At 38.3% G+C, this 72089-nt stretch overlaps 2 protein-coding genes across 2 annotated transcripts; one reads left to right on the top strand and one right to left on the bottom strand.

Annotated features, from left to right (window-relative positions):
• Positions 1-36181: 36181 nt before the first annotated feature.
• LOC139728767 (uncharacterized) lies at positions 36182-48176 on the top strand. Its single transcript, XM_071639710.1, has 5 exons — positions 36182-36439; positions 38761-39027; positions 45813-45857; positions 46515-46562; positions 47479-48176. Exons 1-5 carry the CDS (start codon positions 36247-36249, stop codon positions 48174-48176), a joined length of 1251 nt encoding a protein of 416 aa, XP_071495811.1. The 5' UTR covers positions 36182-36246.
• Positions 48177-52505: 4329 nt separating this feature from the next.
• On the bottom strand, positions 52506-65236 carry LOC139729164 (ZP domain-containing protein-like). Its single transcript, XM_071640098.1, has 10 exons — positions 65110-65236; positions 61470-61724; positions 60620-60757; positions 59797-60150; positions 59418-59593; positions 58377-58616; positions 56518-56654; positions 55979-56078; positions 55072-55234; positions 52506-52624 (listed from the first exon to the last, which is right to left on the bottom strand). The coding sequence occupies exons 1-10, from the start codon at positions 65195-65197 to the stop codon at positions 52521-52523; spliced, it is 1755 nt and encodes a 584-aa protein (XP_071496199.1). The 5' UTR covers positions 65198-65236; the 3' UTR covers positions 52506-52520.
• Positions 65237-72089: the final 6853 nt, after the last annotated feature.

Genomic DNA, 72089 nt, shown 5'->3' with positions numbered 1-72089 from the left:
CAGATTGCGGAAGAAAATAAAACAACACGCCAACTGGGAACCACTCGGGATATGGTGAATCAGATGACCTGAATGAATTATGGCGCATGTATTGAGAGTGTGAATGCAGAAGAATCGTCAAATAAGCATGTACACTGTAGCTTGAAGATACGACAGCCTTAAAAGAGAAGGAAAAAAGGGAAATAGGCAAAATCGTGCAAGTATGGTGATTCAAATGATTCAAATATTTATGTATGATAGAGTGGGCACTTTTTCATGTCCCATATCTGAGATGGCAACCGGAAATATACAATAAACCAATAATATCTAAATAACTAAGAAAACAGAGAAACATGTATATAGATGAACATCTGCAATCGCATAAGAAATATATAAGGCACATTTTCGTTTTTGAAAATAATAATTTAATAACATAGTGAACGTAAACTCATCCAGTAAGTCCTAAGTGGTTATTCACATACTTAAAGCTATTTATGAAGCCATCCAAGTATGATATGTCTGACATTAATTTAATGTCATGTGTATTTAGGTCACGTGTCCTACTATTGCAAACCGTTATAAGCATTTCCGGGTGGTTATAATACTGTGCCTATATAAGCACAGAGTTGACTTCACACTCAATGACTGCAAGTACTTCTAGAGAAGGCATGTGATACGCATTGAGCGCAGTACCTACCAAAGTTATTTATAACAGTGCTTCTGTAAGAAGAAAGAAAAAAACAGAGCAAGAAAAAACCCAAACAAATTCAATGGAATGGCGTGGAAGTCAAAAAGTGTGTTGGAAATATATCTACTTCTGCTCGTTCAAGACATCATGTTATGCATCGTAACAGCAGAGAAGCCTTCACTTTCGTGCCTCTATGATCATGAAGACATCTATCTGTCAAAAGGTGAGGTGACTTTTTAAGAAAAAATCTTTTTATCGTTTCGGGAAGGAGAATTGTTCCCAAAATTTGTACATGGTCTTATTAAGTATAGTTCAAGTATAGTTCAAAGGTAAAGGTAAACCTAAAGTTTCAATATGAAATAAAATTGTGTGAAGTTTGTACGATATACTCAACTAAACTGCATAAGTCATGTGAATCTCATAGAAGCCTTTATAGAAGCATCATAGATGCATAAAACAATTGGTTTGAAAGGCAGAATTAATGAAGAGATGCATTGTATTCGTTATCTATTCTGATTGTGATTTTTGTTTTCCTCAGAAAGAAAGCAAGGGATTAAATGCATGACCTATTCAATATAAGCTATACATTCGCAAAATAAAAAATATCTTGTTGCATATTTCTATATATCCAGTTGAAGATTTTTATTCATTGTCTTATCATGTGAATAACATAATTCACCCAATATGGTAGACATTTTGTCAGTTAACAGATGGATAAATTATCTATAGATAGAGCACATGAATCGATGCGCTTTTGGTTTCTTCCACATCAAAATAGGATGAAATAAAAGAGTACAGCCATGCATTACTCTAGGTGTTTTATTGGACAAAATATCCACATTACTATTCGTTATTTCTGCGTGTATGCGCGCTTTTTTGTGTACAGCTTCCACCTGTCTTGGCTGCTTCAGCGTAAGTTGCTATCGGGACGATTTTAACTTCGAGGATGAGAACATGACGATTGTAACCTGTGTCAGTGAATGTGAAAAAAGAGGATCCCAGTATGCTGGGCTGATTTACGGTCGTAGGTGTAGCTGTGGTGTACTGGAATGCAACGAGACAAGCAGAGTACCAGTCCAATCTTGTGGCATGCCATGTCGAGGAAATCTCGCCATGTTTTGTGGTGGTTTCTATTACTTCTCCGTTTATAGTGGTAAGTTATCTTAAAGTTTCTGTCTACTATTGGGAGCAGGGATTTTTAAGAATGTTCGAGAAATCACATTTGATGCAAATGTGAAGGTCAGTTGTATCACAAAACATCTTAGTATAAATAAGAATTTCGAAATAAAGCCTAAAATATAATGAGATGTCACTACTGTTCTCAATAAACCATAACTGTAGATGTTTAAGTCTACAAACATTTTTATTATAACTATATTCACATTTTGTATATGTATTTAACAATATTAAGCATTGATTATATTGACTAAAATGTGTACATTGCTTGCTTCGATCCATAACTCACATTTTAGAACTATTTTAAAGCACTAATACTGGGGTTTTTGTTTCATCTGCAAATGATAAATTATTCCTTTAATAGTGTTGGTTTTTCTTCCTCTTTCGTCCTGAATGCATATATTTGACGTTTTGAATCAACTTTTCTCCTGACAACATGATTTAATTAATGTTTAATGACTGATTAATATAAGAAGACCTAGATGATACTTCTAGACACCAATCAATGTACCACCGCTTTTTATACACGACATACGACATACGAGTGATTTACAACAATAATTATTGGCACAAAATTCTTTGTTTGTGTGAACTCATTATAGACCTCACCGTTTTGTGATCTGTACTGCAAAGATGCACCCTCTCAGCTGCACAACAAGACTATCATAATGTAAAGATAATGTGCATTTTTGCCTCTATGTATGGATGCAAACTCCTTATTTGTTATTGATAGTGTTGCTCATCTCCTTTTATTTTCAGTAGTTGTGCTTCCCAATATCTGTCATGTCTGCAGTTGCCCTCGTTAACTTTCCAATTTGACAGGTATAAGGTACATATTGGACTGTATGTGCTTACACTGTAACATGCGAAACAATCAGGCTGTATTAGAAGGGTAATGAAAACTGTCTACTCAAGTGGAATAGATAAAATAGAAGAAGTCTTGGTCCCTGGAAAAATACTTTCAAGCGATCATTTTCACGGCCCTTGTACGATGTACTTCAAACTTGAGACATGCATGCACTGTCAATTTCGAAAGTATTGTTGATAGCACAATTGAAGACAATCGCCTTGGCATCACCTCGTCGACAAATTCCTTGCGTAAAGTGGATGCACACAGAAAACGGAAGTAGTAGTATTCATTCTTCTATTTCATCATTAGTTCTTTCACTCTTCCTATTTTTAATTCATGAAATGAAAATATGATTTTTTGTGTGTGATGGATGAATTCTAAGGTCTTAAATTTTAGAATAAGTTTATATAATTTATATATCATAATTATAGTGTATTATATAATAAATATGTATATATCTTATATTTAGAGAGAGAGAGAGAGAGAGAGAGAGAGAAATAAAAATCAAAGTTCGAGACAGATTATTATTTTGTATTTTTCAAAGTCAATTTATTTCTTTCCATTATCAAACATAAGGCAATACATATAATGCAAGCACAAAGTACAAATGTTTACACACTATAAAGAATACAATATTTCGTGACGAACTCGCCGTGTTGTGATTGTGAGAGTATTTGACCATCTGTACAGCTGCCTCCGCGAGCCGTGTCAGGATGGCCAAGTAGGCGGGGGTTAGTTTTGATGCAGCTTACAACGATCCCTTTTATTAAACTACTTGTGCTTGTCTGTGCACTACTATGTAATATGTTGTATCAGAAGTAGCTCACCAACACAAGGGGCACATGTACCAAGTTCATCTTCAGCAACGTCACCACTTAGGATGTGTAACTCTAAAGCGTCACGACATCAACTTTAGTTACCAACTTTTGTTAACAACTTTCGTTACCAACTTTTGCTACAAAATTTAGTTACCAACTTTTGTTACCAACTGTTGCTATACCAACTCTTGTTACTAACTGTTATAACTATCTACCAATTTTGTTATACCAACTTTGTTACAAACCCAGTCACGCTAACATGGTACACCTTTCACAACCATGTGTTAGGCACAAGTATTGTTGCTGGGCATGGGGTAAAGTGCTAGATCGCACCATTTCCAACTTGTCCCACTTCCTCAAGCGACGACTCTGGAATTTGAATTGGGCACGGGGCATATGTGACGATTCACATTCCCAACTACTCCGGAATCCAACACCTCGATAGTTGTCTCCTCAGGAACAGTCCTCTGGTATATGTGCCACCACCCTGCAGACCGTTGATTACAGTAGCACACGAGAAGACGCAGTGAAGTCATCTGTTAAGAAACACATGTATAATTTAATACATATAATTAGAAATGGACATGTACAACACATAAACAGTTGTCATACACGGGCTGCTTACTACAGACAATGGGGTGTTGAAAGAAACTTGCAATTAATTGCAAGTCCCCAAAATCTATTGCAAATCCTGCAATTCATTGCAAATGTGCAATTAATTGCAAGTTGAATAGATCTATCTATTGCAAAGTTGCAATAGATATTTGCGATTAATTGCAACTCGACTTTCATGCAGCACTCCCTAAGTCATACAGTGGCCAGCTTATATACTTCCTTCCCTATCGCAGATAGAGAAGGCAATCTCGTACCCCCCTATCCGATGTGGAGAACCCCCCCCCCCCAAAAAAAAAAAAAAAAAAAAAAAAATCTATCAAATTATATACAATGTTGGCGTGATCATCAAATTCGTGCAACATTCCAATTGGCATTTTAGGAGTGTCACTTGTACACAGTTACTAAAAATCGGCATGTATCATCAGTCTAAACCGATGTTGGTATTGAACTAATCCAAACTTGTTCACGACAAACAAATAACCGCATATTTAATATTCAATGTTAAACTCGTAATGCACTACCGCATTAGAATGACTGTCCAACGTTCCGATAGTGCGTCCTTTCTACGCTACACGCACAGTCGATACTGTATACCAAACAAAAATTGATCTCGTAAAACCGAATCGGTTCCACCAAATTTCGTTACAATATGCTAATGAATGTATAATGTAAAACAAACAATGCATACTTTAAAGAAATAACATCAAGACAGAAATAAATCAATGGAAAAGAGTGATCCTTTAAAAAGCATTATGTTATATGGATAGTTGTCTTCAAGTTTTTATCTTCTGCTTTTATTCCTATAATTGGTTATGCTTCAAATCTGATTTGAATTTTCTAGTTACACCACCACTACGACTGTCACTTTGAAATTAGTCATTTGTTAATATTCATTCTACAGTTAATGACAATAGCACGACAGAGAAGACCTCTGAGGAATACCAATCAGGTTAGTACCGAGTTAGGGTGGGGTATATATATATATATATATATATACACATATATATATATATGTATGATTGTGTTTGTATTATTTTTATATATATTTACACACGAACGCCCTCACGCGTACAAAGGAAAACAAGGCTGTAAACTCGACACTTAATGATTGCATCCATTTTACTATTCTAAACATACTTCATAACAACTATGAAAACAATAACATATTAAACTGATTGAAGTTTACATTTTTAATAGCGTATTGTTTAAAGTTTTTTTTTCAATAGTTTATTTATTTCCATCATCACAAAGAAAAGAAAAGAAAAAGTTGACATAATCCAAAATTTCTCTTACACTCGTCAGATAAAGGATTTTTTTTTCAATACAATATAAATTATACACGAATGATGTCGTAAAAAAGAAACAATGCACTTTGTCATGGCAACAAAAATAGTAAATAATCACAATGATGGAAAACAGTGTTCCACTAAAAAAGCCACGCTTGTAAAACGTGGAACACTGGAACAAAACAACAACAGCACCAATTTGTTATACCAATAAGACATATTCATTTTAAATTCTTCTATATACTATTGTACATTTTACTCATTGATATAATGATGTTGATACTATGAACAATACTTACTAGGATTTTAGGATGCAAACGTATAAACTATATAACATATCACATTTGTGGCACAGACACTATGGGGCCAGGTGTGCCATGAAAATTGAACTGAAAGGAAGATATGCAATCGGCCACAAAAAAAAAACATAACGACGACAACAACAACAACAATAACACAATACACAGAAACAACAGAATTTGAGGAAATGCACTCAGACAGATACTGGACAACGAAGAACGAGGAAAAAGGAGCAGGGAAGAATAGAGAAGGAAAAGGAGAGGGATGGAAAAGGTCTGTGGACACACTACAAAATCTCAAAGAAAAGTGAAACATGACGGGTTTTTTCATTGAACAGAATTAACTGGTATATTTAGAAAACAAATATTTTTTGAGTTTATACCTAAATGTAATTAACTTCACAGATTCTTTTAGATCATTATCTAAGCTATTCCAAAATCTGGGTCCGGTATAAACAAATGTATTTTGAGTGTGTACAGTTCTAACTAAGGGAAGATGAAATTCTTTAGATTGTCTAGTGGGATAGTTATGTACGTGGCTGTTACGGTGAAATAAAGAATAAAATATTTTGGGTAGATGATTGCAGTTGTAATTAACATAAATTGACCAAGTTGAAACAAATACAACTCTTTTATTTTCAGAATTTTGTGCTCAAGGAAAAGCTTGTCAGTATGTGCTCGGATATGAAGGTTAAAAACGATTCTGAGCGCCATCTTTTGCAGAAGAAAAAGTTTATCTAACAATGTCGAATATGTATTCCCCCAAGCAAGAATTCCGTAATTCAAGTACGGCAATACCAAACTTGAATAAAGCGTAATCAAAGCCGAAGAAGGAAGATAATATTTCAATCTATTCATTATGCCTATGTTACGTGCAATTACTTTACAAATATTGTTTATGTGACACTTCCATGATAACTTATTATCAACACAAACACCTAAGAATTTAATAGACGAAACCTCTTCTAGGGGATTAGTGTCAAATATAACATTACCTGGTAATCTATCTAAAGAATTACTGAAAAACATATACTTTGTCTTCTCAATATTCAGTGACAATTTATTTGCATATATCCATTGTGAGACATTCTTCAATTCATCATTCACTGTACTAATCAAAGTATTAGGGTCAGGGTGGGAATAAAAAAGATTGGAATCATCCGCGAATAATATGAAAGAGAGTTTATCTGAAGATCTATAAAAATCATTAATGTAAACTATAAATAACAGTGGGCCTAACAAACTTCCTTGCGGAACACCACATTCTATTTTCTTCATAGAAGAATCAAAACTGTTCACATGTACATATTGAAATCTGTCAGATAAATAACTCGTAAACCATTGCAAGGCTTTTCCGCGAATACCATAATGGGATAACTTAGAAAGAAGTATACCGTGATTAATCGTATCAAAAGCCTTTGAGAAGTCCAGGAAGATGCCTATTGTATGCGAGAATGTATCAAGTGCATGTGTAATCTTTTCCACAAAGGTAAGTAAAGCGTGGGTGGTGTTGTGATTTTCTCTGAATCCAAATTGAAAATTCGTAAATATATTACTCATATTGAAAAATTTTACAGTTCGGATATATACTATTCTTTCCAAAATTTTAGAAATTGAAGTTAATAACGATATTGGTCTGTAATTATTGACATCATTTTTCTCTCCTTTCTTATATATAGGTATAACTTTGGCAGTCTTCATTTGACTTGGTACAAGCCCAGTACTAAGTGATAGATTAATAATATAATCAATTATACTAAAGGATCTATTATTTGAAGAATTATATTTTTCAACAAATAATTATCGATTCCATCACAACCTGGGCTTTTCCCTTCTTTCAAATTATTAATAATATCAATAACTTCTTCGTTATACGTAGGGTCCAAGAATATAGTTTTAGGATTAGGTATATCTAAAAAATCAAAAAACACTTTATTAGATGAAGGGATACTTTGTGATAAATTTTTCCCAATCGATGCAAAAAAATCATTAAAAATTTCGGCCATACCAGCAGGTACATTGCTTGAGGTATTACCCCATCGTACTTCTGAAATACTAGATGCATCATTAGATGTATTCATAACATCTTTTATTGTTTTCCAAGTATTCTTTATATCATTTTTATATTTCATTATCTGGTTGACATAAAATTTTCTCTTTTGTAAACGCAATAAATTAGTAAGCGTGTTTTTGTAAGTCACATATTTTTGTCTGTTTTTATCCGTAGGGTTACTCCTGTATTTATAAAACAAATTATTTTTTCTATTAATCGATCTTAAAAGTGATTGGGTTATCCACGGGAGTCTTGGAGTTCTTTTATAAGAACTTTTCCTTGTGCAAAACGGAATATGTTCATCAATTTTAGAAGTGATAGTTTTCATAAAATAATCATAACACAAATCAAGATCGGTATTGTTGTATACAAAAAACCAATCAATATCTTTTAAACTATTTTGCAAATTAATAAGATTATTGGCCGTAATCTTACGACGTCTCTGATAATTATTTTGCCTAGGAGATAACTTAATTTGCACTTGTGTAAAGATTGGATAATGATCAGAGATGTCAGATAAAACAATACCAGACTCGGGAATTGGGAGAATATTACAAAAAATATTATCAATCAAAGTGGCAGATCGGTCAGTAACACGGGTCGGCTTAGAAATTAACGGTAATAAAGAAACAGACATTAAGGTTTCTACAAATTCTTGCGAAATATGTTGGGAGTTTCATTTCATAAGATCAATATTGAAATCACCCATTAAATATACATGTTTATTTGTAAAAATAGAGTTCTGCATTAAATTTTGTACATACAACAAAAAATCATTCGGATTCGATCCAGGGGGTCTGTAAACAACTCCAATCAGTATGTTTTTCCCATTCGGGTTTACCATTTCAACAAAAAGAGATTCAACTACATCAGTCATGACATTCAATTCTTCGTGGATAGAATATTCAAATTTGTTGGGGATGTATAAACCCACGCCACCACCCATTCTTTCTTTTCTATTTCTGTACACGAAATCAAAGCCGGATATAGAAAATAAATGACTTATATTGGGAGTCAACCATGTTTCGGTCAGACCTATAACAGAACAGTTATTACCAGAGTTTTCTAAAAATAATCGCAACTTATCAAAATTTCTACTTATGCTTCGTATATTCAAATGAGCTAACAAAAGATTGTCATCATCACTATTCATAACATATTGTTCATACTGATTTACAGTCAGATAAACACATGATGAACTTTGCACAGGATCTTCAGGATCAAAATTATATTCAAATTCTTGTGCTGAAGCATTAAGTTTGTTCGATATGTATGCTTCATATAAGGTGGAAGTTTTGTTTTCCTGCGCGGACGTAAAAGAGCGCCCAACTGTATCATAAAATTCATCATCGTTCACAGAGTTGAAAACAAATGTTGGATTAGCCATAAGTATAAAGAAAATCACACCGGAATCGACAAAAGTTCCACTTAGACCTAGACCTGGAGATTGTAGTTATGTAGGAATGTACAGACCTGGAAGAAGAGAAAGAGAAACGCATATACACAAACATGAAACACATACAAGAAACACACACATGAAGCATAGACATGAGACACAGACAAGACACGAGAAACAACAAGGACGCAGACAAGACATAGCCGATGATATCAAATTGGGCACACACGTCCGTGGCCTGTGTCTGCTCTGCCAATACAAAACGAGGCATAAGCAATAATATCAGCATGGATTTAACAACAGACTGCATTTGAGTGAGGGGGCTCCCTTAATATTCAAAAAATATCATTTTCATACGAGATATATTCACGTGCATAATTCAAACTATCAATATGAATTTTTATTAGTTATTTGGGGATCAGGAGAGAAGGAGAGAGACGAAGGGAGACACGAATAGAACTTTGATGTTTACTGTATGCACCTACACTGAAGTTTGTGATATTAACAGTAAGTGCCTATTGGCCATAATAAAACAATAAGTGTCATATCTTCACAAGTCATGATAGACAAACTACGATGTAGAAATCAATTCTGAATATTTGTTCGCTGGGAATGTCATGAAGGAGAAAAATGGAAAAGAAATCAGAGAAGAACAAAGAAAAACAAAAAACAAATACAGAACATCTCATAAGAGAGTTTAGACAATAAGCGTATAACTGATTGATACTATCAGCTTTCCCGGATATCACCTCATCGTAAGCTTTCTTCAACCCCATCCCTACTATTACAACACATCAATTAAAGTTAAATTGAAGAGAATGAAACAAATTATCTGCTTAACGTAATAAAAGATTATTCCATATATACATAAGTGTTTATTTTTTTATATTCATTTCAAGTTTGCAGAGAGAATGAGAGCGAGATGAGATCAGTGAAACAAAAAATGGTATTGACTTTTTTGCTCAATCATTGATCATCATAAGCAGCGTCCGCAGGATTGGGACGTCCCACTCGCCAAAGTCGCGAAGGGGGGGGGGGGGGGGAAACAGGCAACAAAAACAAAAACGACACCATAGCGGGAAGCGCACCCACCAGGGAGGTGCACCTATCGTACAGAGCGCACAACGGGTCGAGTGCACAGAATATCTAGTACATTGTGCTATGTTTTAGCTAAAATTCAGTTGAAATACAAAGATCATTGTATGCCCCATGGACTCCATACAGTATAGGAGCACAGCCGCCACAGCTAGTGGCATTGCCACTACTCCTCTTATACCCATCAGCAACCCCCAGCACGAGGCGAACACACCATCACAGAAAACCATGTAAGGGGGGGGGAGCTGAAAAGGGATATTTTTTGTTTGTTAAATAAATTGAAAAATGAAAGTGAAGATGAAAACAAGGCAGCTGTGGCTTGAGAAGGAATGGGTATAACGTTAGTCGTGACCTGGATGAACCATACAGGCTACGCATTGAAATGAGGCCCTGAGGTGTCAACTCTTTTCTTGAATTGAATTGTACATGAAAAGAATGTTACAGCAACCAGCGTTATCAGACTGCCGGGAACCATGCAGTATATCACACCTGCTAAGTAAGGTATTTCAAAGTATAAGCGTGAGGGGATACAGAGACTTTCAAAATAAAAAATAAAAAAAAACACACAAACACAAAACAAAACAGCAATTTAACTTGCGGATTCAGATTCTTAGATACTAAAAAATTGAGACAACTGTTCATATCAGTGCAGGTGCAAATGAGAGGGCATGCTGCTCGTAAACAACATGCCAAACCTGTGGCCAGTCACCCCTCAAAATCTTTTATAGACGCATTTGACACAGATTATTATTCAGATTGAGAGACGGAATTCAGCATGCATATAGTTGATGTCATATCGGGCAAGGCCCAGGTAAAACGTACCCATCCAGCCCATGAACGACTATATCGCAGGACAGGCATTACATTAACAAGGATAAAATATTGTGGCTAATTATACTGAGGCATCGCCAAAATCTATTATGGAATTACAGAGCCATATACAAAGCGAATCATAGATGGGGTTCCAATAAACTACTTGAAACGCAACTCCAAATACTTATCACACCAAAATCATATTAATAGATTGGGTCACAAAACGATACTGAACGTTTTAGTGACATGAATGATCACTATCGTTTGCAAGGATAGTCAAATATGGGATAACCAGCGATTATTGGCTTGAGTGTAGCGTGAAAGAAAGAAGAAAAAAGCCCTCTGGTAATACAAAACCAGTAAAAAAGTTACCAAAAGCAGGGTTGCATAATCATTCTCAAATGTTTGAACTATCAGAAACACTCGATAGATGTGTTTTGATAGATGTCTTGTTGAGGCCTTAAATAACAGTTGCATGTATTTTGCTTTTCGTTAAAACTTCTAGATTTTTCTTCTTGTGGACTGTACTACTCAGTATTTGGTTCTTTGGTTCTATGGGCCCACTAAAGTGGCATGCACTGAGTATAATTCATTAGACCCATTCATTGTAAAAGAATGTTACAGCAACCAACATAATAAGACTGCCGGGAACCATGCAGTACACTACACCTGCTCAGCAACAATTTCAAAGTATTAGCGTGAGGGAATACAGTGTCTTTCACAATGAAAAAAAAAACAAAAACAAAATCATTGATTTGACTTAGAGACTCAGATTCTTAGATACTAAAAAATTGGGACAACAGTTCATATCCGTGCAGGTGTAAATGAGAGGGCATGCTGCTCGTAAACAACATGCCAAACCTGTGGCCAGTCACCCCTAAAATCTTTTATAGACGCATTTGACACAGACTATTATTCAGATTGAGAGACGGAATTCAGCATGCATATAGTTGATGTCATATCGGGCAAGGCCCAGATAAAACGTACCCATCCAGCCCATGAACGACTATATCGCAGGACAGGCATTACATTAGCAAAGATAAAATATTGTGGGTAATTATACTGAGGCTCGCCAAAATCTATTATGGAATTACAGAGCCTTATACAAAGCGAATCATAGATGGGGTTCCAATAAACTACTTGAAACGCAACTCCAAATACTTATCACACCAAAATCATATTAATAGATTGGGTCATAAAACGATACTGAACGTTGTAGTGACATGAATGATCACTATCGTTTGCAGGGATAGTCAAATATGGGATAACCAGCGATTATTGGCTTGAGTGTAGCGTGAAAGAAAGAAGAAAAAAGCCCTCTGGTAATACAAAACCAGTAAAAAATTTACCAAAAGCAGGGTTGCATAATCATTCTCAAATGTTTGAACTATCGGAAACACTCGATAGATGTGTTTTGATAGATGTCTTGTTGAGGCCTATAATAACAGTTGCATGTATTTTGCTTTTCGCTAAAACTTCTAGATATTTCTTCTTGTGGACTGCACTACTCAGCATTTGGTTCTATGGTTCTATGGGCCCACTAAAGTGGCATGTACTGAGTATAATTCATTTGACCCATTCATTGTAAAAGAATGTTACAGCAACCAACATAATAAGACTGCCGGGAACCATGCAGTACACTACACCTGCTCAGCAACAATTTCAAAGTATTAGCGTGAGGGAATACAGTGTCTTTCACAATGAAAAAAAAAAAACAAAAACAAAATCATTGATTTGACTTAGAGACTCAGATTCTTAGATACTAAAAAATTGGGACAACAGTTCATATCCGTGCAGGTGTAAATGAGAGGGCATGCTGCTCGTAAACAACATGCCAAACCTGTGGCAGTCACCCCTCAAAATCCTTTAAGAACACATTTGGCACAGACTATTATTCAGAATGAGAGACGGAATTCAGCATGCATATAGTTGGTGACACATAAAGCAAGGCCCAGGTAATGCCCTATGTCAGTTGTCACGAAAAGAAATGAAGAGGAAAAGAAAAAAAAAAAACTTCAGGAGAGGAGTAATGCATAAATCCGAATAATGTCTACCAATCGGGGTTTTTCAGTATTTTTTTGTTTTGTTTTGTGCGTTATAAGGTGAAAACGTACCCATGCAACCCATGCATGAGTATAACTCAGAACAAACATTATATACATTAAGTAATATAAAACATTGCAGGTAATTATACTGTGGCTCGGCAAACTCTAGTATGGAATTACAGAACCTTATACAAAACAAATCATGGATGAGGTTTCAATAATTATAGTTGAGGCTCTACTCCGAGTATTTATCACACCAAAATCATATCAATGAATTGGGTCACAAAACGATACTGAACATTTTAATGACATAAATAATCACTATCGTTTACAGGGATAGCCAAATCTGGAATAACTAACCATTATTAACTGCAGTGTCACATGAAAGAAAGAAGAAGAAGATTTAAAAAAAAAAAAAAAAAAAAAAACCTCTGATAATATTCGCTCAAAACTGGTAAGGGGTTAACCAAAAGCAGGGTTGCGTAATCAATCTCAAATGTTAGAACTGCCGGAAACACTCGATAGATGTGTTGTGTTTTCTGATCTGCACTCAAACTATTTCTTTTTGAGGCCTTAAAGAGCAGTTGCATATCTTTTCCTTTTGGTTAAAACTTCTAGAAATTTCTTCTTATGGACAGCACTATGCCGGGTTCTATGGGCCCGCTAAAGTGGCATGCACTGAGTATAATATTATTTGTTCCATTCAATGTAGATATATTTATACAAGATATTCGTGAAACCGTTTCGTGTGTTTCGCATGAACGTAAGAATTATGTATGCACATAAACGTATGGGGGTATTCTATATGATATATTAATATACATCTATTTATTTGAGGCTAGGACCATTTCATGCCTATTAGCGTTAGAATGTTCTATTCAAATATCTATGAAGAAAGATTTTTCGAGTGTTTTTGTTTTCTTCGAGAGATCCACATGAAAACTATGCTTAAATATTCACCTTGATAATAATTGTTTTAAACTTCATTTCCTTCTACGCTCGATCTGCAGCCACTGATAAAGGAACAACAAAGTTGACTTCAGGGAAAAACTCATCAGGTTAGTATGCACACAATGACGCAACATCACTGTAATTTAACACAAATGCTGTTATCCAGTAAAAACGTAAAGCCTAGTGACATGGGCAAACAATAAATTTGTCATAATTTGTTATTCCAATTTACGATATATACAAGATATATATACACATTGAATCATTATTATTCCTAGTCGAACCACTACCTTCATAGTCTTAACCTTTATATAAAGTCGAGGAATTTATTCGTTTGAAGAGTGATATATATATATATATATATATATATATATTTATATTCTCTCATATATATATATATTTATATATATATATATTTATATTCTCTCATATATATATATATGTATATATATATATATATATATATATATATATATATACTTTTGGCAATCATGATATGCCATATCTCTTGGGTGACACAGAAAAGCCTCTATCTCAATTCATTTTTTTTTTTGGACTGATTATTAGATAATCAAAAATGAAACCACCTAAGCATGTCAAACGAGAGTTTCCGTCCGTCTTTCCACTTGTAATAGTGCATTGCCTGCTATGTTCCATTCGCCTATAACTGAACATTTGACACTTTTAAATTACAAGGTTTTGTTAGCACTTTTGATTGAGAAGATTCTTGAGCATTGTGCCTTTTTCAATGTTACATTTGGATTATTATGTACCAAGTCTCAATGTCTGTTCATTTACATCGAGATTCTCTGTACTGTCCTCTACAGCTCAAGATGGTATATCAACAACAGACATCTCTTGGAATTATTTGCGAGGTTAGCCCCAAATCCCCCCCCCCCCCAACACACAGACAAAACAAATAAACAAAATAAAACCCCACAATATCTATCATTAAGTTTTATCTCTATATTCTACGTATGAAGAATTCCGTACAGAAGGTGCTAAGTCCATTTTTCATTAAAATGACGGGTTTTTTTTTTTCTTGAAAAAGATATATTTCATTTTTAGAACAAGTGCTACACATTTAAGTCTTCAAAGTGTTGATATTCTTGTGAGAAAAATAGACAAATCAGGCAACGAAAAATTGATTTTGTTCCAAAAAGTGCTTAATCAAGCTGGATCCAATGAAAAACTTGTATGCATGCTTGATGCACTTTGACCTCATATTACCGCCAGGCTGGATAGCTCTCCTAAATTCGTTAGATTAGGCTGAGGGACACATGCAAAATTAGATTGAAAATGTCAATTTCATAGATTTAGAAGTCAATCTAGTTTCTCAGTTTCATTTTGGATTTGTCCCTAACCACGATGTTATAGATTGATTTCCAGTCTAAGGAAATAATGCATACTGCAATTTTACTGTCAAATTCTTGATTACACATAAGCAATGTAGATTTATGATATAAACTAACTCAAAACAGGACACATGGGAATCTCAGGACCAGAATAACATTCAGCCCGTCTGCGGAGTTGAAATAGTATGAGAACTGCATTAAGGCAATTTTAGTATTGTAGCTGTTGTATATTCACATGAAAACGTTTGATTTTCCTGTAAAAGATCTGACGACAGAAATCGAATCACCAACTGACCTGACCCTAACTTCAAGTTCTTCAGCAAGCTTAGAAGTGACGACATATCTTCATGAATCAGAAAAGCCCGTCAGTACACTGTAAAAAATGCGACATGCGACATGTTTATGAACTAAACACAGTGTTAAAAATCTAAACACTTTGTTTAACATCTAAACACCAGGTGTGTATAGCACGTGTAAAGTATTGAGAGTTAAAGTGTTTAGCTTGGAGTGTTTAGTTGGAGTGTTTATTCTGGTCACGTTATGTTAATCTCAATATGTCCATATATATATGGAGAAGTGTTGGAAATGGTGTGTAAATTGCAATTTCTAGTTTCCTTTTATCACGAGGAAGTGGAAACTGTTACGACATCAAGATGCACTATGAAATAATTCATGTTTTAGGCCTTTCATGGAAATGCCTAATCAATAAGGAAAAAGGATAACCTAAAAATATGTAATACAACTGTAATAAATTTATATTTTGGTTTCGCATGTACAGTCCTATATTTTAACTGCTAGAAAAAAATGGGAGTTGCCGTTGTTAATGATTTCGTTCATAGTTTAGGGCATTACCCAAATGTTTGTTGGTTAGGCCTAAACACTTCTACTGTCAGGATAAACAGGCGCGTTTACATTTAGAACGCCTCGTAAACACGTTCTAAACACCGCACATGTTTAACATAAACACTGTGATACTCGTACTCTACAAGTCAGCAGTGCATGTGACATGACGGCCGCGGCCACAACGCACGCAGTGGTGACCTGTGCGTGCGCTTCTAGCGCACACTCGTGCTGTGCATGATTATGACCATAATCAATGCACAATTGGCGGGAAAGGAGATGTGCGCGCGCGTACGTACCTGTACGGATGGATCTGTCTGATTGGCTGGCTGCTGGTGCATGCTGCGATTGCATGCCCCAGCAGCGTGATGTGCGTAGGCCTACAGTACGTGCGCATTCGTTCTAGGCTTGTCGTCCACTAGCACTACACTGCACTTACGACTCGATCGACTGCACTGTACATACTGCTGATAGCTGACTGCATGCACTTCATAAAGGAGCGGATCTAGCTAAGATGGCGTCGAAGGGATAAAGTTCTAGCCTGGCCGGCGCCTGCATGAAAGCGGTGAGTCTGCTAAGTCTGCTAAGTCGGTGAATAACAAGATTTATTGCAAAATCGCCCTCGTTTAATGTAAACCTGTAGTAGGCGTGGAAATAAGCTACGCCCTTGAAGATTTTGCTCGTTTGTTTTAGTTTTCTATTTCTAAATCTAACGACTAAGTTGTACATTAGAACGGGGAACGCTCTAGCGTTAAGTCTAACTGTAACGTGTTAGTGTTGTTTACGTTACAATATCTAACTTGCTAGGCCTACACTCTGCAAATTACCGGTACCGTAGTTATGGGTAAACTCGGCCTAGCGGGTCAACTCACTGTATCTTTAATTTTACGAAGTTATGAAGTATCTTTCATGTGAATGACGATGGGTTAGTGACTATATTTTGAGTGAAATTCAGTTTTATTCCCTGTAAATTCTTCACTCAACAGGTGGTGAAAATTGAATGTACCTAAAGCCCATTAGGATGTCTTGGAAGGGGATGGCAATGGCACCAAAGTGGGTGACGATGATGTCCTGACGTGTACTGTATAAATCCTGCAAGACATTACCTCTGCTGGCAGAGAACGAGGCATGGTGCAGTCAGCAGAGTAAATCGACTGGGGATAGTATATCACTGTATACTACCCATGTGGAAAGTGGAAATCAAGTAAGTACATGTGTACTCAAAATTGCAGAGCCAAATCAATGAATATTATGCACTTAAAGGGCATGTAAATGAGTTTCTACAAAATGCAGATTTTAGATGCTTTAAGTTCTTCTGGTTTTTTTGTGTGTGTGTGTGTGTTTTTGTTTTGTTTTTTTGTTTTGTTTTTTTGTTTTTTGTTTTGTTTTGTTTTTTTTTGGGGGGGGGGGGGGATTACCTACTCCGGACTCCCGAATTCAATCCATTAGCTAAAATAAATACATGTATGGAAAATTGATTTATTGCAAATATTGTTGAAAGTGTAAATTACAGATGTGAAAATCTTCACCCAAGAGACAAAGGATACAGTATGGTCGTAACTCTGCTTGATAATGATGATGAATAAGAAAGAAGAAACAACAAAAAAGACTTGAATTATTTCCAGAAAATTCAGCAAAGTAAGTAAAAACCGACGCAAGACACTATGTGCTAATGTGATGAAGGGATTCTGTCATTCCTTTTAATTTGAACTTTGCTTATGGATTCAGTCAACTTCTTTGCTATCCATTCATTTTCAGAATCTATGGGAGCAGTTAAGTCCATTGTATTGCAAAGCCAACTGATTTGTTTTCCTTGTGTAATCATTTTTTATTTCCAGCACCAGTACGTCATGGAAGAATTGATCAGGGATCACGCCAAACCTGTCTGGATTAGAATGAAAGATGCATGCGCTTATACTTCTATACAACCCGTCTAAAAGTGCAAACATCTGAGGATTACAAGGACATCGCAAGATATACTGATATACAGTATATCTATAGGCCTACATGCCATATGAAGGAAATGAACCATGGATAATGATTTTGAATGTTAATAATCTTTTTCCCGCTAGCCATGTGATGTCTCACATCGTCATGATGCACTACAGACCTATTAGGAGGCATCCCACCTGTTAGAGCAACCTTTCTATTGTTTTTTTTTTCTTCACTGACAGTGTGCATCTAAACCTGTATACATGTACTAGAATAAAGCAAATCATATAGGGGTTGATAGGGTTTTGTATGCGCTGGGGCTTCAGTTCTCCGTGTACGTGTATGCGTGTATTACATAATGACGAACCTCTAAAGAAATATGAAGGTAGGGGGCCTATATAATTCGAAGAGGAATTCAATGCTTATTTGATGAAAATTGGTTTTGAAATGGCAGGGATATCCAAAACAAAGCGATTCTATTGTCCTCTGTGCTTACGATAATGGTCACCTGTATTCTTATTGCTCATACATATGGGTAATTGTCTTTTTTTAAGAGCTGGTACGTAAAATTGTAATGTTATCTATTATGTAAAGACACTTGCTCGAAATCGTTTTGCACTAAGAAAAACAGTTTCATTCACTTCATTTTATTCATCAACCAATATCCTTGTAATTCACTGTTAAGATATTACTCAAGAATTTTGTTCGATTTGCTTTCTGTTATATTCTTGTGCAAAAAGGAATATAGAAATCAAAACAAATCAAATCAAAATATCAGCCATTTCATTTTTTTTTTTCCCTCGGGTGCTTCAAATACAATCAGCAGATATTGGACGCAAATAAGAGGCCAGTAGTTGCATTTGTTTGGAATTCTTTGCAATTTTCTTGTAGACCTGATAGGAAATGCAGCATTCGGTAGTTAATATTTTCTTTCTGAGATATTCTTGAAATCGGTCACATGGAGAGAGGTATCAGAAATGTAGTACAACATGCATGGAGAATAGGGAGGAGTCTTGCGACTGACTGACAAATTGACAAGGGAGGAGTCTTGCTGATCACATCGCGTGTTCATGACAGCCTTGCATACCCTCCCGCCTCCAGTTGCAATGCATTATTTTTTTCTTTGTTCATATCCTCTTGTCTTTACCAAAAATTCTGCTGTGTCGAGATTGAAAGTAGCCCTCCATACCATGATTATGTGGAGTGTGATGAGACTGATTAGACTCTAATAGACTATTCATGTATACCCATTGAGTTTGACTTCTTTCTCCAAGGTTCTAGCAAGGTAGAAGTTTTTTCTCACTCACCTTATGAAATCCGCTAACATTCTAAGATTTCTCTCGAAATAGCAAAAGTGAAAAATCAATACAGTACTGTTAGCCTACATGTACTTTCAGTGAATGTCGCAGTGAAAAGAACAATATCATGTATGTATTTAAGTTCCATTATTGGTACTGATCAGGGAGTGCAGATGTTAACCACAGGCTAAATACAGTGAAAACATTTTTTTTTTTTTTTTTTTTTTTTTTGGGGGGGGGGGGGGGGTCTCTTTATGATGAGTGCATCATCTACACTCCCTGATCAGTACCAATACGACCATAGTGTTGTGCATGGTATAATTTGCCGTGAGCCTAATTTGGTTCGGGTACACCCCAAAGCACTTTGCCAATAATTGATGCAATCTTCAAGGTCGGCATTGATTTGTTCACAGACTGCAGTTATGTTCCTGGAGGTGTTACATACATGTCAAGCTTCCGAAGCGTTGAGTTGCAATTCACAATCGACAAGTTTATTCGTTTGTTTTACAATACTAAGAATTAGTTCTGAATACAGTAGAAAGACGGCAATTCTTGAAAGTAGGCTAAGAATTACATGTGACTGAAAAGTAATTGTTAAATGCAATATTTTTTTTCTCCAAAATGAGTTATGTGTCATTTCCTGCAAATACAAACTTTACTGTGTGTATAGGAGAGAATTCCATTTACGTCTTCGTGTACAGGCCAGTGACTCCCAGGTATCTTGCATTTAACTCAGTATGGTGTCGTATAGCAATAACATGGCAATATTTAAAGGGGAAATCCAGTCCAAATACAAGTTAGTCTGATAAGAAAGAATAAAATATTAAGAGTTCATTGGTAAAATTTTGATCGAAATCGGATGTAAAATAAGGAAGTTATGACATTTTGAAGTTTCGCTAATTTTTGAGGAAACAGTTCTTGAATGGTTGATATGAATATGCAAATGGCAACGTGGGCATGTCATTCCCTCACAACTTACTTAATTTCAAGTTTTTCATTCAAACGCAATTATTCCCGAGACTCAAGTCCTGATATATCTAACTGATCACTTTTCTGAAGTTATTCAACCAGCAATACCATAATGTTTCACATTTCATTAACATAAACATTGAATTTCATCATTTCTTTTTTTTTTTTTGGTACACGATCAATGGAAAATTGTGAGGTTATCGCATGGTCAACTCACTCATTTGCATATTCATATCCACTTTTAACTGCTTTGCAGAAATTAGCAAATCTTCACAATTTGATAACTTCCTTATTTTTCATCCGATTTCATTCAAATTTTTACTGTTAAACTGGTAAGGTTTTACTCTTTTTTATCAGACTTATTTATTGGACTCGATTTCCCCTTTAAAGGATTTTAACTTATTATTCATCAGATATTGTCCAAGCTTTGACTGATGTTTTGATAACTTGCATTCAGAGAATTGCCTTTAACTCTTGTAGCCAAAATATTTGTGAAAGCTAACGCAGGTCTTCCCTGGTATTATGCGATGTAAGTGTGCTGATGATTTGGTACATACTGGGTAAATTCTATATAATGTTATGCGTTTATCTTTTTTTCATGCAAAAAAGTGGAAACAATCCACTTTACATTAATAAATACATGGGAATTAACATGCATGATGATATGTCTCATTTAAATACGTAGAAATTAGCATGTATGAATGTATGATGTGTAAACATGTCTCATATAAACACGTGGAAATTACCATGTATGATGTGTAAACATGTCTCATATAAACACTCAGCATGTATAAGGTGTAAACATGTATCATATAAACACTGAGAAATTGCGATGTTTAGTATGTAAACATGTCACATGTTTAGTGTATGCAATTTTGTGATCGATCTAAAAATCAGACATGTGTTCTGAGAATAAACACTAAAATGGCAAATAAACATGTCGCAGTGTTTTTAATCTGTCACAGCGAATAAACATGTCGCAGTGTTTACAACGTAAACAGTGCGTCATGTTTATTTTTTGGTTCAGTGTTTAGATCTTAAACATTGTGAGTGATTATGTGAATGTGCGGTGTTTAGTATTTAAACACTGTGAGTGATTACGGTGTAAACGTTTGGTGTTTAGGCTATAAACACAGCAGGTGTTTAGTTTTTAAACATCAGAACCGTTTTAAAACATAAACATGTGTGTGTGATAAACACCTAGGGTGTGCTGAAAATAAACACAGCATGTGTTTAGTTCATAAACATGTTTAATATATAAACACGTCGCAGTGTTTTTAAACTGTCACAGAAAAGTGTTTAGTTAGGTGTTTAGAAACTAAACAAATTTTTTACAGTGTAGTGTCAACAAGAAGACTGACAAGCCATCTGTGATCGCACTTACCGTTGCTGTGGTATTGCTGTTCGTCCTGCTTCTGCTGTTCGTAATGAGATATGAGTGGCTAAGGAGCAGGGGAAGTTCGGGTAACTCTGTCAGTAGAGGCAAGGCAGTGGGTGCGGAGAGCGTTGATGTCCAAATGACTACCCATGATGCATATCAGGCCCTCCACGCAGCGCCCAAACTGTCCGCGAAAACGGACACCAACGAGAGCCTGGAGAGTTCAGTGCCATCCGCGAAGGTATCTACGCCCTACCGGCAACCTGCGGCAATCGTCGATCCCGCTTCATTCTTCCAGAACGCCGAGCAAGAATACGAAGAAATGCAATTTGTGTCTGTGGTTGACCCGGGGTGCCCAGAGTCGGAGTCCGAAGCCTACGGCATCTGCATACCCGGTGTTGGCGACACTTATTCCACCACCTGGCCTCAATTGGAACCCAATGAAATCACCTATCAGAACTGCCGTCGTGACATAGTGTTGTAGGCGTCTTGAACTTATACCACGCAGAATATTTTGAAATATTCTAGAAGATCACACTTTCAATGCTTAATGCTGTAGGTAGCTACCCTCGTTACTAAAGTGATCAATGTGGATAAATAGTTATATAGATCAACATGCCAACAGTAACAATTGAAATTTACACTTTGGCCTGAACTGGGTTAGAAGTTATACCATACTCTGTTAATCCCGTCGTCACATGCACATAACTTCTCGTATCTGCCTATGAAGTAAGTGTTTCTTTGAATAATCATCGATTTTTAACCGGTCACGCCTATAATGATAATCATATTAGAAATAAGAGTGTAACAGGAAGATCACAAAGTATCATAGAATCATTAAAAAAAAATCAGAATGAAAATATAGGGCATCTAATTAAAGATCACGTACGAGCGTGGTTTCGCTAAATAGATGTGAATTTGGATCAAAATATGTGATGATTATCACAGGACTTCCATACTTACTTATGCTGGAAGATGGACTTATATCGAAGGTGACATATAAGATTGTGAGAATAGGAAAGGTGTTCAAATTAAGCAAACAAATATGATTACTTTTTTGTATTATATAAATAATTATTGTAGTGGGGGAGGTGGTGGTCCTCTCGGGGGATTATTGCGGGGTGTGGGTGTATGTGTGTTGAACTGGATGATTTACTAGAAGTGTGATGGGGTGCTAGGTGTGTGAGTACGCCCTACTGGTTCTGTTGCGGGGTTCTTATGGCAATCCAGTGGGTAAGGGGCGAACACGAGGCACCATGAAAGATGACCGAGTGGGAGACGGATCTGCCTGTATAAAATAATGGGAGAGGTCTTTATTAATATGATTGTACATGTAATGATAATATCATTACAAACAAACATCTTTGTCCAACACAAATACATGCCTTGAAATGCACTTGAAACACACTAACTCTCGAAACACTGTAGTGTACGATATCATGAAATCCGTACATGTTTAACACCAAAACCATCTTAGTCATATAGTAACACACAAATACCAAACGAGTTATCATCCTTTAAGCCATGTAAATCCACAGGAGAGTATCAATAATAGTATCATAACTAGTGAAAGCATCTGCCGTCATCAGCTGTATGTGTCATAAATCTCTCTTTCTCTCTGTTGTTTCACTAATGACTTTTCAAAACCATTTATAATACATTAAACAGACTGTAAATGGCTGGGTACAAATGTTGTGGAACCATTTGATACAATGTAAATGTGTTGCAACAATATCTGCTTGTTGAGACTTATACATTTTGTATGTTACAACACTGTAATGCCTATTCACATAGAAGGCTCACTCTACGAAATAAAATCATACTCTCCACACTTCATGACAAAAGTAGCCAGTGTCATGTCCACTCTGTTAGTGTAATGTCAGACCCCACATACATGTAGTAGGATAAAGGCTTTTTACATCTGTGACTACCATTCCTTGCATATAAAATATACAAAACATATCTCATTCATCATTATTTGTAAAAAGAATACCTGTTTTGTTTTAGAGTCCAACAGAGATGTGACTCAAAATATGCTATTTTGTTTGAATGATAATAAAAACAAATGAGACAGCAGTTCTCTCTTCAGTAATTTGAATTGCTGAACAGTTTTGCCCAAACGTAAATGCATCTATTATTAGCACCTTCACATAACCTTTCTTTGGTCACATTTGCTCCTGAATAAAAGTCATGTGATATCATATGGATAAATTCTCTCTTCCACCAACCATTCCTAACACATAAAAGTCACTTCGTCACAATCAAATCAACTATTGCTTAAAACAATTACAATCACACATCTGATCCATATAGGTCCTACTACATCAAATCTGGAACGTCAGCAAGGTAGGACAGGGGTATGATAATGCTGAAAAATTACATTATACCAAACTACTGCAGATCATACAACTTTAGATCACAGGGTACACCAACTATAAAAAACACATGCAAATCTACACAATGTCTCAGCATGACAAACCTTAAATGATGGTAACGGCAGTGCAATACACCTGTATTCTTAACTCCACCATTATGTGTGTCAAAACTATTATGACCGATACTCAGATAAATACTTCTTTAAATCTCTTGCTAGACAGCACATTTACAAAACACCCTAGTCCCTCTTATCAATACAGAATCTTACTCTATTAGGGTAAGCAATAGGAATAATATTCCCTCTTACAACTTCAGTGGTATTACATCATACACCCACAACATTGTTCCTACACTGTACTGTACATCTCTGACTCTATCTCTAGACTCTTCCACGTTACCAAGATCATATTACATAGTTGCATTAATTAAGTAACGATAGTCAATAAAAACCATCCATTCTTCCTATCACACTAAGCATTCTTTCTTTACTCATAACACACTGACTCACTATGCTTATCCAACGTATCTTGAATTGACCGTGTACTCCAACCCCACTTAGGCCTACAGTCTTTACGTACTGCAGTATATCATACGTACAAACCTACGACCGCAGTGACTCAATGCGCCTATACACAACACACATCCGCAGACTAATTCACACACATTACGACTGTGGCATAGACGTGCGTACTATACATACTAGGTGTTGCATCAAGCCAAGTGTAAACCGTATTCCTAACACCAAATTATCCATCTTTAGAATAACATTATACAATCCAACAACAACACTTCCAAACCTGAAATATGTATGTATAATATGACATAATGGATACTGCTTGACATTGTGCCATAAACTGGTATTTCATGAAAAATGACGGAGTTCCACATAACGGATGCACTCACCTGTATAAAATAATGGGAGAGGTGGCCCAACAAAATTGACAGAGGCCCTCTATAGTTCAATGACAGCATACTGTGATCCATCACATCCCCCACCACTTAACTATGTCATCGTCCCTTGATGACATAAAAGAGGGAATGTTTACTCTAAAACATGTAATAATCCCTGAACCTAGAAGGTGGTTGGCCCCGACCAAGTCTCTCAGGGTACCGACGAAGTTGGCCATCTTCACTAGCAGGACTGCTTGACCTGGCATCAGTGTTTTCAGTGTCATCATCCCTTTCTTCAATCTCATCTTCTTCAATCCCGTTCATGCTCTCTTCCTCTACTCCATCATTTCCATCGACACCCGGGTCATCATCATTGGAAACTATTGGGACATCATCATCCGGTCTCCCACGTGAGCGCAAGACATATGCTGCAGTGGCCACTGGTGCAGAACCTTCACTGTCCAAGACACTGGAAGACTCATGATGAACAGAACTAGGATCCTCTGATGGAAGCCAAGGACATAGTTTCATTTGAGTGCGGTGCAAGACTTTCTCTCCAGAATTGTTCCTTACAACATACACTGGACGATCTGGAAACGGTTGCTTCACCACAAGATAGGGCTGCGCTTCCCAGCAATCTTGGATCTTATGTCTACCCTTGAATGCTTGTTTCCGAACAAGGACATACTGACCCAACCCAAGTGGTGCCTCGAACACTCGCTTAGCCTGCTTAACCTGTCTAGCAGCTATGATTCCTCTTGCCTGTCTGGCAGCAATGGCTCGGGCTGTTTTCAACCGGCTCTGATGTCTCCTGACGTAACCAGGCACTGTTCTGTAATGTCGAACCTCCCTACTTGGATCAATACCACATGGTGACCTTGCGTTTCTCCGAACTTCTCTCACTACCTCGTCTGACAGTTGCTGGCTCCTAACTTCTGACCCAGTATCAATCTGGTGTGCAATTACATCAGTATATCCCACATCAGCGTCGGTTGTAGAGAATACTTCCTGATGCTTTGTGAGGAGTTCCTTCAGTTTACCCACTTGTTCCACACCCAGACCGGAACAATCTACGTCAACGGGTACAGGAAGGTCATGCTCGTCCTTTGTCTCAGCTGATATCCTGCAAACACCAGCAGCTCCTGAGACGTCCTGCACAGGCTGATCCTGACAATACCTCTCCCCAAGGTATAAGTGACCAAGTCTGGTGGCATCCGGTAGAACCACTTCAGATTCACCCTCATTGTGTACTGCCAAGGAGAACTTGCCATTCTGTACATCCACGAAACAGGGAGGAACGATTACTCCAGATGGTATGGCGCCATCATGGTCGGGCTCCAGAACAGCATCAAACTTGAACCCATTGCCTGCTGGCATCTGGCCTTCAATGATCACAGACTGTCGAGCTGAGATCACAACACCTCCACTCAGACATGCCTTGCCAACTCTGCCATCCTCATCACCTAGTTTGGATCTGGCGCTGATGAACTTCATCACCTTTTGCCAAGCTTGCTTCGAGGTAGGCTGATTAAGTCTCGTAAGGTATCCCTGTCCTGGTAGCTCAATCCTCTCCCAACATTCCTGTAGAACATTCATACCAAGAATCCCTTGGACTGAGTCAGGTTCCCTTCTTTCAGCAGAATCAGCCAGGACCAAGACAACCCTCTCCCGGACTATCTCTCCCAGGACCTTGATATCGGTCTCAAAGCATCCGACGTAGGGGATAGTACTGCCATTAGCAGAGACTAGGGTGAATGGGGAAGGAATCTCCTTCAACACTATGCCACGCGGTTCAAGGTGTTCCCTGTAGAAACTCTCACAGATCGTTGTAACCTGAGAGCCTGGGTCCAGCAAGCAGGATACTTCAACACCCTCGAATTCGACTTCAACTGCATAACAATCTCCGACTGTCTTGGCCAGGAAGTCAGTATCCACATTCTCAGAACTTGCATCAACACGTGAGGTTCCAGCCCTAATTGGTCCTTCATTCCTCCGATCTGGCTGAGGCCTCTGTTGGTCTTGAGCGACCCTCTGATCTGGACTAGATGCCTGCTGTTCTGGTCTCCCAGATCTGGCATTATACTGGTTCCGCGTAGGACTTGGTTGATTCACTCCTTCGGGATGAGACCAATGCTGATGCTGTTGCGCCCGCTGATCTTGGAACCTCTGTTGATCAGGTTGAGTAAAACGCTCACCAGTCTGGAACTGTGGTTGGTATTGCTGATATGCGTACTGACTAGGGTAAGGCCCCTGCTGACACCTTTCAGGGCACTCTCGTGCAAAATGCCCATACATCCCACACGCATAACAGGCTCCTCTTGGTTGTCTCATTGGGTAGGAAGGACGAGAACAATCAGTACCAGGGGGAACTGAACGAAGAGGTTGCACAGCTTCACGCACTGCTTGCACCAGGTTCTCTCCCATCTTCTTGAGGGCCACCAATATCTCAGACGAAGGGGTTTGGAGCCCATCCTGTTTGGTCTGTAACGCCGCTTGTCTTGCACTGTCATGACCTGTAATTCGCGACTCCTCCCGTCCGGACCTGCGGATTGCGAACTCTCTCAGGTCTCGAAACTTGATGGTACTATCTCCCTCGTAACGGTCCCGGCAAGCATTCCGGAGGATCTGGTCATCCAATCCCTCGATGAACTGCTCAACCAGAATGATGTTCGGCTCTGAGTAAAGCTTTTCATCTCGGCGACAGAGATTGTTGAACCGTCTCTCCAAATCAATGGCATAGTCTCGTAGAGGCTCTCCCCTTCCCTGTTTCCGTTGCAAGAATAACCTCTGCAGCTCTCCAAGGTTCTGAGCACCCGAGTAAGAGTCTTGCAAAAACTGGAGGATCTCCTCTGCAGTCTTCTCGTCCTTAATAAGGGCCTTGACCTCAGCCTTGGGGAGCCCTCGCACAAAATCAAGGAGGTACGAAGTTTTTTCTTCTTCGGAGATGTCGTACCTCGCGAAGGCAGCTCTGATACTGGTGATGAAGTCGTCCACCTCCGACGCCCTTCCTTCGAACACCGGGATCTTCCGTTCTGGGGCCATTACAAACTTGGAAGACTTTCTCGTAGACAGCTCCTGGAGTTGCGTTCTCAGGTCTGCTAACTCTTTGCTCGTTGCATCACCGTCTGCGTGACCAGGAACAAAAGGGACGTAAACCTTGTCTTTCCAGCCGCCAACTGGGGGTGGGATTTGCCCTTGCACTGCCATGGCTCGTCTCTTTCTACCATCCTCCTCCGTGAAAACCAGTCCAGTAGCCTGAGGATGAACACCTTGTAGAACTTCCAACAACAGGTGTCCCTAACTTTGCAAGGGATATTCAGAGACATCCCCCGGTGCATCTTCAATCTGAATGTAAGACATCTTCAACAATATTATAACTTGCTAGTTATACATGAACAACAAAGGTTTAGCCTTCTTTCCAAAGAAAGAAACAATCAAAACGTTTCTTTTCCTTTACAAAAAATAAGGGAACACTGATGGGAAAACCTGGCCAACCTCCAATAACTTGCAGTCACAATTGCAACTGAATCATCCCTTGTCAAAAAATGATCTTACAATACTCTCAAGGGGAATGGTATTAACTGACCATCACAACCAATCAATCCCCCTAAGTATACACACATGCATGGGTACCAGCAATATCACTGTGACATGGACAAAAAGTTATGAATACCATCACATATAAACATGCAATGACATTGGATATATAACTGTAGCCCTACAATACACCTTTCTCATTTATACATGTACAGCATAGCATATCATATCAATCAGTTACAGATATTTGTGGAACGTTGGTTAATGCTGTCCACACCTGTCCAATACAGTTTTTCAGTCTGTAATAACGCCCTGTCAATCCGTCCTTCGCGACAATCGTCCGCTCTTTGACGGTGTTGAGTCCATGAAACGCTCAAGTAGCAATTCAGTCTTCACTCCTACACATTCTCAAAGTTCCATAAGATAGATGTCACCAAAACGTAGCCACATCACCGTTAACAGCCAAGATGCTACGTCATATACCCGCATCAGTCACAGCGCTGAACAACGGTAGCCCCACTGGTTCAATGTTCCTCCGCTGCTATTCAATTCCGTCGCTAAATCACTGCTGTACACGAAGGCTACATCTGTCTGGTCTGCTCCCTCATTCGAAGTCAGGTCCACGAAGACATCCAACATCCATCCTGCTACAGCAAGAGACTCATGGCGCCAACCACGAGACATAAGGCGTGTCCAACTCTCTCAGTTCCTACTGTAGCACACCGCCATCGATATCCTACACGGATGGGTATGCAAAGATCCGTCTCGAATCCCATCCTCGTCGCCAAAAATAGCTGTAGTGGGGGAGGTGGTGGTCCTCTCGGGGGATTATTGCGGGGTGTGGGTGTATGTGTGTTGAACTGGATGATTTACTAGAAGTGTGATGGGGTGCTAGGTGTGTGAGTACGCCCTACTGGTTCTGTTGCGGGGTTCTTATGGCAATCCAGTGGGTAAGGGGCGAACACGAGGCACCATGAAAGATGACCGAGTGGGAGACGGATCTGCCTGTATAAAATAATGGGAGAGGTCTTTATTAATATGATTGTACATGTAATGATAATATCATTACAAACAAACATCTTTGTCCAACACAAATACATGCCTTGAAATGCACTTGAAACACACTAACTCTCGAAACACTGTAGTGTACGATATCATGAAATCCGTACATGTTTAACACCAAAACCATCTTAGTCATATAGTAACACACAAATACCAAACGAGTTATCATCCTTTAAGCCATGTAAATCCACAGGAGAGTATCAATAATAGTATCATAACTAGTGAAAGCATCTGCCGTCATCAGCTGTATGTGTCATAAATCTCTCTTTCTCTCTGTTGTTTCACTAATGACTTTTCAAAACCATTTATAATACATTAAACAGACTGTAAATGGCTGGGTACAAATGTTGTGGAACCATTTGATACAATGTAAATGTGTTGCAACAATATCTGCTTGTTGAGACTTATACATTTTGTATGTTACAACACTGTAATGCCTATTCACATAGAAGGCTCACTCTACGAAATAAAATCATACTCTCCACACTTCATGACAAAAGTAGCCAGTGTCATGTCCACTCTGTTAGTGTAATGTCAGACCCCACATACATGTAGTAGGATAAAGGCTTTTTACATCTGTGACTACCATTCCTTGCATATAAAATATACAAAACATATCTCATTCATCATTATTTGTAAAAAGAATACCTGTTTTGTTTTAGAGTCCAACAGAGATGTGACTCAAAATATGCTATTTTGTTTGAATGATAATAAAAACAAATGAGACAGCAGTTCTCTCTTCAGTAATTTGAATTGCTGAACAGTTTTGCCCAAACGTAAATGCATCTATTATTAGCACCTTCACATAACCTTTCTTTGGTCACATTTGCTCCTGAATAAAAGTCATGTGATATCATATGGATAAATTCTCTCTTCCACCAACCATTCCTAACACATAAAAGTCACTTCGTCACAATCAAATCAACTATTGCTTAAAACAATTACAATCACACATCTGATCCATATAGGTCCTACTACATCAAATCTGGAACGTCAGCAAGGTAGGACAGGGGTATGATAATGCTGAAAAATTACATTATACCAAACTACTGCAGATCATACAACTTTAGATCACAGGGTACACCAACTATAAAAAACACATGCAAATCTACACAATGTCTCAGCATGACAAACCTTAAATGATGGTAACGGCAGTGCAATACACCTGTATTCTTAACTCCACCATTATGTGTGTCAAAACTATTATGACCGATACTCAGATAAATACTTCTTTAAATCTCTTGCTAGACAGCACATTTACAAAACACCCTAGTCCCTCTTATCAATACAGAATCTTACTCTATTAGGGTAAGCAATAGGAATAATATTCCCTCTTACAACTTCAGTGGTATTACATCATACACCCACAACATTGTTCCTACACTGTACTGTACATCTCTGACTCTATCTCTAGACTCTTCCACGTTACCAAGATCATATTACATAGTTGCATTAATTAAGTAACGATAGTCAATAAAAACCATCCATTCTTCCTATCACACTAAGCATTCTTTCTTTACTCATAACACACTGACTCACTATGCTTATCCAACGTATCTTGAATTGACCGTGTACTCCAACCCCACTTAGGCCTACAGTCTTTACGTACTGCAGTATATCATACGTACAAACCTACGACCGCAGTGACTCAATGCGCCTATACACAACACACATCCGCAGACTAATTCACACACATTACGACTGTGGCATAGACGTGCGTACTATACATACTAGGTGTTGCATCAAGCCAAGTGTAAACCGTATTCCTAACACCAAATTATCCATCTTTAGAATAACATTATACAATCCAACAACAACACTTCCAAACCTGAAATATGTATGTATAATATGACATAATGGATACTGCTTGACATTGTGCCATAAACTGGTATTTCATGAAAAATGACGGAGTTCCACATAACGGATGCACTCACCTGTATAAAATAATGGGAGAGGTGGCCCAACAAAATTGACAGAGGCCCTCTATAGTTCAATGACAGCATACTGTGATCCATCACATTATGACAGTCATAGTTTTACTTTCAGGGATTATACGAAATCTTGCTGAAATTTGTGAATGGTGAATTGAATGCTCATTTGTGAAAATCGATAGCTCAAAAATAAAATTGGGAGTGCTTTGAAGTGTTGATCCACCCCCGGTCACACTCACTTGAATGCTCACATTTCATTTTGAACTTGTCAATCATTTTATTTAAGTGCCTGAAAAAGAAATCGAAAGTAGTGAACATGATATTGTTTGACCGAGGTCACTCAACCGATTGTAACGATCGAACTTGAATGCGCATACAACGAACATGGATGATAACTTTATGAAATAGTCCGAGTAAACCTATATTACAGGGCCTAGAAATAATTACATTAACCTCTTATCAGCCGGATCCCACAATAAGATGTGTCACCTTCCGTACTGGATCCTAAAAGCATCTATTCACCATAACGACCCATCCTACTTTATGTCGACCAAGCTGACAGAAAACTGGCCATAAAAATGACATATAAAAAAAAAAAATATTACGTCCATATCAATCCATTACTTGATTTCGTTTTGTGTATATGTATGTGTGGTAGTGTTTTGCAAGCGTATTGAATGATGCTATATACTGCGCTCTGTGTAAAGCGTTACTGGGCTAAGCTAAGGCTAATAATAATTGAGATTCTTCTCCATTTTGTCACTTGCACACACAATTCAGATGCAAAAGAACAGTCTGTCTCAACGTCAAAGCACTTCGCGAGTTCTATACGCAGAAACCACTGAAAGTGGAGCACAATTAATGCTAGTCGGTAATCACCGTAATAAGTAGTGGGCAACGTTTTTATGATCATTAACGTATTGTACTTTGTCAGCTTAGAATGAGAAGGGCACAAAGTTGTCTCGAACACTATTGGTTTAGTGGGAACCTAATGCCCTTGAGAATAATATGTAGACATTATCATCATTATCATCGTATTTTCTTCATCTTGACCTATAGATTTTGGAATTACCTGAATTTACAGCATTGACAATGATTGACTTTGAATGATAAAAAATAACATTGATTTACATTCACGGGAAATATGAGCATCAATAAGGGCAAGTATATCATACTGTTTGTTATTATTTTCCAGATAATAAAGACTAAGCTATATAGTGACAAGAAAATACTGTATGTCATTATACATGAATGGATAGAAAACTTCAGTTAATTACATTGTGATATAAAGTCATTGGAAACACTCACTAGTTGTTTGCAACAATGTATTATATTTCTAAGCCCTCTTTGTATAATAAGTTGATCTTGGGCATAATCCTTCAATAGCAATAGAATAAGGGTGTTGCTGATGTTTGATTAAAGATTGCATTTCTGTGTTTGGAATTAATGTATAGATACCATTGAAATACCATCCTATATATGAGAATTTCAATCTATTCATACATGTCTGTATGAATTTCAGGGAGCAAGAAGGTCAAAATCCTCAGTTTGCAGAAGTCAGACAAATGACACCTAATCTTCCAGCTTTAAGACGTTTGAAGAGAATAGCGTGTTTCTTTCTGTTCAAAGACCGGGCAATGCTCTCCATCCCCAGACCCAAAGAAAAAGGGGGAAATTCTTTACAGTATCGACAGCATTGCCCACTTTATCGACTTTTCTCTGCATTTTGTCAGACGTTCCTGTTGGCAAGCATGTGACTATGTATGACCACGACTTTGATATCAATCCCGATAACAATAGTGCAGAGGTATGTTTCAGTTTCATTTTGATAATGGCCAAGGGGGCGTGCTGTGACGCTGGCAACAATTAGGCTTACTTGATTGCCTGTTGCAGATCTACTTTCCCCATAAGTCACATTATGTTTTGTGCTAATGAAGACAAGGACAATAAAGAAAGGAAATGAAAGATAAGTAACGACCGTATTAATTGTTTTAATGACGTACAGATAAACAGTTATTGAAGAGTATGACCGCAAAACCCCTTAAGCGCCATTTTTGTACAGTTTAAAGTATATAAAATCCATCAGAGTGAAACTAATTATTATTTTCTCAAATGTTACATAACAAAGAATCATCATTGAAGTTATGAATCAGAATATTTCATATTGTCTTCATATTTCCTTTACTTCAGCGGCTTTAATCATAAGCTAACAAGAATGGAGTTTAACAAATTTTGCGATCAAACTCTTCATTTGTAAAAATGCTTTAGGGTACATTATCTTATGAATGTCTCTTTGGCTATCGTAACTGGAGGTCTACCTTGATGCCAGAAATTCATATCCAGGTAATATTTAGCTAATATGGCCGTTCAAAATTATTTCAGAGAAACAGATCTCATGCATGTCTTCCAAATATTCACACCTGTCCTACGCTGAACAGAGCTTACGGCTTCAGTATATGGCATGACGTACAAGTAGCCTAAACTGGCGTTACAATAAGGCTCCAGAAAAGTCAACATATTCATGGCGAAACGCAGTCGAACTTAGACATCTCTTCGAAACATTTCCAGGTTATCATATTGGCATGAGTGTAAGACCAAGTTCACTCTATATACACTACCAAGATTGCAAGGCTAGAAGGAAACCGTACATTATGTAAAACAATGAGCGAAAGCTCATTGAAATGGGGTATTATATATCTGAAACTGTTCACCACAAGGGTACCATCATTGCCAACCATTGTGCATTTTGTTTCAGTTTAACACCTAAGTAGCGTTTACCTTGATTTTTGGGATGGCATTTTTACCTCTGAAATTCCTCCCCTTGGCCCTTTCTGCTATTAATGATGAATATTTCTCACACTTTAACATCAGTGACTTTTTTCTATGTCATTCTTTAACCGATAATTTCGATATTTGTTCCTTTGACACTTATTCTATTTGCATATAAAATTGTAACTCGAGAAGTTTACATGTGAATTTAGCACTTCTGATAAATTGTTCATGACATAGTGTTCCTCGAACCGATATCAAAAGATCATGTATGTATATATATATATATATAAAAATTCGTGATAGTTGATATCTACGCCATGCTTATGGCATACATTGAGTGGAACTTATACAAGAAAAAATGTATATGTCCGCCTTCAAATGTTATAATTACCACATCCCATTTGGAGGATATATATGATCACTAGATGTCTACTGTAACACAATCGTGCCGATATATATTTGTTGTTTAACATTTTCTCTGCCCTGCTTTTGCTCCTGTCTTCAGGTAGATGTGTAGAACTCGAATGTTGATATATTTTGGTAAGAAGGAATTGAGCAAATGTCTTATTGGAAAACTGGAGACTGATTAAATAGAAGGGCCGAGGGGAGAACGAATTACAGATGAAAAAAAAAATGAATTCCCGATGCAATACTTTTAGTATAGGCTCTCAAATACAGAGAGTACAATAAAGAAAAGAAAGAAACTGGGAATTTATATCCCCTTTATGGCTCACAAGGGTTTACATAAAAAAAAAAAATCGATACCATTTGACATAATTGAATAGTATTGACAGTATTGAAGCAGAATGTTGTGGGCATGTAGAAAGCCTGTCCATTTTCCAGTCGTACTTTGAATAACTTTCATACGAGAAGGTTAAAACGCATGTATCAAAGACTATCTGAAAGTAATAAATCATAAGTTTGAATAGATTATGAAACTCCCTCCTTGATGCAATAATAAAGTGTTATTATGTTCTATGATGGAAAACAATGGATTGTATGTCACTCCGACTCTCTGTTTATCAAACTGCGTGTTGAAACAGTATCGATGGCGTCTACCCACAACTGAAACACAAAAAAAAGAAAAGAAAAGTAATTAACATCTTATACTAGGAATAGGAAACAACTACCAGATAGCCAAAACAGTACTCCAGGACGAACCTATTAATGTCACTTTATTCACTGAGGTGAAATGGATAACAAAAACAACACAAACACAGCAACAAGTAAAGAGAAAAAGCAAAAGCAAAGAAAGTTCACTCTGAAATGTTGTCCGTAGCTACAAGGGACGCGATTTTTTTTTCTTCAGTCTATTAGAAATGAAAAAGAGAAGATGGAATGAATGTATCTAAACTCATTACTTATGATATTTTCAACATTATCTACTGATCTTTCTACAAAATATATATACTTTATACAAATGTACTTTTGAATATGTATACAGGTCAATGAAAATCTAGATGTATTTTTTCTTCTTCTTCCGACAAATCTACGTTTACATTACACCAGAGGAAAATTTCATAAATAGCCATGTATCCTAACTTTTCTTGTTGACTTGAAATAGTGTTAAACAATTCATTTCTATTCAATTCAACTCATTATTTTCAATAACACAATTTTGTTGATACAAATTAAAGAGAAAAAGGGATTATAGTCTGTTTTTTTGAAAACTCAGATCTGGCAACATTGCAGAACTTAAGTTTTTGTTTATATAGGGAGGTCAATCTTAGTTGAGATGGTTAGCCTGTAGGAAGCATTTCCGTGTTATGCTATTCTGAAAGCAAGAGAGACAGCAACACAATACGATTTCCAGTGAACATTTTGAAACAAGGCATGAGAGAATGGAAACTTATCGACGTTGTTGCTCACAGTCCAGGCTGATCTTGGAATTCAGAGCAACCAAGATGCTGATGGAAATGGGCTTGAAAACAGGTTTACTTCTTCTGCTCACTCAATGTATGAATTACGGCGTAACTGCTCAAGACCCCGCAAAATCATGTCTTTATCAACATGAAGGTATCAATCTTCCAAATGGTAAGTTGAAGCTGTTGCCGCCTTTTACTTATATGTTAGCGTTTGAAAATGCCCTGGCATTTTGTGTGCAATGTATAGGCCTACGTTACAAGGTGGGAAAGATGAACAATAAATACAACAGTATAGATACTTTCCTCTGTAACTTCCTGATAAACTTGTATATGGTATCGAATGATTGCGTAGCAATGTAAATAAGCGTTGCTATCATGTATTCAGAGACCATCAAAACTGGCGACGTACTTGCATATCACAGGAATATCTCTGTGGATGCTTCTTTCATCATCATTATAGCACTCTTTAGGAAGGTCACGCAGGCTTGACTACCAACAAGGAAGTGGTAAATTGTCATTACCAGTAGAGTTATGGTAGGCTCAGTAATTATCTGTTACCCCTTCAAAGGAAGCAATGCCTTGATGGAAAGACGACAGTACTACTCTGTATAACACATTGATCTAATCACAAATGTTGATTACTGGGGTGTATTGTAGATGCATCCAGGTTTCATACATTAACGAAAATGAGAAGCTGGTCAAAACAAGACGTTAAATTGTTTTTGTTGATAGTAGATACAGTAGAAGAGAGATATCTGAAGATATCAGATTTAATTGTGAATGTTTAATTGCTAAGGTAAAACAACACTTTATTGACATTGTGTTTTAAATTGTATACATCATATTGCATCTGAGTCTTTTTGTTATGTAGTAAATATAAGAGAAGGTAGTTGCTGTTTAGGTGTTTTGAAGTCACAGATACCGCAAGGTACGCCAGGAACAAGAGGGCAAAATAATCATATGTCAAATTGATCAATGATCTTCCTGGGGATGCCCGATGTGAGAGAATTTGTAAAGTATTTTTGAGTGAAATTCCGAATAAGTACTTGATGCTGTTGTAATATTGTTTTTTTTTTCCTTTCATTTCTTCATGATATCTTGACTGTTAAGAATTGTGATGTGTTCTCAGTACTTCTTATATGATTATTTCTGTGTTTTTCGATGATACTGATTTAAGTTTACATTTTATTTACCATTTGCAAATAAATATTTCAGAAGTATGTGCTTTGTACAACGTCGTGTATGTTTCATTCATTGTTGAATACAGTATACTTCAATCTAACGGACCTGCTCAAAAACAGACGCAAGCTGAGAGCAAGTCGTTTAATTTTGTGAATAAATAAATAAACCAAACCAAAACTTCCAACACGTCCAATTCCCCCCCCCCCTCAAAAAAAAAAAAAAATCTTTTTGTACCTGTCATTCGAGGAATCCGTGACGAGTTGAATCCTCAGAATGCATCGTATTGCGTTAAAATAATTGAATAACATCGACAAAATATCATTCAAACTCAGTTTTACACAATGATAGTTATCATCTTTGCTTTGCTAGCAACAAACACTGACTTAGATTTATTTTTGTTTATTGATTTGTGGTGGGTATAGAACCTATACCCTGCACAATTCAAGTTATATGCAAAAAAAAAAACCACACAAACAAACAAAACAAAACTCAACGAAGTATTAGGAAATATAAAAATTAAGAACACAAAGTACTTTAGGATTGGAAATAACACAAACATATCAAATTATCACGCTATCATTCATTCATTGCCTTGATTTGTTTCCTGCAGCATAGTATAGAAAGATGAGTTCATTCCTCTTCATACAAATCTTAATGGACAAGTCCACCTTCATATAGCCTACATGTGGATTGAGTGAAGGCAACAATATCAGAAGAACACATCAGTGGCAGTGTGGGGGAAAATCGGACAATCCGTTCAAAAGTTATGATTTTTTTTTAAGTATCTGCGCAATCACTGCTGGATGATAAGACTACTACAGTGTATGATGCCATATGCGTACAACAATATAATTATGGAAAACAAAAAGAGAATGTCACATAACTTTACCTTTTGAATAAAGTGCACAATTCTTCTACTTGTTACTGAGGTATGTTAAGGGTAGTATTATTCCCCCTGCTTTCTGAAAGAGAGAAGTCGAGTGTTCTTTTGTTATACGAGAAAGTGAAAATGTGTTGAATTTTCTTTATTCTTTCTTTATATCGTTGTACACATGTGACATCACAAGCTATTGTATAGTCTTCTCATCCAGTCTTACTGAGCAGAAACTTTAAAAATTCGTAACTTTTCAACGGATTGTCCGATTTTTCTCAAACTCTCACTGATGTGTTCTACTAATATTGCTGCGTTCACAAAACTCACATGTCTATGAAGGAGAACTTGTCCTTTTAGATATAAAAGATGAAAATATCCATTTAATAACATTGTTTCTTGCGGTGCACTGTGTGTGCGTTTGTGTGTGTGTACAGGTTCCAGCTGTGTTGGTTGCTTTGACGTCGCCTGCCACAGGGACGATTTCATAGTCGTTGAAGGGAGCATGACTATCGCATTGTGTGTCCGAGAGTGTAAAGATGGCGGATTCCCGTATGCTGCACTTGCACACGGTTACCGGTGTAGCTGTGGAATACTAGTTTGCGAGGATTCGGAGAGAGATGCAGCCCAGTTTTGCAGTATGACGTGTTCAGGAGACACAACCAGTTATTGCGGTGGCTTACATTCTGTTTCCGTTTACAGAGGTAGGATATTGAGAATGTTGCAAGATTGTAATACCCATCCATCTTTAAGCAATTAGCCAATACCGGTTCCGTTTTAATCAAGCTCCGTATTAATTGACATGCTCTCTTCACGTAAAGAGTAGGCAAGTGAAACTTAAAAATCCTCTGTATAATTTTGAACAATAGCTGTCAAGTATCCACTTCGAGGCATAATCGGCTGCCTCTCGAGACGAAACTGCATGGTAAGGAAGACAACACCCACACATAATCCAGTAAGTGTAGTGCACTCCCGTTATAAATGAAGTCCTACAATACATTAGTGACCTGCGGTTTTCTTTCGTTATATCGAATTTCGTTATAGCTGAATAGTAGAGTATGTAAATGAATATAGCAAATACGATTGATAATCCTTTGGCCAAAATCTCTACTTCGTTGGAACGAGCATTTCGTAATGACTGTGTTTGTAGTAACGGGAGCGCACGCTCTGAAAGTTATTAAAATCAGGGGGATAGAAAAAGCTCTTGCAATGAATTTATTTTTGCTAGTCTGTGCATGATGGCATTAACACGTGTTAATTTCGATCCGGGTCAGAGTTAATCTTCCATTATGGCCCTTGTTTCGCCTTGTGCAAGGTCGACGTTGGTCTAGCTTAGTATACACTGTAGCTTCTGGACTCTTTTTACTCGTAATAGCCGTGATTCAGTGTACGCGACAAGCCGTTTGAGGGCGTGACACCCGAGGATTGCGATACGCCGAAAACTGCCATACCCGAGAAAATGAAATACACTGTACCTCTTTCGTTTTCGTTGGGAGCGCAGTCTCATGATTATCGCAGTCAGAAATTTGCGCCCTCTTTTGGTTTATCGCACCGAGGAAAAGGGGACGGAGCCCAGACTAGGTCGACGTAGGCGAGGCGATGCGTAATATCACTGTCCTGTATGTGTGTGATATGCACTTTATTTTGGACCATCTGCGTGCTTGAAACCTACAAGGAAGCGCTCAATCAGACGCATACAAATACACGAATATATCACTTAAATACTCTCTCTCTCTCTCTCTCGCTCATTGCTTACATTGCTTAGATATATCTTTATATATATATATATATATATATATTGTAACGAAATTCGGTGGAACCGATTCGATTTAACCGTTTCGATTATAATTTGTTATGATCGATTGTGCCTATAGCATAGAAAGGGGGCACGATTGGAACGTTTGGCAAATGCTGTAATGTGGTAGTGCATTATCATGAGTTTTAATATTTATTATTAGATATGTGGTTACTTGTTTGTCATGGGCAAGTTTGGATTATTTCAATACCAACTCCGGTTTAGACCGATGATACATGCCGAATTAAAGTAACCATGTACAAGAGATACTGCTAAAATGTATAATCGTTGTACGAATTTAATAACTACGCCAACATTGTAAATAATTTGAACGACTACTGCGGGTATTTTCCGCGTTACTCACGGCCGTGGGGGATTGCCTCCTTTATCCGCGATAGGAGGGGAGGCATATAAAGTGGCCGATGTGTGACATAGTCCGCAACAAGCAGCCCGTGTATGATACATTTCCAATGTGTTGTTAATGTTCACTTCTATGTATAATAAACTGTACATGTGTTCCTGAATTCCCGTCTTCACTGCGTCTTCTTGAGTGTTCTACCACAATACAACAGCTTGGAGGGTGGTGGTACATGTTCCTGAGAAGACCAACCAGGGAGGTGGACCACCTCCCTGGACCAACTAGCAAGTCATTGGAATTCGGGCATAATGGTAATGTGACTTGTCGCATAGTCCGTGCCCAATCCTAGCTCCAGTCGTCGCCGTTGGATTTCGGGTATATTGGTAATGTGACTTGTCGCATAGTCCGTGCCCAATCCGAGTTCCAGTCGTCGCGTCGCCGTTGGATTTCGGGAATAGTGGTAATGTGACTTGTCGCATATGCCCCGTGCCCAATCCAAGTTCCAGTCGTCGCCTGAGGAAGTTGGTAACGGTGCGATATAGCACTTTACCCCGTGCCACCAACGATACCTGTGCCACCATAATGACTGTGAAAGGTGTTCCACGTTAGCGTGACTGAATTGGTAGCAACACTTGGTAGCAGAACTTGGTAGCAAGAGTTGGTAGTAAAAGTTGATAACAAATAAGTGTACCAACTTAACATCCTCTACAAGTGACGTTTGGAAGTGACATTATCTAAGTGATGCTGAACTTGGTATGTGTGCCGCTTGTGTTGGTGAGCTGCTTCTGACACAACATGGTAGCGTACAGACTAGTAGTTTTAATAATGTAAAGGGATCGTTGTAAACTGCAACAAAACGAACCCCGCCTACTCGGCCATCCTGACACGGCTCGCGGAGACATTTGTACAGACAGTCAAATACACTCTCTTAATTCACGACGAGAAGGCGAGTTCGTCACACATGGTGTCAGGAGTGGGATCCCTATTTGTAACTTTCGTATGAATAAATGTAGTTAACTGTGTTTTCACTATGGCACGCGAAACGCCATTGTTGGAGTTGTCACTTTTGCTGGAGAGCAAGATTAGCGAAATCGACGACTTGATTGCTCAGGTGTCAGAGTCGGTGCGCAAACAAACTGGAGTAGCACCAACTTCGGTTTCTAACTTACGCTGCTCACCGATGACACTTGGAGGGCGCCCTAACCAGTTGTCACTGCCATCCTCACCAGTGGTGTCACCTCAGCTGTTTGGAGATGCGAATAGAGAGGTGGAGTTGTCAGCTCCGCCATCGGCAAAGCTACTACCTCAGCAGCATCAAACTCCAATGCAGCAGTCGCATTCATCTCGTACAAGTGACCAGCCTGTTACATTTGGAGGACAACCAGATGTAATGCCACACCAGTTTGGCCTGAACCAGCGACGTCGAACAGAGCTCTGGGACCAGAGACGTCATTATGATGTTCAGGGCAACGGAACCAGCAAACCGGCTGTCATACCAGATAGATATGATGGCAAAGGATCTGTGCTGGATTATCTTTGCCATTTCGAAGCTTGCGCTGGAGTTAACCGCTGGACGGAAGTGGAAGCTCGTCAATATCTGGCTGCCAGCTTGAAAGGAGCTGCTGTCAAAGTACTAGCACAGCAGACGGGACGTCAGTTGACGTACCAAGAACTCGTGAACCGCCTGAAGCACCGCTTTGGACCTGTTTCGCATTCAGAAGTATTCCTGGCAGAACCTCGCACCAGACAACGCAGACCGAAGGAAAGTTTGCAGGAGCTAGGACAGAGCATTCGCGAGCTGACATCCATGGCATATCCTGAATTCGAGGAAGCGGGCCAAGATAAATTGGCTCGAGGTCATTTTCTCGATGCTATAGTTGACCGGGATATCAGAATCGGCCTCTTCCGGGCTCAGCCTCGTACGCTCGACGAGGCCATCCAAGCTGCTCTCAACACAGAAGCCTTCCTGCGGATGGAGAGCGACCGTCGGCAGTATAACCGTGTCTTGTTGTCACAGGAGGAAGAACAAGATGTGGCTGTGAAGGATGAAGACACTGCTGACAAATCCATGGGGGTGTCTGAAAGTAACACCACTCTCATGATCGAAGCAGTGAGCAATCTAATAAAGAAGAGGGAGAAGGAGCAACCAGCGCCAGTGCCGAGAAACGACTTGGCATTAAAGACTGAGACACTCCCTAGAAGCGAACAGAAGGAGGACAGTCAGCCTTCTGACAACAAGGAGGACACATCCAAGGAGGGTACGAATCCTCCAGACGACGGGTGCACACCAGCCAGAGAGGCATCCGAACCAGAGACATCTCAACCGCCACTACCTAGTTCTGCAGCTTCACTTCTGTCATCCACGTTCCAGAAAGGACTGTACGTGAAGTTGAACGTGAATGGGCAGGAGGTGATGTTTCTGGTAGACAGTGGTGCATCGCAGTCATATGTCTCAGAAGGAATGTACCTGCGAATGAGACCCGAGCGAAAGCCACCACTTGAACCAGTGACAAGCATCGTTCGTCAAGCAGATGGATCTCGGCTGAAAACAAAGGGACATGCTACCATGGAACTTCAGCTTGGCTCCTGCTTGTGCCATGTTGACTTGGTAGTAGCTGACATAAGAGCTGAGGGCATCCTTGGTCTGGATCTCTTGATTGGTCTGGAAACCGCGCTAGATTTCGAAAACATGCAGCTGCATACTCCATGGGTATCTCTACCATGTATAAACAATGAGAAACAGATATGTGCAGCAACGACAGCACCGACGTTGGTAAAAGGAACAGAGGCAGCCAACCTTACCAGCCTTGCTAAGGACGACACAGAGACCACGCCTCTCGACGAAGGTATAACTCAGAATTGTGTGCCGCCACATCTGGTGGACTTCTGTCAATGCAGTTTGACAGAAACTCCCCCAGAAAGCAATTCATCGGCATACCAGCTTCTGAGAGACGACTCAGAGGTGTTCTCTACAGGCCGAGCAAGGACACGTGTCAGCGTCAGCGCGACAGCACCAGTGGTTGCGGGAAAGCTACCTAGTGGACATCGCCGGTGTGACGACTCTTCCTCACCTGCACGCTATTCTCGGTCACCGGGAAGACCACCTGATTATCTACCCCGATCGAGGAGCCGCTCTCCGTTGAGGCACGCCCGTTCCTCTCGTCATACATCGGATTCATTCTGGCACACCATGCCAGGGTGAAATGCGACATCCTTCGTGTCGACCTGTCTGCTGCAAGGGAGCAGCCAGGTCAGGAAATCAAATGAAGAGACTGTTGAACTCTAAAAATATGAGCTTGCGACGAACAATTAGTCTATGACAATTGGACAGCTTTGAATTAAAGTCTGTAGTTGTCTCATTACGTTATTATGGACTGTACGTAGAGTTTTGCAAAGGAGCAAAACGTTCAATAATGTTTGTAGTAGTATATTTTGTTGTCATTTTTTGCTCTCTATGTGTTCGGCTCCAGGGACGAAGCCTGCATGGGGAGGGAAGCCATGTAACGAAATTCGGTGGAACCGATTCGATTTAACCGTTTCGATTATAATTTGTTATGATCGATTGTGCCTATAGCATAGAAAGGGGGCACGATTGGAACGTTTGGCAAATGCTGTAATGTGGTAGTGCATTATTATGAGTTTTAATATTTATTATTAGATATGTGGTTACTTGTTTGTCATGGGCAAGTTTGGATTATTTCAATACCAACTCCGGTTTAGACCGATGATACATGCCGAATTAAAGTAACCATGTACAAGAGATACTGCTAAAATGTATAATCGTTGTACGAATTTAATAACCACGCCAACATTGTAAATAATTTGAACGACTACTGCGGGTATTTTCCGCGTTACTCACGGCCGTGCGGGATTGCCTCCTTTATCCGCGATAGGAGGGGAGGCATATAAAGTGGCCGTTGTGTGACATAGTCCGCAACAAGCAGCCCGTGTATGATACATTTCCAATGTGTTGTTAATGTTCACTTCTATGTATAATAAACTGTACATGTGTTCCTGAATTCCTGTCTTCACTGTGTCTTCTTGAGTGTTCTACCACAATACAACAGCTTGGAGGGTGGTGGTACATGTTCCTGAGAAGACCAACCAGGGAGGTGGACCACCTCCCTGGACCAACTAGCAAGTCATTGGAATTCGGGCATAATGGTAATGTGACTTGTCGCATAGTCCGTGCCCAATCCAAGCTCCAGTCGTCGCCGTTGGATTTCGGGTATATTGGTAATGTGACTTGTCGCATAGTCCGTGCCCAATCCGAGTTCCAGTCGTCGCGTCGCCGTTGGATTTCGGGAATAGTGGTAATGTGACTTGTCGCATATGCCCCGTGCCCAATCCAAGTTCCAGTCGTCGCCTGAGGAAGTTGGTAACGGTGCGATATAGCACTTTACCCCGTGCCACCAACGATACCTGTGCCACCATAATGATTGTGAAAGGTGTTCCACGTTAGCGTGACTGAATTGGTAGCAACACTTGGTAGCAGAACTTGGTAGCAAGAGTTGGTAGTAAAAGTTGATAACAAATAAGTGTACCAACTTAACATCCTCTACAAGTGACGTTTGGAAGTGACATTATCTAAGTGATGCTGAACTTGGTATGTGTGCCGCTTGTGTTGGTGAGCTGCTTCTGACACAACATGGTAGCGTACAGACTAGTAGTTTTAATAATGTAAAGGGATCGTTGTAAACTGCAACAAAACGAACCCCGCCTACTCGGCCATCCTGACACGGCTCGCGGAGACATTTGTACAGACAGTCAAATACACTCTCTTAATTCACGACGAGAAGGCGAGTTCGTCACAATATATATATATATATATATATATATATATATATATATATATATAACGAAGAATCAAGAACTAGTAATACATATTTTTTGGGGGTTTTTTGGCAATAAAGAATGTGTTTATTGAATTAGAATGTTCGGTGGCCTCCACCTTCTTCAGGAGTCAAATTGAACATGAAGAGCGCGCACTATTCGAAAAATTCTTTATCGACCCCCCCCCCCCTCCAAAAAAAAAAAAATGCATTACTAGCTCTTTATTCTTCGTTTTATTTGAGCCAATACGTGAATTCTCAACATGTTTATATAAATCTGTCCATGACTGTTTTTTTTTTCAGGTCTTGCATCAGGTTTTTTTTTGTGGTATAACGCGTGAATTTAGCTTCAGTCTCAAATTTGAAATAAAAATACAGTGATCTGCTTGAAAACGGAACACTTAAGTTTTCCATTGTGTTATGTGGTTTTTTTTTTGCAATGTAATGTCTCTAATGTACTACCAAGAATGATATTTGAAATGTTGTTTTGTGTTTTACTGACAGTGACAGACAGCACAATACAAGAGACCTCTCGGGATTACCGAACAGGTATTTAGCACTATTTAAAGGGCTCACAGACAGGTTCTTTGAACATCAACAATAAGAAAAATGTTAACCTCTCCTGGGTGATAAGGAAACCGTAAACATGTCTTTCTTTCAATCATTTTGTACGTAGTTATAGTATGCATGAATTTTTACATGTTAATTGATATTATATAACAACATCGAATACCATATCAATATAATATCATTCTGGTTTCATTCAAAAAGAGCCCTTAAATAGTATTTTTAGTGATGAAGATATGAACTGTGTTTGATAATTTTTAAATTAAAAGTCCGATCAAGTGACTTACGCACCAAAAACTTATTATTGTTACTCATTGTAAGTTTGGAGTGCAGGGTTGGGACTTATGATTTTGTTAATTCCCGATACAAAAAACAAACAAACATAGTTTACCGTTCAATGCTTTTAAAATCATTCATATTTACTGCCTTTGCATAATAACCTAAGGAATACAGTAATATTTGCAAGGTGGGAGAAAATTACACAGTGAAACGGCAGCGTTTCCTACAAACGGCTTTTTTTTAAAGTTCAGAACTCTCATGTAGGTTTTCCTTCTATTCTATAAGTTCCAAATGTGTAATGCCCTTTATAAGATCTTCCTTCTGTCGTTAATACTGTCATGTGATTGTTTTCATCTACAGTAATGAGTAATAGCCAGACAGAAGGGACGTCGTGGAATAACGCACCAGGTAATGCATGACACTGACATAATGACGAATTAACGAAGGTGGTTTAGATTTAAACCATGGTTTATGCAAAATTCTTCTGCGTATGATACGGTTGGCAGATTGCGTACGCCAACATACGTCTAGTAACAAAACGTTGATACGCGCATGTCAAAGGTACGCCACTGCTCCGCGCATATGAAATTTTACGTTTATTTTAGACCATGGTCGATGTGGTCTAAGCTTGAACCATCTTCGTGAATTCGGGTCATTCATAGGTTCTATAGAAATATCGAAGACAACAACGTTTAAGCTAAACCAAAAATAGAAATCCTCGACTTTATTATAATCATAAACTTGACATCGAAATATTCTCCAATTTCGACTAATCTTACTAGGAACTTAATTCAAATTGTTAGAGAATGCCAAAGTTACTGAAAGTATGGCAATCCTGTATCTTCATGAGTCTTCTTTGTTTTATCCAATGAATTCATAGGTGTTTCTGTGTGTGTGTGTGTCTGTCTGTCTGTGTGTGTCTGTGTGTGTTTTCTTGTAATGCCTGCGGAAAGAATTCCCATCTTGAAATATGCTTTATTTCCATACAATAAAAGGATGTATACAAAGTATACACTTGAAATTCTACAGTCTTTTATATATATCTACTACTTTTATTCGGCATTCTTTACTCATCAGTGGTCCATAAACTGTTATTCTGTGGGGTCCTGCAATATGATAATAATATTTTGCCGTCTTCAAGTGGATTTTGATATGTCGCTTTGAACAGACATTTTTGTAATATTTTATGCAAAACAAAAGTACTGTCAAACCATGAACACGATAGTCTCAAATGTACGTCTCGCCTTACAAAGTGGGATCATCTTACCAAAAGATGCAATAAGGTCTTATAACCTTTCAATTTTTCCATTCTTTTTTCTCACAGATCCGACTTCAGCGATGAAATTATCGAGCGACTTGATCCCAGTTTCAAGTACCGGAATTAATTCAAATGTTCCAATGCTTCATACGAGTTCAGGAAAGACCTGCAACAGTGTTGCTCAAGAGGCCAACAATTCCCTTGTCATTACACTGAGTATTGCTGTGGTAATCTTATTCGTTCTACTTCTGTTGGTGGTAATGAGATATAAATGCCAAAGAGGGAGTAGAGACCAGCGAAAAGCTGCTGTCAGTAGAGACGATACAGTGGTTCAGAGCGCTGATAACCAATCGATTACTCACACATACCACGCTCTCTACGCGGCACCTAAGGTCCCGCCTATGGGAGCATCCTACAAACCTCCGAAAGCAGCGTGCCATACAGATACACCTCCACTGCCTGAAGGCCACCCAGCAGCAAGCATTGATTGCACTTCACCCTATCAGGAGGTCGAACAAGAATACGAAGAAATGCACTCCATAGCTGTGGCTTACTCGCGGTGCCCCGAGCCAGAGTCCCACACCTTTTACACCACCTGGACTTCACCCAATCCTGAAGAAACGTATCCCATCACCCTGTCACAGTTGAAAAACAATGAAAGTGCCTATCAGGATAATTGTCTCTCTGACGTACCTGCAGGCGTGTCAAACATAGATCACGAGTATTTTCTCGGTAGTAGAACCTATGATACTCAAATATTTTAGTCGTATAGAATGCTTCACTTTCGTAGTGATTTACCAAATTTTACGACTCAGTTAATCAATGTTGATAAGTAGTAAATCAACGATTTTGTGCGTAAACCTTCGAATTGTCGATTGTGGTGAAGCTGCGCATCACCCGACGTTAAAGGAATTGTATAGCATTGGTTGAGGTCAAGATTCAGCCTTTAACTTTTTGCAAGATACTTAGAAACAACTTTTTAAATGACTTGTTAAAGAGCATACGATTCTAATTGTATTAAATAGAAAGTTTATTCAAGGTAACCCCCCAAAAAAAACAAACAAACAAACAAAAAACAATAGGAATAATTTAGAGGAGCTATCAATCACTTTGACGTACTTTATGTTCATACATTAAATGCAGATACGTTTTCGTTTTGCTCATGGGTATGCACACACACATACATACACACACAATTTATATATATATATATATATATATATATATATATATATATATAATATATATATACATATGTATATGTACACATGTATCTTTACTTAATGCGTTTTTTGTACGAACAAAGATGAATTAAGTGGAGGAATAAGATACATATAAAACAATAATGCATTTGGTCATAATGCATAATACTTAACGGGCTTGGATGTAGAAGTGCTCACGTAGTTCCCTTTCACATATCATGTGAAAGGGAATAAATATTGCTTTATATCATAAAGCCCCCCTAAAAACCCAAACAAACAAACAAACAAACAAACACACACCGACTTTCAAATAAAGCATAGTTTGTGATGTTGGCAAATAAACGATAAAAACATAAGGGAATATTTTTACTTCTGAGAAAAATAGTCTCTGAGACTTAAGGTTTACTCAGTACAGTGGGACTGAAGTCCATTTGATGTTTGTTTTCATTTCAAACAAATGCTTTTGTCAGATTATGGAATAACTTCGCGATAGATTCACATAGACTGAAAAGTTTGTTACTTTCTGCCTATTCTCAATTGTTATGTTATTTTAGCTCACTGAGACAAATGCTCAAGTAAGCTATTGCTATCACTCGTCAGGCATCCGTCGTGCGTCGTCCGTCGTGCGTGAACTTCTTACTTGTTACTTCTTCCGGAAACCCCTGGATGTTTTTCACCAACCTTGGCAGGTAGAATCCCAAGGTAGGTAGGATCTAATCTGTTCAAATGGACATCATTATGCCATGCTTTCTCATTCTCATCTTCTTCTCGAAAACGCATGGCCAAATTTTCACTATGTTTAGGGCGCCTATTTGTTCAAATGGGCACCATTAAATCTACAAACAAATTATCTGTAAGACGAGAAATATTCGGAGAAACTGCATTATTGAAAATAGTTCCAACGCTGCTCTTGGTAAATCCAGCCCCCCCCCCACCCCCTCCCCCTCCCAGGTTGCTATGTCCTCATATATTTGTTTTCAAGAATGCGGGAAAGGTGAACTTCCGATACTCAGATACCACTCGGTCTCTTGTTTTCTCTCGTAATCAAATTTATATCCAATTTTATAGGTACTATTTTTTTTTTTGCGGGGGGGGGGGGGTGATAAAGCCGCACTGATAACATAAATAAAATGATCAATGTCGATACGTTAGGTGGTTGGGTTTTTTTGTTTTTTTTGAAAATTTTAGCGAATAAGCATTTCGGCCGTGATTACAAAATAAACATGATCCACAAACTGATTCGTTTCATAAGTAATATTTAGTGTCTTTAGTGTAATCGTTATAATCCACTAAATTGAATAACTTTGTCATCATTATGTCTATTGGAGATCAATATCACGTGAAATTCCTTCCGAGAACCTTACAAGACTTCTGATACTTTTCTGAGGATTCTACCCTACCCGAACAACGCTGTTTTATTTGGAGTGTTCGCACTCGGTCAGGGACAAGCAGGGTCCCGCTTCATAAAACTTGTTATGAGTGACAACTGTCACATTTCTGTGACAAGTTTGCCCTTAGCCAATCAGATGCAAGGATTTCAGTAGCTTATAACAACTAAGAAAACTTGTCATGATAACAAGTTTTATGAAACGGGACCCAGATCGTCAAAATACTGCTTTACCATTGTTCTGAGCGCTCCAACCAGCGTGGGACCATCTTCCTCCTCATATTCCACAAAGGTAAAGTTCTCTAACGAAGTCCTCGTACTCCACCTTATCTCTCCTCTTCTTGGCTGCTCTGTTGTCTCCGACATCAACGATCATATACATCTTTCGATACGACGATGATATCGTCGCCTGTTCTCGATGACATTGTCCATTTGGACATTGAACTCCTAAGGGTTTTCACGTAATCATTTTCGGATATATATATATATATATATATATATATATTTATTTTTTTTTGTGGTGCGTATACACGTACCATTTTGGTATTCAAGATAAACTGATAGATAAAGCGATTAATAGATTGAGATGAATAGAATGAGAGGTAGACATCTTTTAACGTTAAACATTCTGGAAATATGTGCTCAGGGATATTGTAAACCGTTTGCAGGCTTGCAACTGCAGGCTTCTTTCCCACCGATCTTGCCCAACTGATAAGATAAGATATAGACTGTGAAATTCACTTAAATTGTCGATTTTCTAATTATGTTCGATGTTCGGTTTTCTATTTGAATGTTTTTTGTGGGTTTTTTTTTCAATGAATGAGTTATGTGAGAAGACTGTAACGTTGAGAGACTATAAATCCAATACTGTGAAAATTACAGCAAAGATCAGGGGGGCATTTCATGAAGCGTTTTGTCAGATATTTCGTCTGACAAAGTGTTAAAAGCTACTGAAATCCTTGCATCTGATTGGCTGAGAGCAAATTTGACAAGTTGTCGGACAAAAATGCTTCATGAAATGCCCCCCCCCCCCCGGAGATATTTTGACTACACGCTTGATAAACGCAGTATGTCCACAATGAAAGCACCAACACACTATGTTCTTTCTCTTTCTGTGGTTATGTATTTCATACTAATTTATTTGGTACTTGTACGAAAGCCGTGGTACACCATAAAAAATGGTAAAGTCACATAATAGATCGAGGTCGAGATCGAGGTCGAAGTCAAGAGATGTGGGCCTAACAGAGCATGATATGAATTATGCCGATCCTCTGTCATAACCGGATTTGCTCAGGTTGCATTGCGACTGGCATTACGGTGCTTATTTCACTGGTATAGTTTTTAGGCAATCTTCGTTTAATTGAAATGCACTGTATACATATGTATCTCGTAAACGAATGCATTATCGACAAATAAAAGGTTTTAGGACATAGTTTTCTTTAACTAAAAGAAGCAGCTTGTAGTATATGTGCCATTGATTTGAAAGAATTTTCATTCACCATGGATGATATATGAGAACTGTTTTAAGTCAGATTTCTCGGTATTTCAATTGAAAACAATCTTGCTCAAAAACTGCTTCCATGCACCATAAGCATAACTGTCATGACAATCAACATGTATCATCTATCTACAATATGTTATCCTTCATCCTCGTGGTACGTTTTTACGACAAAAAGTGAATATAAAGTCATTACATAAAACTATATACCAGATATATACTGCGAGAATTATCAAGTTGTGTTCTTAATTTGTGTTTTGACGGGTATATATATATATATATATATATATATATATATATATATATATCGTTCGCATAAAATGTCCACAGCGACAGTGACAGTAGTACGTAGTCTTACTTTGTTAATAACGTCCAAAGAGAATTGTGCGATATCTCTTTATAACCGATGTAGAATGCGAAAAATCAGTGTATTGTGCTCTAAATGAAATTTCTTCCTATAAAATATCGCCTCACATATTAATGATCTCTTACGTATTAAACCATGTTACCGATTGTGACCTGGCATACAAAACAGTTCATTTGCACGTGGGTGAAAAAATATTTGGTTATGCCCAGGTGATCACTAATCCAAGTGATCTTACTTTGTGCAATCTTTGGTTGAAAGCAAATGAACCTATTGCTTTCTTTTTCCCTTTCCTCTATTTTAGCTCTACGCAAGTCATCCCTCCCTTTGATTTTTTTTTTCTACATGTCTCATGTATAATCAAATCTAGCTACGCTTTAAAGCTGAATAACTCTTCTATATTTTTCAGTACATCAATGATACATTTTGTTACGCATTGTTTACAGGGTGAAGACAAAATCACGCTTACGTACTAATGCTAATTGTATGGTATCAACAATGAGTGCACAATTTGTACATATATGCGTACAACCATAATGATCGATGCAGGAACCAATAAATCAAATCAAATCAAATCAAATCTACTTATCTACGTCACGCCTAAATTTGTAAAGGAAGTTATTATTCATATCTGAAAGCACTACATCGCTTGAGGCTTTAGTTTTTGGTGTTCTGATGGCGTTGATAGAGGATCACACCGATGCTGCAGACCAACATGGCGGACAGAGCGACGTATGCAGTCACGGAACTCACGGACGTACCTGATGAATAGGGAGAGCAAAGCAAGGACCAAAAGGTAGAATCATGATGGACATCTAACTTGTTAACCTTAATACTTCTTTTGATAACGAAGGTGTTTACCTTCAGCAATATTAGAAAATAAAACAATTGTATGACAATGCAATTTAAAGCGTAGTAGCATTCGTTTCAGTAATCAATACATGCCAACATAATAATATTTAAAAGAATATGTCAATCTTTAAAGACGACCTTATCCAGTGAGGTCGCTCTGAACATTTCATATACAGTTATTGTATGTCCCCAAAAAAGAATAAAATCGGATTTTCGCATTGATATCACCCAATATGAATAAACCGTCTAAATGCTACTTCAGGGTCTTAAAACATAACATCCTACCTATATTTTGCAAAAAGCATGCCATGAGTCCCCTGATTTTTCAAAGTGTAGCACGTGATTGCTCTTGGAACTGCATATTAGTGTGTGAACACAACAGACAGAACTTGGAGGGAAAAGATTGCTGACAAGCTCTACAAAATTCCTCATTTCTCTTTAACCACTGAAGCAAAACGAATGGGTTTTTCTGTACGATGTGGGCAATGAGTTCTAGTTTCATACCCTGAAATTGTATTTTGATTGATGTATCATTTTTAAAGTTATCGTTGCGGAGGGTACCGTTGTAATTTTTGGGATATACGATACATATTATATACATAATTATAATACACCCCTCAAACCCTTACGCACATACACGGAATATATGGAATTTTGACGTAACGTAAAAACATATCAATGGAAATATAAAGAGATTTTCACACAATTGTATTTCTATTGATAATACACAATAAACATAGACTATAGTTACTGGCAAAATCTTTAAAGACTGAAAAGGATGAGGATTTCAATTTATTCCCTGCCAACACTGGGGCACATTCAAAAACCGCGAATACCATCGGTAAGCGAATACGTGCATCGAAGATGATGCTCACTGGTAAGTGATAGATTTTTCGACTGTGTGCATGAGCACTATGTCCTACACAGATATCACTGATTAAGCTTAGCACAATATAAAAACGTTGATTCTCGCAGAATTTGATATATCCGAATAGGGCCATTTTCCCTCTCCAGTAATTTCTAAGGTATCAAGTCTTTAAAGGAATGACACAATTTTGGTTGAGATGGGGGGGGGGTTCAGATTTTAACTCTTTGCGAGATGATTATCGACCACTTGTGAAATATCAAGGAGTATACCATTCTAAGAGGAATGTAATGCTAATTTGATGAAGACCAGTTTTGAAATAGCTGAGGTATCCAAAAACATAATGACACAAATTGGTTTTGATATGACGTGGGACCCTCCCTTTATCAAGATCTTTTGTCTTATATCTCAACCCTTTCTAAACCGATTTTCATCGAATGAACTTTAAATTGCTCTTAGAATTGTATGCTCTTCCAAAATTCATAGATTTCTCATTATCTCCCAAAAATTGGAAACCTGAATTCCCATCTCAACCAACACTATACTATTCCTTTAAATGTAATATTATTCCCACTGTTACTCCCTCAGAAGGTAAGTGACATGCTTGTTCATAGTGCAAGACAGGACGGGTAGAAATATGTTGAGTTTCCCCTATATACTTTTTGTAAAGTTTTCCATATGTGACGTCACAAATTGTTATATAGAACTATAAAGTTTCCCAGCCTTTCAATTGATTGTAAAATTTTACATAGTCTTTCAAACTCATGTTCAGGCGATCTTGAATATGTATACTAAATTTGAATTTACATTCACTCCATCTACATTATATATTTTGATTTCATCCCACTTTAATTACAATTAGAATACTCCACTACCCAGCGCTTTTAGATTACAGTAGGTCTCCTGTTGAATCAAGAGAATTCTTCGTCACTCTCTCCCTTTCTCTGATCAAATATTGTACAACAATAGGATCAAAGATTATCGGATCCTCTGGAAAGATTGCAATTTTTGTTTTTGTGTAATGCAATCACTTTACCTCATCACCTTCTGTGCTAGCTGAATGGGAAAATAGTGGTATCAGCACTTTCAACTCTACTGTCATTAGAAAAACAATATAGGTAAATAAAAAAGCCTGCCGTCAGATTTCTCACTGGTTCTCATTACATTGTACTTAGCACACATTGAATGTTCGTATTCTTTCTTCAAATAAAAATTCTTAGGTAAAGTTAGCTGTTGTTTTAGGTTGTATTATAACTCCTAAACACCATCGTTTCTCTTTCTCTCTCTTTCGTTTTGATAACTATTCCATTTGTACAAGTGGAGAAATAAAACAAACTGAACTTAACTGAAATCCTGATGTGCTAATTATTAAATATGCGAATCCTGCTTTCAAAGATATTAAACTGCATCTTTTGACAAGAGAACTATACTATAGCAAAAGCAGGGGGTCTTTCCCTAACCATCTCAACTGGAATCTTTAACAATCAATACCTTTGTCGCTCTCGATGAAGAATGGTCCACTTGACAGGAGGTAAGCGTTAGCAGGGTTCCGATTCGAATACCTTTTGGCACGTGGGCCAGAACGGTCCGAAGTATGACAACTTTCCAGTCGATCGTTCTGTTGGCATGCCAGGACGTTACAGTGGATGTATGTCTGTCAAATAACCCAATGAAAAATCGACTACGTTCAATGACGAGTGATATCTAATACATAATTACACAGAATATAACAAATTAAATTTTAGACAAAGTTTTCAAAATTCCCTCTGCAAGACTTGGATCGATCTGATGACCAAACTGTTATAAGCCGTTCTTTGTAGTCTCGACAGAATACCACGGCAACTACAATAGGGTCCTATCATCCTAATGTGAGTAAAATAAGTGAGCGAATGAAAAACTTTAACCTGGTTAATCTGTAGTTTGTTTGTTTTTCTTCAAATTACCATAAGAGGTCCATTATCTACTGCCGATCTTTCACTTCCTTTCAACTGACGGCTTTAAATGCACTTTTCTCAAAAACATGTTATACGAAAGGGAGTTGGGCAGACTAGTTATTAGTTTTTGGTTAGTATCCTGAAAAAGGAGCTCCCTTACGATAGTCAATGATAACGTTATCCTAGGAAGATGACTCCCCCCTCCCCCCACCCAAAAAAGGATACAAGTTAAGATTCAGTACGTCCAAATGTTGAAGGCAATGAGATCCATAATGTCAAAAATTGCTGTCAAGACAAGTAAGAGGGGACCTACTTTGCTACCTCTTGGTCTCCAAAATCAGGACTATCTTTGCCTACACAGAGAAGTAGTTCATTCACCATATTATTATTATTACAATCATACCTATCACGTTCATCATCGCAATGCGACGTGATCATGGAAATAAACGCTGAAAGATTCTCACCACATCTGTGACGCGATTGATCTTAAAGGTCCTGACGGAAAACGCCCTCACAGTAGAGTTGTTGATGTCATAGATTTCCACGTTCGTCGATACAGCCAGTCTGCAATTAATTTAGCCATGGATTTCATACTGAGTAATGATAAGAAATCATTATATCTGCAGACTCTACTCGAAATGTTTTGGAACGACTTGAATTAAAAAAATATATATATTGACTGATATTGTTTATTCAGTATCGTACAGACTGGGTAATTTCTATACTCATCTTTTTTTTTCATAAAAGTTATTTGCTATTCAACTAACCAACTAACAACAAACCTTGCTCGAGTTTTCCACTTCTTGCAAACCTATCAAGACTTACTTTAAAGGGGTCTTAAAGAATGAATTGATGAATAATTTGAAAAAAAGTAACGATTTGAAAAATATATTTTGAATAGTCTGTCTACATATAACTAAGATGTATTTAGAAATAAAGTTCGTTTGTATTATACTGATAACTGATAAATGTATATTGAAATTATTTGTATCTCCCGACTGACCCGTTTTCTATCAGATCCCGGTAACTCCGATCTGCTGGGTCCGGAGAAGGCGTCGCCCAGCAACGATTGTTGAAGGCGTAAAGGTTCTTTATGGATGCGATTGTTGTGCCCAGGAAGATGGTATCACCTTCTAACACCTTGATAGTTTGGATTCAGTGAACCATTGATTTGATAAGTAGTTGAGGTAATCCTATAACATAAGGGTATCAAAATGAAACGCTACCGACTCACTCCAGGAAACCAACGTGGAGTGAGAAAAAACAGCAATAGTAAAACGTATTAGTGAAAGTTTGAGAAAAATCGGACAATCCATTTAAGAGGTATGAATTTGTAAAGTCTCGGTGCCGGCGTTGTCCACCAACGCCGGCACCGAGACTTTACAATTTTAATTTGAATTTTGGATATGAATTTGACAAGAAGACAACCAGATTTTATGACGTCATAATGGACAACAATATCAAGAAAATCTTGGAAGAATAAAAAAAAACCAGATCGGTATAAAAAGAACACATTTCTTCAACTTATTATTGACATAATAATGTTCATATGTTCATATTCCACCTGCTTTCTAAAAGAGATACGGTAAAGTCAAGCGTACTTTCATAATTCTAGATTAGTGAAATATTTTTTAATTTTCATTACATTTCTTTATATTTCCGTCCATAATGACGTCATGAAGTGTACTATTCTCCTTATAGTAGCGAAACTTTAAAATGCCTGAATTTTTAATCGATTGTCAATCAATATACAAATTTGAGCTTTGGTTTCCTTTGAGAAGTAGAAGCTACGTCTCGTAAATTTCTTTCTTAAATATTATCACGAGTTTTCTAGAGCAGCACGCTACTGACATAACAGCTACAGTGCACTCCCGTTATAACGAAATGCTCGGGATTCTTTCGTTATAACGAAATTTCGTTATAACCGAACAAATACAATATAAAACGAAAACAAGGAAGCCACACACATAAATTACTGTATATCATATTCTGTTTGTTGAATACTCATCATACACTGGAAAGCTATGTGAAATACGATGGTACCTTTTTAATTTCGTTTAGATGTTACATTTAAAAGAGAGCATAAAGTTGTTTGTATTGTCACGCATGTATAGAAACTGATGGTTTAGGATGCGGTTATAGTTCGCTATTCCAAAGGTCCGTTTCTTACTAAAATTCGTTATTCCGAAGGCTCCTAATTCCGAAGTTTCACCATTCCTGGGACTCCGAAGGTTTGCTCGTCTGAAGCTTCGCTCTTCCGAAGATTCGTTATTCCGAAAGGTCATGAATTAGATAGAAATATATGGTTCGTTTTTCCGAAGGCTCGCTGATCGGAAAATACAAATTTCATTTCCATACTAACCGACATTTAAGGTGTATCAGCATCTGTGTGTTTTGTAATAAAGAGCTTTCGGAACAATTAAACGAATAATTAATTTCAGATTATTGTATTACAATAACGCAAGTTCCCCTCGGAAACTGTGCGTGACACACGGAGCGAACACACAGTGATGTGACGCGTTCGCCCATGCGGAGACGCCATAAATGCTTGTTCTGCTACGTATGTTCGGAGGCGATTCGCATTTCGTTATAACGGAGTGCATTTCTTTTGTTTTTCTTTGTCAGTGGCGCTCGGAAAACACTTCGCTATATGTTCGTTGTAACGGGAGTGCACTGTACATATAACTCTCCTGGTGAAAACGATTTAACTATTTATAGTCATCAATCATTCTTCTCTACGATTGAAAGTATAATCTCCAATTCACAACAGGTATTGCAACATACATAAGAATCTCCCTTCACATATTAATGCTCTCTTGATCAGATTAACTTAAATTAGTAGTACAAGCTGATGCAGGGTACCTGTTGCGGGGGAGCCGGTTCCGGAAGAGCTACGTCAAAAGTTTGACTAGTGAATTGTCGAATAGCAATGGTGAAATTGCCATGGCCAAACGCCTCTGTGAAAACGGACACAGAAGACTGGGCGATGTATGAGGTGTGGATGAGCTGTCTGCGCCTCACCGTGCAATTGACGACGAAGCTTTGCATAACCCCGCTCACATCCTCAATCTCATTCGTGAAGAAAAAGTTCTCCTCGTCACTCTGAAAAGGCAAATTTTTTGTGTTAGAGTTATGTTACTTTTTTTCTTGATTTACATGATTGCTTTTGTGACTTCTTGAAGATGGAAACGCAGAGAAAGATGGAGAGAGAGGGGAGAGAGAGGGAGAGATGAAGGGAGAAAGAAAAAAGTATTATTTGCATGTGACATGGATATACGTTGCATGTCTGAAGCAATAGTCTATAACATTTTACTTGTCGCCCTCTTTCATTTTTGCTGCAGGTCAGATCAAGGTCACATTGAGTGACCAGGGGTCAATATCCCCGTCCAATATACGATATATCCTCCCAGAAATCGTTAACACGTTCTGTGAGTCGACACTTTTTCTTATCTGCAATGTATAGCAACATACGAGCCTCATGAGAGTGTCGTTTTGTTTACTGTAGTAGATAAGTAAAAAAGAAATAGATAGAGATAGATTCACATTTTCAGAGGACATTTACAATATCAAATTGAAGGATAAAATCGTTTGGTTCAATTTCCACAACTGCAATGTACGTATTTTGGGGTTTGCATTTTACATTTCGCGACTGAATTACTGAATATTGCAGAATCACCATGACAGGACTGATTCAAAATCATACGTCTCGATGTTTTGGACTGACAGTTAAAGAGGAAATATTCACATAGACAGAAACGTTGATATTATCGCAGAATAAGTAATAGAAACTAGAATCTATTTCCTTATGTGTCAACAAAAGAGAGGTCTAATCAAGCCGATAACAGCTTAATAAATCCTATCTGATTATCGGTACATGTTTCCGCCGGACGTTGTCGTATTTACCGCTATGCGCGTTCCACACTCTTCGAAAGATGTTGAAAGGGCGACGTAGTCAGAGTTAACAGCGTAACTATAGCAACGAGAACGGGAAAAGCGGATCTGGCTAGGAGCCGAGACTCGGTAGCTTTCCCTTTTGAGGAGTATTTCCATTCTGCCGTTATCACATGAGACCTTCGGAGCTGGCAGTGAGAAGAGAAACAGAGAAAGTGCAGGAGACGAATGATAGCAAGTAACAGTGACGACATTTCACAACCACAACAGAATCACCTGGTGATATACTGATTGAAATTGCACGTAGAAGTTGTTGTGTTATGTGGTGCTTATAGATTTGTAATAGTGCGTTTATAAATACCAAATACACACAATGCTGATCAACGATTACCGTCGTATTGGTCATCGCAGGGTCCGAAGTGGACGTCATCCACTCCTATGACGCTACGCTCTGGAGTACCGACCACGCCTTCGAAGATGAAATGCCCCTCACCCAGTCCAGAGATTGCTACATCGGCTAGCTCCCAAAATGCTCCCTGGTCTCCCCGTTTAACCCAGATGACCGAGGAAAAACTTTGATTCGTGAAGTGCAGTTTGAGAATGGTATCACTGGAGACCCCCGGCATGATGAAGGCAAACCGGAAACAGGTGGCAGTCGTGCTTACAGTGTTGGCATATGGACTTGTGAAGTTAGCTCGAGTACCGTCTTCCTGTGTCGTGCCGTTGATGAACATACTGTAATCTCCTGACACACACACGCACACACACACACACACAAAAATGTACAATAAAAGAATTTATGTCGATGGTAGGTCAATGATTAGTTATATTCTTTAATAGTTATATTCTTTAAACAATCTACTGATTATACCTCGCCTTGTGATTACGAACAAATGGTTCATGACTATATTTTCCTATGTGAGCAATTGTAGTAAAAAAAAAGGTAATTTCTGTTTCAATAGCTTACAAGGAGAATATGCTCAAAACGTGGAATTTTTGGGAATCTAGAATGTCACTCCCTTTGGTCTTAAAAAGAAAACGCAATAGTTTCAAATCTCGGCAGTTATACATCACAGGTTACATTGTACATGTACCTCAGGTACAGTGTGCCCTGATTAAAAAATGTTCATGTAATCCAGCTACATTTTCGGAGATATTTTGGGTTTTCTAGGAATGAAAGTATTGGCTGAAATAAACTTGGCATTTCCACTTACCAATAGACGGACCATTCTCTGAATGTCTGCTGACGTTACGTGGCAGTCTCAGCCAATCAAAATCGTCCTGAAAAGCCTGACTCCACCCACAAAGATTGGAGCCAAAGTTGTCGAAATCGCAAGTCCATTGCGATGGGTCTGTAGAAACAGAATGTTGTCAGTCAACATACGATATAGATATTTTCAATGCTCAATAAGTTATACCAACGCCTTGCATTCATTTTTAGTCGTTTGTTATACATGTAGGGTTCAGTGGTCCAAGCAGTTTTTCTGATAAAGAAGTAGGCATTATTTGACTGCGTAATGTATAAAAGATTCTAGTAAGTTAGACCCCTTCTGTTATACCAGTAGGTCTAAGTACTTTATAGCAATTTGTTGGTGTCGTTGATGTTTTGTTAATTTTTAGAGTTACTAAAACCATTTTAACAACACGAAGACAGTCTCTCACAGGTACATACAGAAAACAGAATCTTTTGTATAATGGCCTTTGGTGTCAGCTCGAGCTTTCTGTAGCTGTGGAATCAGCGACTGCAAAAGCAGGAGTGAATCTATAGTCAGGGAATATATGGCTGTCAATGTAAGATTTCCAGAGTATCAAAGTATAGGGTCTCCATGCCGTCAAGCCCCGGCTTATTTTGGAGACCGTTCTGTTTAAGTTCCCAGCCTAAGCTGTTCGTATTTGTCTTATTTTGTACTAAAAATATGTGTTGATATACTGTTTGTTATAAATGACTTGTACAAAATCATATCTGATGTAATGGAATTCAGCTGAAATAAATCAAATCAAATCAAATGATCCCTTTTAAACTATTTCGCGTACAAGTTGGTAAAACTGTTTACAATATCTAACCTTTCAGATACGACACCACACAAATATCTCGGGCATCGGGGAAGATCCGAGGACCAACGTATCGAAACCCCTCTCCTGAGGTGTCGTTCATGACTGCAATGACGTCAAGGAATATTTCCGTCAAGTATACATATCCATTGTGCCAGGTGAGTCCATAGAAACCACTTCTAGTCAGCAAAATGGTTCTTTCGCCACTCAATAAATCCAGAGATTCGATCCTATTGGGACCGTCATCATGCCAATACAATTTGGTACCTGCATTGAACGGACGTGAAATGGGAAGAGCATTAGTTGAGGCAATATTGAAAGCATCCTCCACAATAAACAAGTTCTCTTTTTTTATCCTTCTGCTGAAATCAATTAAAGAAACTGTCTAGAATTTTTTTTTTTTTACTGATCACCATAGAAACATATGCAGTGGATACAGATCTGGTTTGTACGCAGGAGATCCAGGGTTCATAGCCCGTTCCCTTTAGCTATGGAAATATGTTTCCCCGCTTTGATAATTCTTGGTCGGCAGGCGTGGGCAATGTTAGTTATTCTGAAGGCTCGGAACAAACAAATTTAGTAAATTTGAAGTTCGTTAATCCGAAAATGAGATATGGTTCGTTAATCCAAAAATGAAATTAACTTGTGTTCATTAATCCAAAATAAAAAGACGGTGCGTACGGTCGAACCATCCGAATTACTTAACTCTATTCTAATTTTCAGATTATCGAGCCTTCCGTTAATGACGAACCTGATTTCGTTTCCAGATAAACGAACCTTCGGAGAGAATATGTACCCATTGCAACATTTAGGAAATAATAGCAGGTTATTTGAGGAGAAATCTTCGAGATATTAAAGCACACGTCTAGTTAGGCGGGAAAGGGGACATAAACAGGATTTATACAGTGTAATTACGATTGTTTAAAGGTTCCACATCGTTCTCTGTTCACGTATTCTTTGTTGTACATCTCAATAAATTTTAAATGGTAAGGCCCAATCAGCAGTGCATGCAAACAACACAACGACAATCTAATCATAATTTCTTTATGATACTGCATGCTGTGCATGCTGACAACGCCCAACACTAATCACGTAATGACAATGCATCAGTTTAATGACAAACTGACAGAAAATGATCATAGTCCAGCAAAAGTAAACCAATAAGATATCAATACACACCAAGACGTATACAATGTTCATGTTATCAGTTTCAAAGTAGTCAAACTGTTTTCCCCCGAAGGTGTCGACCAAACTTTCGTATTATGCTCGTCTTTAGGCCTATTATACAGTGCCTAGTGTTTGTTAGTTTGTTTCATTTTCCCTCTAAGAAGATGGCTGAATAGCCCATATTCAGCTGCAATCGCTTGTCTTTCATGGGGTCCAGTTGGATGCAGGGTGGGGTCACTTTACCCAGTGGCGTATCTAGGGGGGGGGGGGGGCAAGGGGGGCACGTGCCCCGGGCGCCACTCTTTGGGGGCGCCGAAAACGAAGAAAAGAAAAAAAAAGAAAAAAAAACGAAGAAGAAAAAGAAAAAAAGAAGGGAAAAATGAAGAAGAAGAAGAAGAAGAAGAAGAAGAAGAAAAAAACAACAACTCGCCCGGACCGGGAAGGAGGGAGAATGGTGGTGGGGGGGGGGGGGGGAACCAAATCAAACAAGATGAAAACAAAAAATGACAATGTTTATTGTGTTCACACAGGAATTCCATGTTTTGTAAGCTAAAATTTCGGATCGCTCGTTGCGCTCGCTCGCCAAAATGAAAAAAGAAAATAAGAACAAAACGTGATGATGACGCGGACAAAATGACAATGTATATTGTGTTCACACATGCCATCGTTAGAAGGCAAAATGTTACACGGAGCAGCGGCTGCAATTTTATTTCTTTCGTTCTGAAGCGATCGCCCATTGGATCAAACGAGGGCGCCAAAGGTGTTGAACATACGGGGGTGGGGGGCGCAAAAAAACCAAATCAAACAAGATAAGAACAAAACGTATAATGATGACGCGGAAATATACAAATTTCGGCTCACTCGCTCGTACTAATTTAGAGTATTTTTTTTCAAGTCCTCAGTTTGTTGGTATAGATCGTTATTTATAAGGCCGTCACCATTAATTTTCTTGATTAGAATTGTAAGATTTAATAAGCAAAAAATGACAAGAATTCCATGTTTTGTAAGCTGAAATACAAAAATTTTCGGCTCGCTCGCTGCGCTCGCTCGCCAAAATTTATAACACAAAAAAAGATAAAACAAAACGTGATGATGACGCGGAAATATACAAAAATTTTCGGCTCGCCAGCTGCGCTCGCTCGCCAAAGATCTATCTAGATTCATTACATTTAAATCATCCTCATCTATAAGGCCGTCACTATATCTTTATTAGAATTGTAAAATTTAATAAGCAAAAAATGACAACAATTCCATGTTTTGTAAGCTGAAATACAGAAATTTTCGGCTCGCTCGCTAAAATTTCTCAAAAAAAAAAAGAGATAAGAACAAAACGTAAAGATGGCGCGGAAATACATGTATACAAATTTCGGCTCACTCGTGCGTACTAATTTGGAGTATTTTTTCAAGTCCTCAGTTTGTTGGTATAGATCGTTATCTATAAAGCCGTCACCATTAATTTTCTTGATTAGAGTTGTAAGATTTAATAAGCAAAAAAAGACAAGAATTCCATGTTTTGTAAGCTTAAATACAAAAATTTTCGGCTCGCTCGCTGCGCTCGCTCGCCAAAATTTATCTAAATTTATTACATTTAAATCACCCTCAAAAGACCCCTTTTAAGTCCTTGAAAAGGCATATCATGTAGACTTTTTTAAAGTCCCTACCGGGATGGGTTGGGGTTGAACACTTTTTCAGAAATTAGGGGCGCAATTTTCGCGCTTGCCCCGGGCGCCGTTTTCCCTAGATACGCCACTGACTTTACCGGGTTAAACAGCCTGCTCTTTGCGATGAATAAATGAGGTGGGATCTTTTACGTGCATGAGCTGTGACTCTCTAAAACATGGAACCTCTATTTCATGTCCTATCCGAGGGACATGAGCCTGTATATTCCATTCCGTGAAGCCGGAGTTCATATTTCTCAATGAACAAGTGGACCTCTACTGCAAATTGAATAATCTTCAGCATAAATCCCAATATATTCGGAGGTAAATAAAAAAAGACACACATACACGGCCCAGGCTAACTAAATTCAGGACTTCTTCTAAATTGACAGCAGTTTTTGGAACATGGTAGCCTATTCACGAATTTGAATGACAGACGAGATTCCGTCGCCAGCTGGACATGGATTTGAATGTTCATTGCGGAAATGTGTGCTCCTCTCTTAAATTTGAATGCTCCGGTAGTGAATTAGAATGCTCCGAAAGTGAATTTGAATGCTTCAATAGTAAATTGGAATTACAGGATTTTGAATTTGATTCCTGATTCAGTAATGCAAGCGTGGAATGCGTGAAATCGAATACTCCAAGTAGGAAGTTTAATGACAAAAGTATTAAATTGACCGGGAAAACCTATATAATACCAGTAAGTCATATTCATTCAAATGCATTGCATTTTTATTCAGTGGCAAAAAAACAAAAAAGCAAACATAATATCCCTTTTAATAGGCCCTTGAACGGTTGTCTGATAGTCATACAATGTTTGTACACACCTTCTTCGTTAAAAGCGAGGCCACGAACGTACTGGATTCGAGTTTCAACAACGTTCTCCGGTTCAGCGTTGAGGGCATCTATGCTCATCCTTTGAATGGCTCCTGGGCCTTGGACTCCCCAGTAAAGTTCTCTGGAAGATGGCGAACCAAGATCTATCAACTTTTACAGTATTCAGAATCACCTGTAAATCTCCCTTAGCGTCCATAATTTTCCCCTGTCCTATTAACTCTTTATGTGCACCGTTCGCACGTCCGACTTCGCATATTCTGCTTAAACCCACAAACCCGCCCAAACCGATCGATAAATCGCCAAAAGCAGCAGTACCATGAAAGCTTTTGTTTCGTTTCCGTTTGTCTCACATACGAGCTTGCATTGCCGAGGTCATAATTTATTCAATCCCAACCGGGCATTAGTCCTAAATAGCTCCTTTTACACTTGTGTTTCTTAACCCGGACTTTCTCTGACCCAGGACTATCGTTAGTCCCGTACCAATTTTTTCAGCTTTTTACACTCGCCAATTAGTCCCATACTAAGCTCTTGTCCGGGGCTAAGGAGAAAATTGACCTTTTTACACTCGTATTTCTTAGTCCGGTACTTTCCAAACCACATGAATATTCATGATTACGCTGTGCACTGTACACGTACAAGCACGCACCGGCAGCACTTGATTACCTCGTTTCTGATTGGTCAGTGGGGGTCGGACTTCGTCTCCGTTCGTTCTGTTTACACTCACTTGCTTGGCACCGCAATTGCGGTGCTAACCCTGCTATTTTGCAAGGCCAGATAGTACGGGATTATCGGTGGGGCTAGCTCACTTTGACAAAAACGAGTGTAAACAGAAAAGGGCTTTTTACACTTGTGTTCCTTAACCCCGGACTTTCTTTGACCCAGGACTATCGTTAGTCCCGTACCAATTTTTTCAGCTTTTTACACTCGCCAATTAGTCCCGTACTATTGTCCTGGGCTAAGGAGAAAACGGACCTTTTTACACTCGTATTTCTTAGCCCCGGACTTTCCAAACCACATGAATATTCATAATTACGCTGTGTACTGTACACGTACACGCACGCACCGGCAGCACTTGATTACCTCGTTTCTGATTGGTCAGTGAGGGTCGGACTTCGTCTCCGTCGCTTAGCCCAGGATTATTTTTTTCGTTCTGTTTACACTCACGTGCTTGGCACCGCAATTGCGGTGCTAACCCTGCTATTTTGCAAGGCCAGATAGTACGGGATTATCGGTGGGGCTACCTCACTTTGGCAAAAACGAGTGTAAACAGAAAAGGGCTTTTTACACTTGTGTTTCTTAACCCCGGACTTTCTCTGACCCAGGACTATCGTTAGTCCCGTACCAATTTTTTCAGCTTTTTACACTCGCCAATTAGTCCCGTACTATCTCTTGTCCGGGGCTAAGTAGAAAACTGACCTTTTTACACTCGTATTTCTTAGCCCCGGACTTCCAAACCCCGGCAGCACTTGATTACCTCGTTTCTGATTGGTCAGTGAGGGTCGGACTTCGTCTCCGTCGCTTAGCCCAGGATTATTTTTTCGTTCTGTTTACACTCACTTGCTTGGCACCGCAATTGCGGCGCTAATCCCTGCTATTTTGCAGGGCCAGATAGTACCGTACTATCGGTGGGGCTAGCCCACTTTGGCAAAAACGAGTGTAAACAGAAAGTGGGCTAAGGATAGTCCCGTACCAACGGTGGGGCTAAGCCCCCCCCCCCCCCCCTAGCCCCACCGTTGGTACGGGACTAAGCAAAAATTTACAAGTGTAAAATGCCCTAAACTACCGACACCAGGTTTCCTTTCGTAGCTATAGTCCATTTCAGTAATCACGCTTGATTAAAATTACGGAATATGGTTTCAGTTGCATGATTTAAAGGGATAGTACAGTATTGGTGGAGATGAAAATTTGGCTGTAACTTTTTTTCGAGATACCAAGAAAACACTTATGATATAGTACAGAGCATACCATTTTAAGAGGAATTCAAAGTTGATTTAATGAAAATCGGGTTTGGAATGGCTGAGACATTCAAAAACAAAGTAAAACAAAGCGATCGTAATAAAGTGTGGGTCCCACACTTTATTAGAATCGCTCTTTTTTGGATATCTCAGCCATTTCAAAACCAATTTTCATCAAATAAACATTGAATTCCTCATAGAATTACATGCTCTTTCATATTTCATAAGAGGTGTCTCATTATTTCACCAAAAAATGTTGGAAACCTGAAATTAGGTCTCAACCAAAACTGTATGATCCCTTTAATCTAGGTGTTAAAAAAGATTAGCTTTTAGGGTTGATATATGATTTTTTTTTTTCAAGTTAGCGTCTCTGACTGCACAAATGAGGAATGCCAGAAATGAAGTTATGATCTGCTCAAGAGCTTCCGAAGATTTTTCATGCTCTTAACAAATAATATACGAATAAAATACAGGTGTGAGTACATTAGTGGAGATGCTCTCGAGCGCCATGCATGTTTTACGACATTTAGACCGGGGGCCCAGAAGATTTATTCAGCTGAAAAGGGTCACACTTTTTGATGGTCTCATCATATTAGGATGTGGCCATGGGTCAATAAAATTAATTGCTGGCAAGTCACATTTTGTACCGTAAGCCTAGGGGCCACAAAAAAGGGCCCCGAAATATGCATTTACTCAGCCGAAGGGGTCACGGACAAAAGTTGGTGGATATTGTTCCTTTAGGTGTACCTATCATGAAAACAGAAATTGCCAGCTATTTCATCCTGTACGGGGCCCCAGACAGTAGACCCAAAGGGCCCCACCCATATGGTGTTATTAAGCTGAAAAGGGTCATGGCTAATTTCTTTTGCAATGGAAGTAGTACCCATAAGAGTTATCCAAAACACCAATGCCAATTATTTTATCCTGTACGGGGCTTCAGACAGTAGCCCCAAAGTGCCCCCCCCCCCCACCCATACACACATTGATTTTGTTCAACTGAAAAGGGTCACGGCTAATTTTATTTTGCACGGGAAGCAGTACCCATCAGAGATATCCATAACACCAAAGCCAGTTATTCTATCCTGTACGGGGCCCCAAACAGTACCCCCAAAGTGCCCCACCCATTATATACTGTTAAAGGGATTGTACAGTTTCGGTTGAGACCTAACTTCAGATTTCTAACATTTTTTGGTGAGATAATGGAAAACCTATTTGAAATATGAAAGAGCATGTAATTTTATGAGGAATTCAACGTTTATTTGATGAAAATTGGTTTTGAAATAGCTGAGACATCCAAAAAGAGCGATTCTAATAAAGTGTGGGACCCACACTTTCACACGATCGCTTTGTTTTACCTTGTTTTTGGATGTTTCCGTCATTCCAAACCCGATTTCAATCAAGTAAACTTTGAATTCCTCTTAAAATGGTATGCTCTGTACTACTTCATAAGTGTTTTCTTGGTATCTCGCAAAAAATTAAAAGCCCAATTCTCACCTCCACCAAAACTGTACTATCCCTTTAATCAGCTGAAAATGGTCATTACTAATTTCTTTTGCGATGGAATTAGTACACAACAGCGGAGATACTCAAAACAATAAACTCACTTATTTTATCCTGTAATGGGGACTTAGTATCGTGGTCCAGATTTGCCCCCCCCCCCCCCCCGCACATAACACGATCTTATCTAGCTGAAAACAGCCATGGCTAATTTCTTTTGAGATGGAAGTAGGCCCAGTATAGTACACACCAGATATACACAAAACACTAATTCATGTGTGTGTGTGTGTGTGGAGGGGGGGGGGAGGGGTCTCAGCCAGTAGCCAAGAAGTACCCCTGAATAATTTTAAAAGGAGTCGTGCCTAACTTCTTTGGCAATGGAACAAGTACAGAACAAGATACCCAAAACACCAAAGCCAGTTATTATCCTGATATACGGCTAATTTCTTTTGCAATGGACGTAGTACGCAAAAGTAATAACCACAGCACCAAAGCGAGTTGTATTATACTGCATGGGGCCCCAGACAGTAGCCCCAATGTGCCCCACCCATAAGGTGTTTTTTTTTTTTTTCAGCTGAAAAGCTGAAAGATGAAGTACACAACAGAAATGCCAATAACAACAAAATCAGCCATTTTATCCTGTACATGCAGCATGCAGGGCCCCAGACAGTAGCCAAGAAGTACCCCCATATGATTTTGAAGGAGATTCATGGCTAGTTTCTTTTGCAATGGAAGTACTGTTGTAAAGAAGAGTGATGTATTTTCAGGTTCTACGGGGTCAAATCCAGTTTTCCAAAGGTGCTCAACCCATATGCTTTACTAGTATTCATCTTAAGAGTAATGGTTAATTCTATTGCAATGGAAATAGTACTCAACAGGGATACCCGGAACACCACAGCCAGTTATGTAATCCTACATAGTAGCACTGTCATTCAAGTTCCTATTCCGAGCATTCAATTTCACGCATTCCACGCTCGCAGCACTGAATCAGCAATCAAATTCAAAATCCGATCATTCGAATTCACTATCGGAGCATTCGAATTCACTGTCGGAGCAATCAAATTCACTTTCGAAGCATTCAAATTCACTATCGGAGCATTCAAATTCACTATCGGATCATTCAAATTTAAGAGAGGAGCACGCATTTCAGCAATAAGCATTGCGTGCGTGCGTGCGCAGTGTGAATTTGAATGACCAAAGTATGAAATTGATCGAGAAAACCTACACTTGTTATAATAATAATAATAGTAATAATAATAATAATAATGATAATAATGGTAATAATGTTAATGATAATAATAATAATAATAATAATAATAATAATAATAACAATGATTATAGAAGTTTTCCCGGTCAATTTCATACTTTTGTCACTCAAATGTATTAATCTGCATTCAAATTCACACAGCGCACGCACGCGAAAATATTTGGGCGTTCAAAATTCAGAATCCGAGCGATCAATTTCATTTATGGGAGTTCTATTTCGTTTTCGTGAAATCGAATTCACAATACTGGACATTTAATTTCACAATGCGAGCACCGACTTTCCTACTCGTGCATTAAAATTCATGCGATAGTCATGTGATAGTCCCAATGAGCTTGTTTGGAGCGTTCAAATTCATTTTTAGGCGATCAAATTCCTACTTGAAAAAATGAAATGAAATGGACTTTTAAGAATGGAAAAAGGGCCAACACAACCAATGAAGGCTTGCATATTGTGTAATTATGATTGTTTATAGGTTCTACATTGTTCTCTGTTCATGTATTCTTTGTTTTTCATCTCAATAAATTTCAAATTGTAATGTCCAACCAGCAGTGCATCCAAACAACAAAACGACAATTTAATCATAATTCTTGATGATACTGCATGCTGACAACGCCCCAACACCACATCAATTTAAAGACAAACTGACACATCATAAATCCCAATATATTCAAAACCGAATGAGAAACACATGCATACACGGCCCCAAACTAACTAAATTCAGGACTTCTTTTAAATTGAATGCAGTTATTTGGAACATAGTTGCCTATTCACGAACTTGAATGACCGACGAGATTCCGTCGCCAGCTTGACATGAATTTGAATGCTCATTGATGAAATGCGTGCTCCTTTCTTAAATTTGAATGCTCCGATAGTGAATTTGACTGTTCCGATAGTGAATTTGAATGTTCCGACAGTGAATTTGAATGCTCCGACTGTAAATCTGAATGCTCAGGTAGTGAATTCGAATAACCGGATTTTGAATTTGATTGCTGATTCAGTGCTGCGAGCGTGGAATGCGTGAAATCGAATGCTCGGAATAGGAACTTGAATGACAAAAGTATAAAATTGACCGGAAAAACCTATAATAATAATCATCATCATCATCAGCATCAGCATCGTCATCATCATCATCATCATCATGGCTTATATCTTTTGCAATGAAAGTAGTACACAACAGCTGAGATACACGGAACACCATAAGCCAGTTATTTAATCCTGTCCTGGTCTCGAGACAATAGCCCAGAAATGCCCCAAATAGTGTTAGCAAAATGTCATGACTATATTCTTTTGTGGTGGAAGTGGTACACAACTGAGATAATGCAGTACGTGAAAGCCAGTTATTTCTTCCAACATTTGACCACAGACAGTAGCCAAGAATTGCCCTACATGAGTTGTAAAAAGAGTCATGGCCAATTTCTTTTGGAATTTAAGTAGAACACAACGAAGATACCCAAAACACCAAAGCCAGTTATTTTATCCTGTACGGGGTCCCAATCATTAGCCCAGAGGTGTCCCCTGTGATTTTTAAAATGAAGTCACAATTAATTTCTTGATTTTTTAGACTATATACAGCTGATAAATAGTAGATTGAATTGTTTTCATGCTCGCGATGTTTCTTTCCTATGTTCTTTCCAGGGCATAAAAAACTCCATTTCCCTATTCACCTTCACGGTTATTGAGATGATATAAAAACAATCTAGTCCAATTCGGACCTGTCACTTCTACAATGATCATTTTGAAGTTCACATTTCTTCATGTTCTTACATGCTTTCATTTGTAAAATTCTAGATCATAGGTCGTCTTATTACGCAACTATTTCAGACAAAGTTTGTGAATTTCATATCTACAATCAAAAATAATGTATCATAATTCTCAGCTGATTCTGGATGAATGCACTGGTCAGGGAGGAAGGTCTCGAGTCTAGGTGGTTATATTTGCCTTTTTCTCCCCTGGCAACCAGCGGTGTGCACCTAGAATCACCACAATTATGATTACATATGATATGATTAATAATAATGATTAAAAAAAATGAGATTCCATGAATAATGACAGAAATTCCATAAGTTTACAGGTAGAAAGAATGGGGAGTGGAGTGTCACCATCTCATCCACCAAATGCTCGGGAATAAGACATTGCAATCTCTGCCGCTGCAGTTTCGCTTTATGGTGCGTTCCCACTGCCGATCAGATCAACTCGATCAATCCCGATCAAGTTTTTTTTTTTGGCCTGGTCGGGCTCGCTCGGCATTGGT

Source organism: Diadema antillarum, unplaced genomic scaffold (genome assembly GCF_040938485.1).
Source record: "Diadema antillarum isolate AM-2024a unplaced genomic scaffold, OU_Dant_1.0 scf00000020, whole genome shotgun sequence".
Taxonomy (NCBI): domain Eukaryota; kingdom Metazoa; phylum Echinodermata; class Echinoidea; order Diadematoida; family Diadematidae; genus Diadema; species Diadema antillarum.
The sequence above is the reverse complement of the archived record's forward strand: the minus strand, read 5'-3'. Positions and strand labels throughout refer to the sequence as shown.

What these genes read in the sequence shown, in the direction of transcription:
- LOC139729164 (XM_071640098.1), bottom strand. Translation starts at nt 65,197, where the DNA reads ATGAGCATAGATGCCCTCAACGCTGAACCGGAGAACGTTGTTGAAACT. An exon ending in CTGCGATGACCAATACGACG is followed by an intron (nt 59,594 to 59,796) that starts GTAATCGTTGAT and finishes TCTCACTGCCAG; the next exon opens with CTCCGAAGGTCTCATGTGAT. An exon ending in CGGGATCTGATAGAAAACGG is followed by an intron (nt 56,079 to 56,517) that starts GTCAGTCGGGAG and finishes AATTAATTGCAG; the next exon opens with ACTGGCTGTATCGACGAACG.
- LOC139728767 (XM_071639710.1), top strand. Translation starts at nt 36,247, where the DNA reads ATGGAAACTTATCGACGTTGTTGCTCACAGTCCAGGCTGATCTTGGAA. An exon ending in AGGTATCAATCTTCCAAATG is followed by an intron (nt 36,440 to 38,760) that starts GTAAGTTGAAGC and finishes GTGTGTGTACAG; the next exon opens with GTTCCAGCTGTGTTGGTTGC. An exon ending in CTCTCGGGATTACCGAACAG is followed by an intron (nt 45,858 to 46,514) that starts GTATTTAGCACT and finishes TTTCATCTACAG; the next exon opens with TAATGAGTAATAGCCAGACA.